This window comes from Symphalangus syndactylus, chromosome 19 (assembly GCF_028878055.3).
Source record: "Symphalangus syndactylus isolate Jambi chromosome 19, NHGRI_mSymSyn1-v2.1_pri, whole genome shotgun sequence".
In the NCBI taxonomy this organism is placed as follows: domain Eukaryota; kingdom Metazoa; phylum Chordata; class Mammalia; order Primates; family Hylobatidae; genus Symphalangus; species Symphalangus syndactylus.
The window spans coordinates 34,414,917-34,487,005 of record NC_072434.2 but is presented as its reverse complement, the minus strand read 5'-3'; positions in this window follow the sequence as shown (position 1 = coordinate 34,487,005).

The window sequence follows — 72,089 nt, the reverse complement described above, 5'->3', positions numbered from 1 at the left end:
GCTAATTTCTGGCTATTTGCTTACTCTAACAAAACAACTCAACAGAAAACCCTCAAATAATCCCATTAAAATGTAGATAAAGGACATGAACATTTTTGTATGTCTATTTTTGAAAAGAAGTTAAACAAATGTCCAATAAGCATATGAATAAATAACATCACTAATCATCAGAGAAATGCAAATTAAAAGCATAATGATATGCCATCTTACACTAGTCAGAATGACTTATTAAAAAGTCAAAAATAACAAATGTTGGCAAGGAGAAGGAGAAAAGGGGCCATTTACACACTGTTGGTGGGAATTTAAATTAGTACAACCTCTATGGTAAACAGTATGGTGATTCTTCAGAAAACCAAAAATGGAGCTACCCTTTGATTCAGCAATCTCACAATGAGTTTATACCCAAAGAAAAAGAAAGCATTATATCAAAAAGATACCTGCACTTTTATATTTATCACAGCAATATTTACAATAGCAAAGATATGGAATCCACCTATGTCCATCAATGGATGATTGGATAAATAAAATGTGGGGTAGCCAGGTATGGTGGCACATACCTGTAATCTCAGCACTTTGGGAGTACAAGGTACAGGGTCACTTGAGCCCAGAAGTTCGAGACCAGCCAGGTAACATACAGAGACCCTGTCTCTACAAAAAATTAAATATATATATATATATATACACACACACACATACACGTATATATGGTCCCAGCTACTTGGGAGGCTGAGGTAGGAGGATCACTTGGGCCTTGGAGGTTGAGGCTACAGTGAGCCATGGTCATGCCACTGCACTCCAGCCTGGGCAACAAAGTGAGACCCTGTGTCAAAAAAAAAAAAAAAAGGAAGAAAGAAAGAAAATATGATATATAATACTATTCAGCCATAAGTAGAATTAAATCATATCTTTTGCAGAAGCATGGATGGAGCTAAAGACCATTATCTTAAGTGAAACAACTCAGAAACAAAAGTCCAATGCCACATGTTCCCATTTATAAGTGTGAGCTAAGTAATGTGTATAAATCGACATAGAGTGTGGAATAACAGTGATTGGAGAATCAGAAGGGTGAGGGGTAGAGACAGGTGAGGGTTGAGAAAATGCTTGGGGGGTACAATGTGCACTATTCTGCTGATGGTTATGCTAAACCCCCAGACTTCACCATTATGCAATATATTCATGTAGCAAAACTGCATTTGTACCCATTAAATGTACACAAATTTAAAAAATTCTATTATAGTTTCAATTTCCTAATCTTTACAAGTATTTTTTTTTTCAGAGGGATCTTAGCTTTTTCCATTTTTTTCTAGGTCTTTGCTCAGAAATTACCATCTGAATGTTGTCAGTGTTTTCATCCCATGTGAAATTGTGTCCACTCACTCCTTTTTGTTGTTTCTTTTTTTAACACTTACCATAATGTGATGTAGTTATACTTTACTTATTTAACTATTGTCATTCCCTTGCTATTAGAAAGTAAATTCCAAGGGGCAGGTATTTTTCGTTTTCAGCTCACTCACTGCAGGTTAAAGAGTATGTAATACACAGTGTACACATTGCAATATTTCTTGAATAAATTAATGAATTACTCCACTGAAAATTGTCCTGTTAAGGTCACCAGTGACCTCTAGTATGCCAAACTGAAGGACAATGATTTAGCCTTTTAGCAACTCTCAGTGTATTTGGATACTCTCTTATTGTGAAACATTCATTTTTATTAGTTTTCAACATACCACATTTTTATATCTTTTCCCAATCATTTTGAAAACTTCCTCTCATTTGTAGGCTCTATGGCTTTATTCAATTACAATATTTCAGAGTTCTTCTCTTCTTTTTTCACTGTACACATCTTCCTTGGTTGATCATTTTAGATAAATTGACTTCAAATATATTTAAATACAGATCATGTCAACTTTTTGAGATGATGAAATAATATTTCTTCTGTATTATGTTAGCATGATGAACTACATTTTTGTACTGATGCACGATAGATGTACATAGTTTTGGAGCACATGTGATAATTTAATACATTCTAATAATTTGTAAAGATCAAACTAAAATACTTGGGATACCCATTACCTTCAATGTTTGTCATTTCTTTATGCTAGAACCACTCAAATACTTCTCTTCTAGCTACATTCTAGTATATTCTACTTCTAATATATTCTAAATATATAATAATGAATTATATATTTTGGAATATACAATATACAATATATAATTGATCATAAGATAGAAATATGCATAAAGATATACAATTGATTATTTGAAATATATAGTAGTTTATTATAAATTATAATCATCCTACTAATCTATCTAACAGTAGGTCTTATTTCTTCTTTTTTTTTTTTTTTCATAGTTATCTTCTTTTTTTTTTTTTTTTCTAATACTCTTTTTTTTTTTTTATTATACTTTAGGGTTTTAGGGTACATGTGCACAATGTGCAGGTTTGTTACATATGTATCCATGTGCCATGTTGATTTCCTGTACCCATTAACTCGTCATTTAGCATTAGGTGTATCTCCTAATGCTGTCCCTCCCCCCTCCCCCCACCCCACAACAGTCCCCGGAGTGTGATGTTCCCCTTCCTGTGTCCATGAGTTCTCATTGTTCAATTCCCACCTATGAGTGAGAACATGTGGTGTTTGGTTTTTTGTCCTTGCGATAGTTTACTGAGAATGATGTTTTCCAGTTTCATCCATGTCCCTACAAAGGACACGAACTCATCATTTTTTATGGCTGCCTAGTATTCCATGGTGTATATGTGCCACATTTTCTTAATCCAGTCTATCGTTGTTGGACATTTGGGTTGGTTCCAACTCTTTACTATTGTGAATAGTGCCGCAATAAACATACGTGTGCATGTGTCTTTATAGCAGCATGATTTATAGTCCTTTGGGTATATACCCAGTAATGGGATGGCTGGGTCAAATGGTATTTCTAGTTCGAGATCCCTGAGGAATCGCCACACTGACTTCCACAATGGTTGAACTAGTTTAAAGTCCCACCAACAGTGTAAAAGTGTTCCTATTTCTCCACATCCTCTCCAGCACCTGTTGTTTCCTGATTTTTTAATGATGGCCATTCTAACTGGTGTGAGATGGTATCTCACTGTGGTTTTGATTTGCATTTCTCTGATGGCCAGTGATGATGAGCATTTCTTCATGTGTTTTTTGGCTGCATAAATGTCTTCTTTTGAGAAGTGTCTGTTCATGTCCTCTGCCCACTTGTACAAGGGTGTACAAGGGTTCGCATCTGGTATTGCTTGTCTTTTTGATAAATGCCATTTTAACTGGAGTGAAATCATATTGCGTTGTAGATTTTATTTGCGTTGTCAAGATAATTTGTGATGTTGAGCATTTTTTTCATATAACTGTTGGCCATTTGTATGTCTTCTTTTGAGAAATATCTATTTAGATCATTTCCCCATTTTAATCAGAATATATATATATGTATTCAACCTAAAATTTGTAAAATGTAATAAAAATATGATCAAAATATGTAATTAATATAATTGCCCATCAATAGTAAAACATGTATGTGTATATACATATAATTATATGTATATGTTTATGTTTTAAACATATATGTATATATTTTGCTATTGAGTTGTTTGAGCTCCGTATATATTCTGGTTTTCAATCCTTTGTCAGGTAGATAGCTTGCAAATATTTTCTCCATTTTTGTGGGTTGTCTCTTTACTTTGTTCATTGTTTGCTTTGCTGTGCAAATTTTTTTAGCTTGATGTAATCCCATTTGTCTATTTTTCCTTAGGTTATCTGTTCTTTTGAAGTCTTACACAAAAACCTTGGCCCAGATCAATGTCCCAGAGCATTTCCTCAATGTTTTCTTCTAGCACTGTCATAGTTTTAAATCTTAGATTTAAGTCTTTACCCATTTTGATTTTTTTAATGTATAGTGAGAGATAAGGGTCTATTTTATTCTTCTGCATGTAGTTATCTAGTTTTCCCACCACCATCTATTGAAGAGATTTACCTTTCCCCATTGTATGTTCTTGGCATTTTTGTTGCAGAAGAGTTTGCTGTAAATGCATCTATTTGTATGTGCATGCTCTATTATGTTCTATTGGTCTATATATCTGTTTTTATGCCATTACTGTGCTAATTTGGTTAATATAACTTTGTAATAAAATTTGAAGTCAGGTAGTATGATACCTCCAGGTTTGTCCTATTTACCCAGGATTACTTTGGCTATTCGGAATTTCTTTTCGTTTCCATGTATATGTTAGGATTATTTTTCCTATTTCTGTGAAGAGTGCCATTGGTATTTTGATAGGAGTTGAACGGAATCTGCAAATAGCTTTGGGTATTATTGTCATTTTAATAATATTAATTCTTCTAATCTATGAACATTGAATATTGGTTCATTTTTGTGTACTCTTGAATTTCTTTCATCAGTGCTTTATAGTTTGTCTTGTACAGGTATTTCACTTCTTTGGTTAAATTGATTTCTATGTTTTTAAACTTTTTTGTAGCTATAATAAATGAAGTTGCTTTCTTGATTTCTTTTTCTAATTGTTTGCTGTTGGTGTATGTAAATGCTACTGGATTGTTATGTGTTGATTTTGTATCTGGCAAAATTACTGAATTCATTTATCAGTTCTCACAGTTTTTTGGTGGAGTCTTTAGGTTTTTCTAAGTATAAGGCAATGTCAACTGCAAACAAGCCTAATTTCTTTATTTCTTCTTCCAACTTCTTTATTTCCAATTTGGAGGCTCTTTATTTCTTTCTCTTGCCTAATTGCCCTAGTTAGGACTTCCAATACCATGTTGAATAAAAGTGGTTAAAGTGGACACCCTAGTCTTGTTCCATATCTTAGGGAAGAGGCATTCAATTTTTTCTTGTTCAATGTGATATTAGCTTGGTATTGTCATATATGGCCTTTATTATATTGAGGTATGCTCTTTATATACACAGTTTTATGATTTTTTTTAAACTGGTGTTGAATTATATCTAATTCTTTTTCAGTGTCTATTGAAATAATCACATGGCTTTTGTTCTTGGTTTAGTTAATGTGATGTATTGTGTTTACCTGTTTGCATATGTTCAACCATCTTTGCATCCCTGGGATAAATCCCAGTTGATAATTGTGAGTAATCTTTTTAATGTGTAGTTGAATTGAGTTTACTAGTATTTCGCTGAGAATTTTTGCATCTATGCTCATCAGTGATATTGACCTACAGCTTTCTTCTTTAATTGTGTCCTTGTCTGGTTTGGGTTTCAGGGTAATGCTGGCCTCACAGAGTGAGTTTGCAAGTGTTCCTTCCTCCTCAATATTTTGGAAGAGTTTGAGTAGAATTGGTACTACTTCTTATTTAAATACTTGGTGGAATGTTGCATTTGAGGCCATCAGAACCTAGGCTTTTCTTTGATGAGAGATGTTATTATGGGTTTTATCTCATTACCCATTACTGGTTTACTGAGATTTTCTATTTCCTAATGGTTCAATTGTATAAGATTGTAAGAGTTTAGAAATATATTGATTTCTTCGAGGTTTTCCAGTTTGTTTGTGTATAATAGTTTCTAATGATTCTTTGTATTTCTGAGGTGTCAGTTGTTATGTCTTTTTAATTTAAGATGTTCTTTATTTGGGTCATTTGGGTCTTTCTTTCTCTCTCTCTGTCTCTCTCTCTTTCTCTCTCCCTTAGTTAACCTAGCCAAAGTTTTATCATTTTCATTTATCTTTTCAAAAGACTGAGTTCGTGTTTTGTTGGTCTTCTGTATTTTTTTAGTCTCAATTTCATTTATTTCTGCTCTGATCTTTATGATTTTTTCCTTTTACTAACTTTAGGTTTGGTTTGTTCTTGTTTTTCAAGTTATTTTAGGTGCATTGTTAGGTTGTTTATTTGAAGTCTTTCTACTTATATAAGTATTTATTGCTATTAACTTCCCTCATAATGCTGCTTTTGCTCTATCCCATAGATTTTGGTACGTTGTATTTACATTTTTCCATTTTTATTTGCTTGAGGAAATTTTAAAAATTTGTTTCCTACTTTTTTATTGACCCATTGATTATTCATGAGCATATTGTTTAATTTTCCTGTGTTTTTTAATTTTCAAAGGTTATTCTTGCTATTGATTTCTTGATTTATTCTACTGTGGTCTGAAAAGACACATGATATGATTTCTAACTTAAACAATTTGTTCAGATTAGCTTTGTGGCTTAAGATATGTTCTACTCTGAAGAATGTTCCACGTGCCGATGAAAAGAATGTTTATTCTGTAGAAGATGGGCAAAACATTCTATAAAATATCCGTTGGACCTATTAGATCTAGTGTGTAGTTTAACTGTTACATATTCCTGTTGACTTTCTGGATGATCTGACCATTACTGAGAGGAGGTGTTAAAGTCGCCACTATTATTGTATTGCAGTCTATCTCTCTCTTTAGATTGATTAATGTTTGCTTTATATACTTGGGAGCTCCACTGTTGGTCTTCCAGCTGCAAAACCGTTTTGTAGGAGCAAGCTGACTTCACTCTCCTTTAACAGAAAATCAGAAACAAGCCTACAGTACCAACAATATCAACAGAAATATCCTCGATCTCAAATATGAAGATGAAATAGTTTCTGGGGCTACAGAGAAGTGAAAAAAAAATTGAGCAGACAGTAAAATATTCAGACTTCTACATCTGCAACCCTCCTCCCCCCATCCTACCAGGCACCAGGTGGACAACAATTTTCCACCAACTTATTGTTTCTACATTGGAAAAAGTGAGGTAAAAGTGACAGCCAGTTCTCCCACCATCTTGGCTTCCCTGGCAGGAGACCTAATCACTGCATTAACCCACAAGATTAGAGTTATTGTAACTCTATCCCATATCATAAAAATAAAGACTGAACATGTTACATAGAGACATGAAAAATTCAAAAAGAAAAACCAAATATAACTTCTAGAGATTAAAACTGCACTGAGATGAAAAATACAATGCATGGAATCAACAGCAGATTAGTCATTCTAGAAAAAAATATATTAATGAACTTGAACCCAAAGCAATAGAAAATATCTAAAATTAAACACACAAAAATAAAAAAAATCTTTGAACATAATAACCCTGAGCTATGAGGCAGTTTTAAATACCTAATATATGTGTGACAGGCATCCATGGAGAAGAGAATAAGACATTCAGAAATAATATTTGAATAAAATAATTGCCATTTTTTCCAAATTTGATAAAAACTATAAACCTAAATATCCAAGTACTCAATGCACTTCAAGTGCAAGGAAAACAAAGAAAATTACATCATAATCACAGTGGTCAAAAGCAGTAATAAAGATAAAAATTTAAAAACTGGGAAAAATGCATGCTACATACAGAGGAAAAAGGATAAAGATGATATCAATTTTCTCATTGGAAACAATGCAAACAAAAGAGAGTGAAGCAACAGTATCTATAAAGCACCAATAGAAGAAAAAATAACTAGTAAGCTAGAATTCCAAAAGTTTTTAACTGGGATTGGAGACACCTAACTGGAGTGGATCTAAAAATATTAGGTGATTTGTACCATCTACACCCAGGTAAGTTAAACATTTTTTTAAAAAAATATAAAGTTTATCTCCTGAGTTGATGGATGATTTTAATTTAGTGTTTTACAAGTCACACTATTGTTTGGCTCAAGTCGATACTCCTGTTTTCAAATAAGTCACATATATTCTGGTTCCTGGTATCAGCAGTATTTAATCATTAAAACAGGAATTTATAATATCAACTAGAAAATTTCTATTTAGCAGACTATCAAATTCCCTACTTCTTAGTATGAATGTTCTCTTTCTTGGCATAGATAATGCAGAATCTTTCAGACAGTCTTTCAAACATTTACTAAGTATCTACTATGTTACTGGCATAGTTCTAGGTACTAGAAATATAAAGTTAAGCAAGCAAATCTGTCCATTTGGTCTTGGAGTTTATACTGTAATAAGGAAGAAACATTATAGGAGTCAATGAATAAATGAAGTAATGAATAAGTAAAAATAAATCGTATAATGCAAACTCTTGAAAGCTAGCTTAATGATAAGAAATGTTTAAGAGGTTAAATGACCTGCTGAGGATCATGAAGTTAGAATGCAGAAAAATCAGAATGAAACAAAGATGTGATTTACATCAAGCAATGATAAAGGCAAAAAGAACATTGCACTTGGAATTGCAGAGGATTCTCACAAAAATAGTGACTGTCCTGTATCTCTGAGGGATAATGCTTAATATATCACTGTCTGTTTCTTCCCTCTCTACACTTCAAAACTAACTGGTTCCTATATATGTTCCATGAACATCAGAATAAAGAGTAAACTTAATCCAAACAATACATAGTGAAAAAAAATAGATGCTGTGTTGACAAGAAATAGAATTAATAAGAATAGAATATGAAAAGAGTAACAAAAGTACATTTCTTTTTCTAATCAAGCAATTCTAACCTACCCTCCCCTTATTGAAACCTGAATGCAGTGCACTAAATTTAATTTGAGCAAAAACTTCTTAATTGGGACCAAGCAATCAGAGAAGTAGATGGCAGATGCTCACGTACTGGTCAACACAGGCAATGCTCACACTGATTTAGGTGACAAAGCTGCTATCGCAAGTGTCACCTTGTGAATAGAGTGACATTGGTGGCAATTAGAGAAGAAACACCTATCTGACAGTGAAGGCAGTGAAAATGAACACGAGCAGGAAGACATAACATGAAGTGAATTAACAGGACAAGGCAGCTTGTAAATTGTAGTTTCGGAATAGTTTTTAGAAATAAACAAACTATTTTATCTAAAATGACCATTGATCTTTGTTGATTGGCTAAATGGATTCCACTAGCAATGATAGTTTAAAGGATGATAAAGCATCATATTGCTTCAATTAAATATATAATTAACATGGTAATTCTTAGAATGTGATTTTTGATAGTTTTATCTTTCAAATATATCAGTAGCATATTCACATGCCTTGTGAGTCTTTGAAGCTGTTTGGAAGGCTGTACAGGTTATAACACATAGGCATCATTTTGCTCTAGTTTTTTTCGACCACAGAACATTGAAGCCTACACTGAATCTTCACTTGTGCCATTTTTTTTCATTTGTGTGAGTTTAAAAATGCATTTCACATCTTCTGTGATTGGTAATCCCATTTTATATCTCTTTCATTTATTTTCTTTGCTTCAATTTATTATTACATACAATCTCATGCAGCCCTAACAGATTTTCGTGAAAAATACAGTCAGGTACAAACATAGAAGGAATTCCCACCTTTATATTTGTAGAAGTATTTTCAATTACCGTCACTCTTGAAACAAAATCACAAAGAACATAAGGGAGAAATTGTTATTCTCATTTTATAAAGACACAAATGCCCAAAGAAGTGATATATCCTATGTAAGGACATACATTGCCACCTTTTAAACACAAAAAGTGAATAGAATCCATAAAAAGTCTAAGCCTAAATTTTGTCAGATCATACTCATGAAACTTCACTTGTCATCACTGAGATCCTGATCTGCTTTCATTTCTCAGGGGTACACATAGTAAGTCTCAGATTTTCTTCACACTGCCTATTCATAAACGTATAGGTTTAACATGGGCAACCAGATCAAGTGAATGCTCAATCATGGGCATAACTCTTTTCTTGTTGAAAAACGAAATTGCTGATGCCTGAATAAATGGTATGTGTTAGTGTAGACACACATACTCATGTTAGAAATATGTACACATGTTTTTAATTCACATACACATATTTTAAATACCCACTGTTGGATTTTTTTTCAAAATGCACTTGAAAAGATTGTTGGCTTTAGTTAATCAGTGCAGGAGTTTTATACTTCAGAAACTCTCTCTCTCTCTGGTATCTAGGCATAATTAAAGTTTAATTGTGAGAAATTTCCCTGATAATTCCTGATTTATCAAAGTTCATCCAAAATATAATTCCTACACATTAATGGTGTCAGTACTCTCAGATTTGGGCTTAATTGAATAAGTCACTTCTAAGGTACCAAAGGAAATATGCTTCCTTGGAGAGTTTGAAAAGAGCAGAATAAAATTTGAAAAGAAATATAATAAATGAAGTTTTCATACTATTTATATCTCCTTTTCTGTAAAATGTCCTTTTTAGAAGTAGTAGATCTAGTCTAGGTACATCATAAAATTCCTAACACCTATGGCTGAATTAAATCAAAGCCAAATGACCATATGGTAAAATTAGTCACCATGGAATACTGCTTTTTAAAATTCTTTTTACTTAGGCTACAGTAGTCCCCAGTCAATCCTGATGCATTCAGAATGTCTGACACATTAGCATATTTTATAATTGAGCTGAGAAATGATGTTACTATTAATTTATTTTTGAAATATTAACTTGCTTTTAAAGGAAGTACAGTGAATAAATGTCAGAAATATTTATGCCAACACATTGTTATGTCAGGTATGCCCTTGAAATTCCAAGCTACATTAACAAGAAGAGTGCTGGGCCTTTGAGGAAAGTTTGCTTTATATCCAGGCAAATTGTAGTTTGAATTGTGCTGTGGGGAAGGCCAATATGAATAAAGAATGGCACAGACATCAAAAAATAAACTACTATTAATATGACATAATTAATGTAATATAGTTATTAACAATAATTCAAAGGAATTATCAAGTTTATGCTTATATTGTTTGTTATGAAATTACATTTTTATTTTAGAGATTGACGTTTGGCATTTAATTATGTGTGGCAACATTTTTACTCTAAGAATTCTACTTAAATCTTGCTTTGTTCTAAAATTTCAAATTATTTATGGTAAGAAAATAAGCTACCTTCTACACATCTTTCTCTTACAGCATCTGTTTTATTAAGTAAACTTGTCTTTTACGTTGCGTCATATAAATAAGTTTTTGAGGTGGCTGAGATAATACCTGTTGATTGATTATTCAATGTATTCAAAATGTATTAGTTATATTTTTGTATTTAATATCTTAATAAATATCTTAAATGTATTAGACACTAATAAATAATCAATATAGGGTCTTATGTTTATTATAGGCAAGTGTGTGGACTTACTATATAATTTATCATCCTTGATAAATTAGGTAAATAAATAAAATATACAGAAGAATGGCATTTGAGGTAAGACATCTCATTAATAAGATTTTCTTGAATCCTAATGTTTGAGTACCAAGAACAATGCTTTCCACAGTTTATGTCTTATGTGTTTTTACACATAACATATATACTCATTTACAAATCATTTATAAAGCAAGTCAGAAGAATACTAAACAAAACAACATTTAAGAAAAAATAAGCTTATTAAAATAGAATTGTTACATTTGCATTGTGAATACACAAAGGAAGGGGAGGGGTAAATAAGGTGGAGGTAAAAGACAGCATTTCTTGTGATCTCTAAACACACTATTTAAATTTACTATTTTTAAAGAGCTATAGAAAGACGAGTGTTTCCATGGAACACCTTTTAGGAAATAACAATCTAGAGAATTTTTTATGCTTCTCTGCCATTTGGAAAAATTTATCCTCCTATTCCCTCTGTTACTTTAGTTATATATTTCGTACTTACAACAAAATAGTTAGGAAAAAGCTTATTTATTACTTTACAGCTCAGAATGGTAGATAGATATAGATAGATGTATTAACCAGAGGATTTCACCCAGTTTTAGCTGGAGTGCTTTTCATTTTCTTCTATTCACCAGAGATTTCTCTAATGCTCTGTCAAATAATTAAATAAAAAAATTATAGCAATTCATAATATATCATTTAAAAGAAAATGTATTCACTTCATTTCACTTTGCTTTTTAAATCAGAGAAACACCAGTGAAGGACCAGAACATTTTTTCCCCCTCTATGGTTTACAGCACTTTAAAAAATACCGATGATCTCATTAGTACTTGGGAGAGTTTCTGAGTTGCTAAAAGCTGTTTCAGTTTAGGTTACTGGGAAAAGAGATTCTGAGAATAGAGGTAGGTGCAAGAAACAATGCCCAGGGACTGGGGATTTAAAACAACGAAAGGAAGCAGTCATTGAAGGATGTCTTATTTAGTCAACATCCACTGTGGGAAACTGGAGCTTAAACCCAGAGGGAAATTCTAGAAAATGCTGTAAATTACATGTCTTAGAATTGTCTCACTGGATGGATGGGGGTGCTGAGCTTTTATATATTAACTCCTTTCAGTCATTGGTTGTGGAATGATGCTAGGAGTATTCATTTCCAGAAATGTAAGACCTGTCACATGCTGATTCTCAATGGTGGACAAACATTCTTAGGCACAAAGAGGATACTGACAATTGGAAATCCGCTGAAGTACATTGCAATTTATGAAGGGTTTGAGTGTGGCACTATCAGCCTGTGGTATAGTCTACACATTTCATCAGTCAAATCCCTTTGTGCTCTATCTTAAATTCCTTCCGTCCTGTTACTGCTTCAAGGTCATGATCAGTCACAATTTCTAAGAAGGATACTTGTAACAGGAGGGTTAATGACCAAGCTATAAGTCCCCAGTAAGGCAATAAGTCCTGAGATCACACATGATATTCATTATATCCACTTCTACCACATATTTTAGAGTCCCTTTGCCTTCTAACAGCATATTTCTTGGTCTAAACTGCTTGCCAGAGGGGTACCGCTAGTGATGTGCTGATAACTTGTTGACTGCTGGATCCCCAATTATATTTTCAACCTGAATGTTAGTTGTTATGTTTCTTTATGGCATGTTAACAAATAAGACAAAAGTGAAAATGCAAAACAGCCATTTGCCTGTGACATGAACAACTATTTTGCTAAACCAGATAATAGTTTTTGAATATTGGAAATACATTTCCTCCCTTCTTTGTACTAATTATCATGTAAGAGTTATAGACTGATACATGTTGACATCTAAGCTGCACTCTTAATATTTGTCCATCACTTTTGATCATCTAGACCCGGGATCAGCAAACATTTTCTGTAAAGAAACAGGGAGTTTCCATTTACACTTTTCACTTTGTGAGTCACCGATGGTTCTGTTGCTTATTCTTCCTTTTATTTTTTTTTTGTTTGTTTGTGTTAAATAGCCCTGCAAAATGTAAATGTCATTTTTAGCTTGTAGTCTTTAGAAGAAAAGGGCCACGAGCCAAATTTGGCCTGTAGGCTATAGATTGCCGACCTCTGCTCTAGACAATCCACACAACAATAATTCAAGCTCTGATTTGTATTTTTTATTAAAAAAAAATGTTCCCAGCACATTACTGGGAACCCAGACCGTCATTTGAGTCCCTGGTTACTTGGCTGAAATTTTCTATTTATGATTATCTGCTGAAAAAAAAAAAAAAAAACACTACTCACTTCCCTTGTGAATATCTTCATTTCCAAATCTTTCCTTCCCTACTTCCCTATGTGATAACAACCTTATGTCATCATAATGATCTATATCATTTATCTAGCCAGTAGAGTAACTCCTTCCCCTTGCCTATTTTTTTTATTATTTATGTTTTGCGAGAATATAGTAGGTGTATATATTTATGGGTACATTATATATTTTGATACAGACATACAATATGTAATAAACACATCAGGGTATGTACTTTTCAAAAAACCAACTTTTTATTTCATTGAACTTTTTGTATTTTTATTTCATTGAACTTTTGTATTTTTTGCATTTCAATTTCATTTATTTCTGTTCTGATCTTTATTATTTCTTTCCTTCTACTGGTTTTGAGTTTGGTTTGCTCTTCCTTTTCTAGCTCTTTCAGCTGCATCATTAGATTGTTTATTTGAAGTTTTTCCTCTTATTTGATGTAGACACTTACAACTGTAAATTTCCCTTTTACTACTGATTTGGCTGTATCTCATAGGTTTGGGTATGTTGTGTTTCCATTATAATTTGTTTCAAGAAATGTTTCAATTTCCTTCTTAATTTTTTTCATTGATGCTCTGGTCATTCATGAGCATACAGTTTAATTTCCACGTATTTGTATAGTTTCCAAAATTCCTCTTGTAATTCATTTCTAGTTTTATTCCACTGTATTCAGAGAAGATGCTTGATATTATTTCAATTTTTTGGAATGTTTTAAAACTTGTTTTGTGACCTAATGTATGGTCTATCTTTGAGAATGATCTGTGTGCTGGGGAATGTGTAAATTCTGCAACCTTTTGTGAAAATTTTCTGTAAATATTTATTAGGCTCATATGGCCCAAAGTGCAGATTAACTCTGATGTTTATTGATTTTTTTTGTCTGAAGTATCTGTTCAGTGCTGAAAGTGGAGTATTGAAGTTTCCAGCTATTATTTTATTGGATTATTTCTCTCTGTGTAGCTCTAATAATATTTACTTTATATATCTGGGTGTTCCTGTGTTTAATGTACATTTACTTGCAAGTGTTATATCCTCTTGTTGAGTTGAACTCTTTATCATTTTACAAGGACTGTTTTGTCTCTTCTTGTAGTTTTTGTCTTGAAATCTATGTTGTATAGCTACTCCTCCCATTTTTAATTTCCATTGGCATGGAATATCTTTTCTTATCCTTTTACTTTTCATCTATGTGTGTCTTTAGAGGTGAAGTGTATTTCTTGCTGGCAGCAGATAATTGAATCTTGCTTTTTTTAAGTCTATTCAGCCACTCTGTATCTTTTGATTAGAGAGCTTACATTCAGTGTTATTATTGATAAGTAAGGTGTTCCTCCTGCCATTTTGCTATTCGTTTTCTATTTTATTTGTTTTTCTTTTTTGGTCTCCTTCTCCTCCTTTTCTTGCTTCCTGTCTTCTTTTTAATAAAGATTGTTTTCTCTGGAGGTATGATTTCATTTCTTGCTTTTGATTTTTTTTATACTTATTGTATGTTTTAAAATTTGAGGTTACCAAGAGGCTTGCAAATACTATCTTTTAACCCCATTATTTTACACTGATAGCATCTTATCACTGTTTGCATAAACAAACACATAAACAAGCAGAAAGAAAATTAGTAAAAATTCTACACCTTAACTTAATTCCCCTGCGTTATAAGTTTTTGTTTTCTCTATTTATATATTAGTGTATTGTCTATATTTTGAAAAGTTTTTGTTGTTATTACATTTGGCTGATTCATTGTTTAGTTTTTCTACATTAGATAAGAGTAGTTTACACACAACAGTTACAGTGTTATAATATTGTCTGTTTTTCTGTGTGCTTACTATTATCAGTGAGTTTTATGCCTTCAGATGATTTCTTACTGCTCATTAACATTGTTTTCTTTCTGCTAGAAGTACTCCCTTTAGCATTTCTTGTAGGAGTGGTCTAGTTTTGATGAAATCCCCCAGCTTTAGTGTGCCTGGGAAAGTAATTCTCCTTCATGTTTGAAGAATATTTTTGCCAGATATACTATCCCAGGGTACAAGGTATTTTCCTTCAGCATTTTAAATATAGCATGCCCCTCTCTCCTGGCTTATAAGGCTTCTATTTAAAAGTTTGTCGCCGGATGTATTGGAGCTCCATTTTATGTTATTTGTTTCTTTTGTCTTACTGCTTTTAGGATCCTTTGTTTATCCTTGATCTTTGGGAGTTTGATTATTAGATACTTTGAGGTAGTCTTCTCTGGGTGAAATCTGATTGGTGTTCTATAACTTCCTTGCACTTCGATATTGATGTCTTCCTCAGGTTTTGGAAGTTTCTTTTATCATCCATTTGGATAAACTTTCTACCTGTATCTATTTCTATACCTCCCTTTGAAGCCCAATAATTTTTAGATTTGCCCTTTTGAGGCTATTTTCTAAATCCTGTAAACATGCCTCTTCTTTTTGTTATTCTTCCTTTTGTCTCCTCCTACTGTGTATTTTCAAATCACCTATCTTCAAGTTCACTAATTCATTCTTTTGCTTGTTCAGTTCTACTATTAAAAGACTACGATGCATTCTTAAGATGTAATTGCATTTTTCACCTCCAGAATTTCTGCCTGATTCTTCTTAATTATTTTATTCTTTTTAAAAATTATTTTTCAAAATTTGAAAAGCCTTTTTCAAATTTGTCTGATGGAATTCTGAATTCCTTCTCTGTGTTATCTTGGATTTCTTTGAGTTTCCTTAGAACAGCTATTTTGAATTCTCTGTCTGAAAGTTCACATATCTCTGTTTTTCTAGAATTGGTCCTTGTGCCTTATTTTGTTCATTTGATGAGGTCTTGTTTTCCTGGATAGTCTTGATACTTGTTGGTGTTCATCAGTGTCTGGGCATTGAAGAGTTAGGTATTGATTGTAGTCTTCACAAACTGGGCTTCTTTGTACCTGTCCTTCTTGGGAAGGTGTTTCCAGGTATTCAAAAGGAATGTGATGTGATATAAGCAGTGTGTGCATTAAGGGGCACCTGAAGCCCAGTAACACTGTGTTTCTTGCAGACTTGATAGTCTTGGATAACATCTGAAGGAATTCTCTGGATTACTAGACATAGACACTTGTTTTCTTCCTTTACTTTCTCCCAAATAGAGTCTTTCACTCTCTTGTGAGCTGCCTGGAGTTGTGAGTGGAGTGACACAAGCACCCCTATGGCCACCACTACTGGGACTTTGCTGGGTCAGACCTTAAGCCAGCACAGCAATGGGTCTCGCCCAAGGCCTACTGTAACCAATCTCTGGCTACCACCCATGTTCACTCGAGGCCCTGAGGTGCTACAATCAACACGCGGTGAAGCCAGCCATTCCTGGGTCCTTCCTTTCAGGGCAGCAAGCTCTCACTGACCCCAGGCAGCTCCATAGGTGCCATCAAAAAGCCAGGAGCTAGAATCAAACACCCTAGAAGTTTATCTGGTTTTCTATTGTGCTCCAGCTGAGATGGCCCTCAAACCATAAGATGCAGTCCTTTTCACTCTTTCTTCTTCTTTCTAAATGCAAAGAAACCTCACTGTAGGGACCACTTCAGAACCATGGACAATACTCCCAGTGTAAGCAATTTATTTTGTAGGTGAAAGAAACATAAATTGTGGAGTGGGGAATTGACAAAAAAAAAATAGCCAATTAAGGCAATAAAGTGTTCATTATTAAGCCAGCTATGACTATAAGTAATAAGTTTATTTTTGTAGGGAGATTCTGGGAAGAAGTTTAAAACACATGGCTCAGAATTCTTATACTAGAGGATAAATGGAGGTGGGATATTTACATACTAATTCTTATCAGTCATGGTTGGGGGTTGCTCCCCAAGGGTTGTTAATTCCTAGCATTTTAGCCTTGCTACACTCACAAAAACAGAGCATCATTCCTTTGAGCTGGAAAAATACTCAGGCACAGAGATGCAGATACTATATTGACATTTAGACTTTGTTACATATAATTCTAAATAACTTCCTGTTAATAAGCCTCACTGCAACTTATAAATTGACTTACACGGGAAAAAAGTCTTTTTTTTTAAAGTTTCATATAAAGTATATTTTCTCTTTAAAATATCAGTCTATAAAAATTATTACTTGTTGAATATAAGTGGTAGGTAAATATGTGTATATAATTGTTTTCATAAAGGGATATTATATATATATTTGTAGACAACTATATATATGCTATCTCAGAAATAACACTATTTTCATTGTATTTATAAAGGAATATAGATATTTACCTATATGATTATATAACCATGGCACGCATATTTAACTTCCAAGTTGATGATTATTTAATATAATGGTATGGTTTGTGAGATTCCTTTTATAAAGCCTTAGAACACATAAATACACACAAACATGTATTTATGAATATTTTGTTCTAATCTTTGTTTACTTTGTGGTGAAGTAAAATTTGAATAGTCATTCTTATCATTTTAATCAGATTCTTTAAGGAAAAACATTTGCAATATCTAAACTTACAATTTATTTTCTCAAGATTGTTCAAACTAACGGAAAATGAGGAACTAAATTTTCCTAAATCTTGCTGTGTGCCTGTAGTCTTTCAATATATTATGATATTTAAAAACACATTTTCTAGTTCCTAGGTACTTTTATTTTTAAGAAAACAATATCTGGAGGCATTTTAAAGATAAACATGAAGGGAATATAATAATTGTGACTCCTTTTCACACAGTGGAACCATCTTCAGGGATTTTATCCTAAAACACCATCTTTGTTGATATCCTTAAGCATTTCTGTTCTTGTGAGCTTTGGATTCTTATTAAAAAATGAATAAATGCTGTTCTTTGACCTTGAGCTTATTCTACTATTGTAAGAGAAAAGTATCATTTTAAAAATCTTTAATACTTTTTAAGGCAAAAATGACTTTAGGACAAATTTTATGAACGTTCACATCTCTACCATTCATGTTCACATATGAAGCAATGTTGAATTTCAAGGAACTCATAAAAACAGAAATAAATTTGACATTTTACTCTGATATCTTCTACCATGTAGTATTTTTATTGTAATTCAATTAAAAAATCTTAATTTTTTGACATATGTTTTTTGCTCATCGTTACGTACTTCAGGGAACCACACAGAAGTGTTTCCTGAAAACACAGTTATTAAATTTCTATTTAAAATTTCTAGAGAAGAGGGAAAACAAATTTTAAATAAATTTTTAAAAAATACACAAGTTGTCTTAGTGTTTGTTTTCTACTCTTTTTTTTTTTTTTTTTTTTTTTTGACAGAGTCTCAGTATGTCACCAGGCTGGAGTGCAGTGGCACCATCTCAGCTCACTGCAACCTCTTTCTCCCAGGTTTAAGTGATTCTTCTCCCTCAGCCTCCCGAGTAGCTGGGACTACAGGTGCCCACCACCACACCCAGCTAATTTTTGTATTTTTAGTAGAGACAGGTTTCGCCATGTTGGCCAGGATGGTCTCAGTCTCCTGACCTCATGACCCCCCCACCTCAGTGTCCCAAAGTGCAGTTTGTTTTCAACTTCTATAACATACCTGAGACTGGGTAACTTACAATGAAGAGAAATTTATTGGCTTATGGTTCTGGAAGCTGGGAAGTCCAAGATCAAGGGACCAGCATCTACTGAAGGCCTTTTACTGCAATCTCTCATGGTGGAAAGGCAAGGAGAAAGTGTGAGAAAGAAAGAAGTGGGTTAAACTCGTGTTTTTATTAATATAAGAATAAGAAGTTATTTTAATATAATATAAAAACCCCTTATCCATGATAACAATTCCCCTTCCACAATAACAGCATTAATCAACTCATGAGGGCAGAGTCTTCATGGCCTAATAACCTCTCAAATGTCCCACTTAATACTGTTACATTGGGACTTAATGTAACAATATTCATATGCATATTTATATGCAATAAATCACTATTTCATCTCGTGAAACTGTCAATTTACTAACTAAATATACATGCACAAAGCCACATCCTTCATGACATCTCATATTCAGTGATATCTTTATTCTGACTAGGATATGAACAAGCATCTCTGTGTAAGATTTGAAAGCAGAAGATGAAAAAAAGCACTTCTGGCTGTGGATAACAGTAGTGGTCCCAGTATCATTTTTGTTAAGACCCAAGCAATGGTACTAACAATAGCAGTCCCTCAAGCAGCAGTAATTATAATTTCATGTGTTCAGCCTGGAGGAGTAGTAGCTTCATGTATTCTGAATAACACCATGTTTCCACTTTTGTCCTTTGGAGCCATTTTTAAATGATTTTTTTTTCCTTACACTGACTTACAGGGAGGTTGAGCAAAATTTCAATGTTCTTTTTTCATTTAAAACTTTATTTAAAATTTATTAAAAGTTATTTATATACCATTATTTAAACTTTATTTACAGTTCTTCAAATAAAGTTAATTAAATTTTATTTAAAGCTCCCTTTGTTTTTTCCTTCTCCCCTGCCTTCCTTCCTTTTGTCTTCCTTCCTTCTTTCCTTTAGTCTTCCTTCCTTTCTTCCTTCCAGCATCTGCAGATAACATGTATATATATACGTGTGTGTGTGTGTGTGTGTGTGTGTATACACACACTAGAAACTATGCTAGTTTTCAGGGAAACGAAAAGGAGCAAGATGTAGTCCATTTTTCTAAAGAGTTTAAGTCTATGGTGAGAAAGTCACTTATCCAAATAATTTCATAGAGTTGTATAACAAATATCATAGTAGAAATACATTTAAAGTGTCAAGTGAAGAAACAATTAATTATAGGTCGGTGCTTGGAAATAAATAAAATAAACAAATTAAAGTAATAGTTAATTGAAATAGCACATTATATCTTCATTGTTTTTAAGATTTCAGTTCTAACTGGCAACACTGAGAGTGGGCTAGGAACAAAGCGCATTTAAAGAAATATTCTGTGGAAGTTCAGGCTTATGAACTTGACACCAGAACCATACATCTTTATTTTTATAACACATAATTCTTGATTTTTGCAAATCTCTACTTGTTCTTGTTGCCTATCCCCTTCAGTTTGATATAAGTCATCCATATATAATCTTTGTATGGATACATTTCTTACTATAGCATTATAAGCCCTTTACACACATCAGTTTTTCTCTTTTAGATGTTATTTTCTGCATGCATTATTCTGATAAAATTTAAAAAATATTTTAACATAGATCCTTTAGAATTACTTTATTCATAAAACAAAATAATTGTTTTCTAATGTAATATTAGTTTCAGATAAAAATTTGTTTTTAGATATTCGTCTTTCTTTCTTTTTTTTTTTTTTCTTTTTTGAGGTGGAGTCTCACCCTGTCTCCCAGGCTGGAGTGCAGTGGCGTGATCTCGGCTCACTGCAACCTCCGCCTCTCAGGTTCAAGTGACTCTCGCACCTAAGTCTCCCAAGTAGCTGGGACTACAGGTGCATGCCACCATACCCAGCTAATTTTTGTATTTTTACTAGAAACGGAATTTCTCCATGTTAGCCAGGCTGGTCTCGAACTCCTGACCTCTCAGGTGATCCATCCAACTCGTCCTCCCAAAGTGCTGGGGTGGCAGGCATTAGCCACTGTGTCCAGCCCATCTTAGCTTTTAAAATAAAATTAATTTACTTTACTTTTTAGACTAATTTCATGTTAACAGGAAAATTTAGCAGAAAGTACAGTATTAAAACCAGGGATAATGTCATATTCAGTTTTTGCCACTTATCAAACTGAAGTTGTTTTCAAGTATTTTATACAATTTACAGTAGAGCCCCTTAAGCTTCTAACAATTGACATAGTGAACCAAATAATTTTTTAGTCGTAGGAAACCATCCAGTACATTGTAGAACGTTTAACAGCATTTCTGAATTGTATCAGCTAAACATTAGCAGTATGTCATGCTCCTTTGAGTTTTGACAACAAAATATGTCTTCAGATTATGCCAAATATTCCTTTGGAGGCAAAATTGCCCCTGGTTGACAAACACTAACTTAGAGAATTGCTGCAACTTTCAACTATTTTTAATAAATTCTAAAACTATAGATTATATATCAGAACCTTTTGATTTAAATAAATATAGCTTCAAATGTTATTTATAAAATCCATTATCCTCAAATAAAGTATTAGTAAGTACAAATTAAAGTATAAACAAAATACTTTTGTCCTTAGTAATAAATACACCATTGCTTTTGGAAAAATGTTCATTCTATTGTAAGCCTGTCAGTTTATTTCAAATTCATTTACATATTTTTTCAGGGAAAAAGTGAAGTGCACAGGATCCTCAATTCGATATCCAAGATGATTTTTAAGTATTTGTCTATAATTGTACCCCCTAAATTTCAAGCGACTGTTTTAATGATTGAGAAACTCACAGGGTTTATAGTTAAAATACACATTAAACTCTAATGATTCGTTGGCTTTACCTAATTTGGCAAACCAAAATGAGACCACAGGCAATTTAACTAGGCTTACAATAAGACAATCTACTTGCTCTGCTTTCTTAAGTCTACTATATCTAACATTTTTGCAGTAATAAAACCTACTCTTCCTACAGGCATGCAAATGTCAATAAATTAAAAAAGGAATGAATGGACAAAAAGTTGTTCAAAATTGTCAGTCATTAGATAATAGGTTAAGGGATTAAGATAAATGTATACAGACTAAGAAATGGCATAGTTCTATATCTTAAAACCTAAATAGCCACTCTGACACTCCTACCATTGCTACCCAGAAAGAATCCTAGGAGAACTGTATGTAGAGAAGAAAGTTAGGAAAGAAAATAAACCTCAAAAGTCTTCTGAAACTTGAGCATTGAATGTTAATAAGCAGGACTGAATTTATAAAAAGCCACACTGCCTATGGTAGAGTTTAGCCTTCTGCCTGAAGCAAAAGAAAACTCCACCAGTGCCTGTCCTTGCTTCTTGGACGTCTTTATTCTCCTACTCCTTTAGCCTGAAAAACAGTAAAACTGAAGCTTGGTTATAAAATGCCTTCTCAACACAATAAAGACTGGCTCCTTAAGACATGTGTCATTATCAGTATAACTTGTCCTTGTTTATGTCTGGAAACAGATTTTTTTTTTTTAACTTTAATTCTATGTAGTCTTATGTTAGTTTGGCCATTCCAGGATAATGACATGTGTCATTATCATTATAACATGTTCTTGTTTATGTCTAGAAACAGTTTTTTTTAACTTAAATTCTATGTAGTCTTACGTTAGTTTAGCCATTCCAGGATAACGACATGTGTCATTATCATTATAACATGGCCTTGTTTATGTCTAGAAACAGATTTTCTTTTTAACTTAAATTCTATGTAGTCTTACTTATGTTAGTTTAGCCATTCCAAGTTTCTTATTATGCTTATTAGCATGATATATATTTTTTCATTTTACTTTCCACATATTCATGTTTTTTAATCTAAAGTGCATCTACTTTAGATAGTATAGAGTAAATGTGTTTCTAAATCTAGTCTTGCAACCTTTGTCTTTTGAATGCATTGTTTTAATCTACTCCTTTAATGCTCTTATTGATATAATTACGTTTGCATCTGCAATTTCACTTTTTGTTTTTTGCATGATCATACTTTTTTTGCTCCTCTATTCCTCATTTAATACTTTCTTTTCATAAAACGAATACGTATTTAATGTGACCTTTTAATTACTTTAATGATTTTTCTTATATTTTGTTGTTTTTTTTAGTGGTTGCTCTACAGCTTAGTATACATCTTAATATATGAGATTCTATTTCAGATTAAAACTATCTTAACTCTGCAAGGTTGTAGAAATGTTTCCCTTATGAAGCACTATTTCCATTACCACTTTATTTTGCTATTATTGGCATACATATTACACCAACAAATGTTGTAAATTTACCCATACATTTCTAGAATTATTATTTCATGACATCTTATGTCTTTGAATATAGCTAAAAAAATAGAACAGGTATATATTTATAGATCTTGTCATATTAAAGTTTTAAATGGCCATTTCTGGTTTACTTTATTTGTATCTATGAATTGAACTTACTATCTAATGTTATTTTCTTAGTCTAATACAGCTTTGTTCCCACATATCTTCTTTGTGCAGTTATTGGCAGTATACAAATATTGCATTTCTATATGTTAAATGGCAACAATATAGTCATACATGTACAGTTTTATACAATTGCTTTTTTAAATCAGTTAAGCAGATAAATATGCATTTATACTGTATTTTATAGTTACATATTTACCTTTATTCGTTCTTTTTCTATTTTCATCTGCATTGAATAACTGACTACGGATATGTGCTTTCAGTCTGAAGAACTTTCTTTTATATGTCTTTTGAGAAAGATTTGATAGCTACTTCTGTTTTATTTTGTTTCGTTTTTCGATTGTGCTTTTTTGTAACTGCCTTTTTTTGTCGTTATTTTTTTAAAAAGTTTTGCCAGATATAATATCCTTGGTTTACAGATTTTTCTTTCTTTTTTTACTTTGAAGACATTATACTACTGCCTTCTCATCTCCACTGTCTATTATGAGAATAGAGGTGCCAAAAAGTAATATGTCAACTACATTAAAGTAAAAAAAAAATATGTTGTTGAGTCCTTGTAATTAAAAACTAGGAAATGATGGTATATTTTGTAGAAACATGTAAGAAGATATGGATGTCAGACAATATATGGGTCATTACTAGACACAGAGGGTAAAAGCCTGGAAATAGTTAATAGCAGCAAACTCAGCTTATATATTTAAAGATTTTCTCTGTGAAGAAGTGTCTGCAAACTACAGTGGGAAGACATATATTGGGTATAACTATCCCTGATTGTCAGTACTTATCAACCTAACAAATTAAATAGCAAGAATTAATAATCATTGCTGATATAGTTTCAGTGGCAGCACAGAGCTAAGGAGGAGATTAGATTTGTTGGTGATATAAAAATTATATAGGTCAGGAACAGTGACTCACTCCTGTTATCCCAGCACTTTGGGAGGCCGAGTCAGGAGGACTGCTTGAGCCCAGGAGCTTGAGACCAGCCTGGGCAACATAGTGAGACCCGGTCCCTACAAAATAATAATAATAATATAATAATAAAGTAAAAGAATAAATAAAAATTGTAGAGAGGAGATGTAAATTTGATTTGTGGACATTTTTACACCAAAAGGTTTGCATAGAAAGTCATAATTAAAACTTAGTATATGCTGCTCCCTCAAACTAGTGATATTTTGCTCTAGATACTTAGTTGATTAAGCATGTTCCAGAAACTGAACCACAAAAGAATAAAAAGAAAACTATTTTATTTCAGATTGAAATATGTTATGGAATCTGAGAGGAAAAGGGTACTCTAAGAAAGACCCAGGAATTTGGTGGTGGAAAGTTGTGATATCTTTACTCATTTCCAAACATTTCCGGAAAATATAAGTATTTTAAATACCATCTTGAAGAAGTTTGTATAGGGTAATATTTTTCAGCTTCTCAATAGAAAATGTTTACCAATTTAAGTTGAAGATTACAGGAATGTAAACTTCTAGAGAAAAATTAGTCATTTTAGTAAAACTAAAAATGATAAGCTTCTCTCTTGTTCTAGTATTTATTTTCTCTCTTTATATCACTGCTGCGGTTAATGTTATAGTCTCTGGCTAGGAACACTAATGGTTTTCTAGAGTATCCATTATATCTGATTTTGATGAGACCACATTGCATGCATTGGTCAAGGAATTGGTGCACATATTCTAAGTTATTTTAGTATTCACTTTTAATTCTAAAATTTGCATCCAAATATTGTGGATACAGTGATCTTCCTAGTTTATTGTTATTTAAAATCAATTAAATCATTTAATTTCCGTAACACTTATTCTCATTAAATTCACTTTGAATATGTCTATTTTACAGAGAAGAAATTGGTGTGTAGGAAAGGTTAACAGCTAATATGAACAGAATCTGAAATTGAACCCTTCATAGTCTTCCCCAAGAGTTTCTTATTTAAATATTAAGACTCACAAAATATAAAAAAGAAAGGAGAATGAGAATAGAAAAAAGAAGAAATGAGAGAAAGAAGGAAAGAAGAAAGGAAGAAAGAAATATAAAGAAAAAAGGGAAGTGGAAAAGGCATGAAGGGGTAAAGGAAAGGAAGAAAGCATGAATAAAAGAAGAAAGGAAGAGAAAGAGGAATTTTAAAATGGAAAAAAAAATATTAAAAACAGCACATAGAAAATGTCTTTTAATAATTTCAAATTACTGAAGAACTAGACATTCAATTAATATGAATACTATCGAAGGACAAATGAACTTCTAAATACATGAGTAACTTTTATTAGTAACATCAGGTTTTCTTTTAAATGGTTTAAATTTTTTGGTACAGAATTAGAGAAAAAAAAATTAAAAGAAAGAGACATGAATTTGAGAAAAGAACAATGCCCTTAGAGACCTAGAACTGGTTGAGTTGCAAAAGATGCTAGAGGTAAGAGATAAGAAGGTAAACTTTTTAGAGCAAAGAGGTGAAAAGAAAAATGAAACTTTTCATTCAGCAGAGTAAGAGATGCTCCCTCAGGCAGGAATAAGCATTTTCCTAGTTTATTTGCAGATGCAGAATATGTACATGGTGACATGATCAAAGAAGGAAAAATCCTGACACATTGACTCTTCAATGAAGGCACATTTAATGTTGGGAAGGAAATGAGAATAATACATCTTTCATGCACTTTCAGGAACATAAGTCATCACTTTGTACTGTAATAACTCACTCATTTATCTGGCAGCTTCAATGTGTCATGCTAAATGACAACAGAGAAATATTTCTCCAAACATATTTTTATTTGTGAGTGAGGAAAAAGGATTATATAGTCTGGGATGCACAGCAATGACAAGCTACAGGTGTATGAGGAAAGAAAAGCACAGTAGGAAGCTTTTCTTGGCCAAAGAGAGAAGTCCAGGTAAACTGCATGGAAACAAAGTTGATTGGTTCTGGAGGCTCAAAACAAGAATCAGTTTATTGGCAGAGACACTGTTGCTGGGCAGATTTGTTTCCGAGAGCCTCTCTTCTGCGGTGGTGCAAGCTTAAAGAATGCCTAGCAATACATCTTGTCATAAAAATATGTGTATTCATGCAAAATCAGCAACTTGTACAAAGGATGGGATGTATGAAAGAATTTCTTGTGGATTTTGTTTAGAAAGTTTTTGAGACAGTTCTTATCTCAGACATATAATTGTGAGCTCTCCTTCTTTATGATCTCCCAGATCCAATTTGTCTGTTTCTGACAAGAGTGACTGCATCTTGGTATCTGTAACTTTCATAAAATGGCATAAAATATACTCATCAGGCTGAGCATGTTGGCTTATGCCTGTAATACCAGCACTTTGGGAGGCCGAGGCAGGCAAATCACCTGAGGTCAGGAGTTTGAGACCAGCCTGACCAACATGGTGAAACCCCATCTCTACTAAAAATTAAAAAATTAGCCAAGCATGGTGGCACGTGCCTGTAGTTCCAGCTACTTGGGAGGCTGAGGCAGGAGAATCGCTTGAACCCTGGAGGTGGAGGTTGCAGTGAGCCAAGATCATGCCACTGCACTCCAGCCTGGGCGACAGAGTGAGACTTACTCTCGGGAAAAAAAAAAAAAAAAAAAAAAAAAAATATATATATATATATATATATATAATTGAATATATATATTTGAATTCAAAAATATATATATATATACTCATCAAGGGCAGGGATTTTGTCTCATTCTCAACTGATTTTCAAGAGCTAGTATGGTCAGCGCTTACTACATTTCTATTTTTAAAAAGTTGGTGAAAGAGCTTATAGTGTGAATGGAGTTTATAATAGAAGAAATGAAAGAAAGAGGAAAAAAGAATAAGGGAGAAGACATTCTTATTAAATATAAAATTATATACATGTAGCAATATTTCAGGAAAAAAGTACAAGCATTTTAAACATTTTGTATAGATGGTCCAGAGATATGACCCATTCTATGACAAGGTTAAAGGTTAAAAATTATTAACTTTTCTGGGCCTACTTCCTTCTCAGTAAAATGAAGAGGCTGGACTGGATAAACTTAAAATTTCTTCAGCTGTAAGTCCCTCTGATTTCATAATTCATTTTCAAAATGTCACTTTGACGAGTCTGAAATATATTGAATTTTAATGAACTCCACCTTCCAAACACAAATTCCTGTGTATTCATGGCTAATCTTTGAAAGTCATGTGGACAAATGAGCAATTCAAAAAAGGAAATTAAGAAGACAATTTCATTTGCAATAGCATCAAAATTAATAAAGTACTTCGAAATAGTCTTACCCAAAGAGGTGAAAGAGTTGTAAAGTGAAAACTGCAAAACATTGTTAAAAGAAATTAAAGAAGACACAAATAAATGGAAAGATATCCACGGTCACGGATTGGAAGATCGACTATTGTTAAGATGTCAATATTACCTGAAACAATCTAATGTTTAATGCAATCTCTATCAAAATCCCAATGGGATTTTTTTTTGGAAATAGAAAAAATCCATCTTAAATTGTACATAAAATATCTTCTTTTTTTCTTTCTTTCTTTTTTGTTAGAGACAGGATCTCCCTAAGTTGCCCAGAATGGTCTGGAACCCCTGGACCCACTGGATCGTCCTGCTTTGGCCTCCCAAAGTGCTAGCATTACAAGCGTGAGCCACCATGCCCAGCCCCTAAATTGTATATAAAATCTCCAGGCATTCTGAGAAGCCAAAATAATCTTAAAAAGAAATAACATTGAGTCCTCACAATTCCTGTTTTCAAAACTTATTACAAAGCTTTAGTAATTAAATTGTGTGTTATGGACATAAACACATACATATAGAACAAATGAAAAAAGTAAAAAGCCCAGAAATAAACCATTGCATATAGGGTCAAATGATTTCTGACAAGAGTGCCAAGAATATTCAATAGAGAACGGACAGTCTTTTAACATACGATTTTGGAAAAACTGGATACCCACAATGCAAAAGAATGAAATTAGATCCTGACCTTATACCACATACAAAATGTAACTCAGAATGAATCAAATACCTAAACGTAAAAGCTACAACTATTATATTATTGCAAAAATCACAGGGAAACAAACTTTGACACTCGATGCAATAATGTATTGAATATCACCCTCAAATTACAGACAACATAAGAAATAAGAGCTAAGTCAAACTACGCCAAAATGAAAAAAAGCTTTCATGAGTCAAATGACACACTCAACAGGTGAAAAGGCAACCTATGAAATGGTAAAACATATTTTCAAATTATATATCATTTAAGGGTTTAATATCCAAAATGTGTAACTAACTTATATGACTCATCAATAACAACAACAAAACCTAGTTCAAATACGAAAATGGACAAAGGTTAAGAGAGATTTCTTGAAAGCAAATATACAAATGGCCAATAAGCACATGAAAAATGCTTAACATCACTGGCCATTAAGGAAATTAGATACAAAACCACAATGAGATAACACTTCACACCTATATGGTGGCTACTATCAAAAAAACTCAGAAAATATCAATTGTTGATAAAGATATGAAGAAATTTGAACTCTTGTGCACTATTGGTGAGAATGTGAAATTGTGCAGCTGCTATGAAAAATAGTTACTGTGGTTCCTCAAAAAGTTAAATATAGAATTACCATATGATCTAGCAGTTTCTCTTCTGGGTATATACCCGAAGAAATTAAATGCAGAGTCTTGAAGAGATACTTGTACACCCATGTTGATGGCTGAATTATTCACAATAGCTAAAATGCTAAAGCAATTCAAGTACTATGGTTTGGATATAGTTTGTTTGGCCTCACCAAGTCTTCTGTTGAAATTTGATCCCCAGTGTTGGAGACAGGGCCTCGTGGAAGGAGTTTGAGTTGTGGGGCCGATCCCTTATTAATAGCTTAGAGCTGTTCTCCTAGTAATGAGTAAATTCTCACACTGTGAGCTCCCTAAAGAACTGCTTGTTAAGAAAAGCCCAGCACCCCAGCCCCTCTCTTCTTTCCTCTCTTGATGTGTGATGCTCACTCCTCCTCACCTTCTGCCATGAGTGGAAGCTTCCTGAGACCCTCACCAGAAGTAGATGCTGATACTATGTCTCTTGTGCAGCCTGCTGAACCATGAGCCAAATAAACTTCTTTTCTTTATAAATTTCCCAACCTCAGACATTTCTTAATAGCAACACAAATGAATGAAGACACCAAGTGTTCATTAATGGAAAAATGAATAAACAAAATGGATGTAGTATATATGTGGTACATACATACATACAATGGAATATCATTCAGCCTTCTTAAGGAAGAAAATTTTGACACGTGCTACAATAGGAATAAACTTTGTGGACATTATGCTAAGTGAAATTAACCAGTACCAAAAAATAATACTATAAACTAATTATTCTACAGCCATAAGTACCTAAGAGTAGTCAAATTCATGGAGAAAGAAAGTAGAACTTTGGTTGCCAGGGACTAGGAGAAGAGGAGAATGGGGAGTTATGTAACGTAATTCCACATTTCAGTTTTGTGAGAAGAAGAGGGTTCTTGAGATTGGTTGCACAACAACGTGAATATATTTACCCAATTGAACTGTACACTTTAAAATATTTGAGATGATATACTTCAGTTCTGTGTGACAATTAAAAATCCTAATTAAAAAAGTAAGAGCTGTGTGAGCCATTTTTTTCTACCTTCCCCTATTAGTTCCATACCTTTTTGTCAAATCCAAAGATAATTTTATATTAGATAAGTAGTTTCTCTCTGCTTGTAACTTGGTACCAATGACAATCTTCTCATATTCTTGCTTCGCATAGCATATGCTAGCTTAAGTTCAGGGTAATATTTTATGATCTGCTCAATCACTTTTTCTGTTTAAAGGGTGAGCTCATACACTGGGAAGAGATGCAAACACCTGGAGCGTATAATTGCTGGTTTCTCTTCTCCGAGCATGACCAAGACAAAGGCAGCTCTTTCATGAACACAAGATAGAGGCTGGGGAATCAGGTTCTGTGTGGGTTCAGAGACCATCAAAGGTGATGCATTGTCGTGTCTTGAACTGACAGATGAAGAACATGAGTTTGATTCCCTGAAAACGTTAGGGTTTCATTCAGTCAAAGCTCTCCAAAAGACATCAGAGAGTAAAGAATTTAGAACCCTCTCAGGAATCCCATTTGGTTTATATTACTGATAAGGTTACTTCAGAATGAGCTTCTTTGGTAAAAACTGGGCAACACTAGTCTCTTTCTGTTTATCTGTCCTTTTTCATTAGTATCGGTCTTAACAATAGCACCCTTGACATCTAGCTTGATTTTCTCTTCCTTAAGATGCAAGTTGCTCGCCTACTCAGAGCTTCTTCCTGCTCTTTCCCTGCTGGTGCTCACAATTAGATGGTCTTGGCCCAAATTGTGGAGTTGCAAGAAAGACCTTTCCCTGGGTGAATTTGCTAGCCGGTGCGGTGAGACAAACAAATTTTGGGGGTTAATGCCTAGTCCTAATGAAGTAAGTTTTAAAATTAGAATTCTAATAATGCTTATTTTTCCACTTAAAGATAATAGACTTCTTCTTGACTGACTGTAAAAATCTTTCTGAGGTTTTCAAAGGGAAGAGCTGCTAACAAGTAAGTCTGGTAGAAGATATGTTTTCTAGTTGGGGTCTTATGTCTTTTTATAGACCTCCCAGGGCCACCTTAGCATCTCTAAATGAGTAATTAGCACTTTCTCTGCTGATTTAAAAATAATGGAAACCCTAACTATACCAGGCCAAAATTTGGGAACAGTTCATATTAGATGCTAACCTTTCTTTTGAAAAGCTTCATTCTTTAATTTGCATTGGTCTATAAAGAAATTAATTGCTCTCATATCCAGAATGCACACATCAGTGGAAAAACAAGACCAAAAGAAAATTAAGTTCAGGTATTTTTCTTCAGATAGGTGGCATATGTTGTAAAATTAAGTATACTCTTGAACATTTATGATTATAACTTAATACTTTTGTAACTGATAAATAAAATATATGCCATACTTGATTCTCTTATTAAGCAAAATCTTTACAGATTTCCATCTAAAATATTTTCTATACACTTAGCAGACATTATATTTATTTTATATATTGCATATAAATTCAGAAAAAAGTAATTATATTATGAAACCAAAGATGACACATGACTTTTAAAAACAACTTATTTACTTGAAAGTTATTAGTGTGTTACATACTTTGATTAACTAGGTAGGACTGTCCAGACAAACTCATTTACTCATTCATTTAAAAACAAAATTTGGGCAGGGTAATGTGGGTCATGCCAGTAATCCCAGCATTCTGGGAGGCTGAGGTAAGTGGATCCCTTGAGCCCAGGAGTTTGCAACCAGCATGGGCAACATAGTAAGATCCCATCTCTACAAAAATATATATTTTTAAACTTAGCTGAGCATGGTGGCATGTGTTTGTAGTCCCAGGTTCTGAGGGAGGATAAGGTGGGAGAATCACTTGAGCCTGGGTGGTTGAGGCTGAATGAACTGTCATTGTGCCACTGCATTCCAGCCTGGGTGACAGAGTGATACCATGTCTTAAAAAAATTAAAAATTAAAAATTGAAAAAAAGAAAAATAGAAATAAAAACAAAATTTACCAAGCACAGATCAGGTACAGAAATTACGCTAGGAGAAAAGTAAAATTGTGTATTTGATTGTCAGCCAGAATTCTGTCCATCATATTTCACTGAAATAGCATTGAATAAATTTATCTTCCAGTTCATTTTTTAATATTAAATTCATCATTATGGATTATCAACATCTTATTGCAATGTAGTATACATTTAATGTCCTTATTAAATGTTTACCAAAATATATGTTAGGATTTTAGATTGCAGAGACATGTAATGATATAGTCTTTCTTATTTAGAATATATTCTTGAAACAATATAAATGCTAATTTTATTTCAGTAAAAGCCTTATAGTATTTAGTCCTCATTAAGAACCAGTGAGACACAGAATGTTATCATCCTCATCTTACAGATGTGGAAACTGCTGCAACACAGAGTGGTTGAGTAACATTCCCAAGATTAGAAAATGGTAGAACCCTGTTATTTCAGCTGTAGAAGCTGTGCCCTTCATCATTATGTTGTGCTCCCTGTACAAGGAGCTAGAAAAGAAAGCATGTAGGCAGCAGTTCTCCAGATAAAATAAAAAGAAAACTTGAAGTCCTGAAATGGGAAAAATCACTACTTTTTTTTTTGGGACGGAGTCTCGCTCTGTTGCCCAGGCTGAAGTGCAGTGGCGCGATCTGAGCTCACTGCAAGCTCCGCCTCTCGGGTTCACGCCATTCTCCTGCCTCAGCCTCCCTCACTACTCTTTAAATACAGTTAATTAGTAATGTGAAAAAGGACTTTAGATATAAGCCAGCACAGCTCTATAGAATCTTGTAAACTGCATTAAGACGATTCAATTTTAGCTTCACAGCCATGGAGCTTACAGAGGAAACATTTTTCTGCACCCTGGGGGTAAAAAAGAAAATGTGACAAAATTATACTCCATTAAAAAGCAATATTTCTCTGCTACTCTTTGAAAAGACTTAGGGGAAGCGTAAGACTATGAGCACTGAGTATGTTTGGTAAAACAGATCTCAGTTAACCAGCAGTGAGGGTATGGTAGAGTCAACCACAGAAATAAGTGAAAAAAGGAGGAAGCAAATAGATGCAATAATTTCAATAAGTGATGTTTAAGTACTTGACAATAAATTAGTAGGGGATGAGGGAGGGAATGAGCGGAAAAGGATGACTCTCCTTTTCTACTTTGGGAAACTTAGTAATGAAGAGATGCAGGAGGAGCAATATGTTGGGATAGTCAGAAAAATAGTATATTAAATAGTTTGCCTTTAAGTTAAATTTGAAGGAGCTAGGATACACTTTATTGAAGAGATTTACTATGTCGTTGATGTACAAGTGTCTAAGACATCACACACACACACACACACACACAAAGTTAAAGTATTGCTGTTTTATGGGGGTTATGCTATGAAGAAACAGTTTAAAGTAGACATTATGAGCTTATACTATGGTTCATTCAGAACTGAGTTCTAATTATGGGTAAGTTACTTTGGCAAGATATTCAAATTATTATCTGTATAATATTATGTTACCACATACTTTATGGTGTTCAAGTAAGAATAGGAATAGATGCTTCATATAAAGTGTTTTATACAGAATCTGCCATGAATTATAGAGTGAATATTTGTATTATTAATATTATCATCAGCATTATTATTATTTTATAAAAGAAACAAAATTAAGGTTTAGCAAGATACCAAAGTCACTCAGAAAGTAAGTCAAAAGGAAAATACTTGAATTCATATTTGTCTGAAGTCAGTGCATATATTATAACATCGTTCTGTTCTGGATTAACACTCTTTAGAGATCAAATAAAATACCAGCCCTTGGAGCTAATGTGTTTGTCAAGGAATGTACTGTAGAAATAAAAAAAAAGTAATCCTAGTACAGAAATCTAAGGAAAAAACAAAATTTAGGAGATGATAAGAGGAAAAGAAATACAAAGCAAATTTATAAGTATTAATGAAAAATATATATATATATATGAGTATCAGCAACTATATATAAGGAAATTCAACATCTCCAAAGATAAGACAGTGTTTTGTCTGGAAGGGAAGTGTCATCAGTGTCAAAAGTGACTGAGGGGACAAGTGAAATAAAGTTTAAGTAATGTCCTTTGGGTTTAAGCAAGGTTATTGCTAATTTTGGAGAAATACTAAAGGATATCAAAAATTGGGAGCAAAATGCTTTCCAAATAATAATACAGTACTTGAAAGCAATACTGTCTATTATTTGATAACAGAATTTTTGTCAAGTAGCCAATCTTTAATTACAATAGGGAGAAAGCACTTGAAATATGATTATTCACATGTCCAAGAGTAAGTTCAACAATTTTATTAACAAAAGCATGAAAATGCTAATGTTTCATTCTTATAAAGCTTCTAATGAAAAACTAAAAATAAAATAACAAGACTTCATTCCAGTGATAATGACTGAACCTAGAATGAGACATAGTGATATCACATTTCCAATTCACGTTTCTACAAATGAATATTACATATTTGCAGCCCCTTCAGGAATTGAGTGGCTTAACTTAATTGACTTTATTGTAATGTATTGTATGTATTCAGAACTTCAGATAACCATTTCACTACATTTAAACACTATTGTTAAAATACAGAACACTTTAAAAATACCCATTTATGAAATTAATTTTCTAGGTTATAGATTGGCACTCTTGGATAGTAAGACTATAATTTATATACTGGATTTTCACAGCTTTGTTAATCTGGCTTTGTTTTGCTTTATTGCCTCATCAAAGTTTATTTGCTCTTTACCAGAGGCTATCATCTTCAGTAGAATATATTGGTTCTTCATCTCAAGAAATTTAAATTCTAAATGAAATAGTGTCCCTGTTTTACAGTCCTCTGGATGACTGTGTTACAGATATTTCTGTGGACCAGAGCCTGGGACTGCTGTTATGAACATCATTCAGTGTAAAGTTTTTCAAAAGCTGCATGTCTGACTTACTTCTGAAGAACTGTGATTAGATCAATGAAGACTAGCATGATACAGGTGTTAAAAAGTAAATCAAATTGGTGTTTTTTAAAAAGCTTTATTTTCAGGACACTCTTAGATTTGTGGAAAAATTGAGATGATGATACAGAGTTTCCTTATGCCCTATGCCCAGTTACCCCTATTAAAATTGTACATTAGTATGGTACATTTCTTACATATAATTATCTAAAATTGACACGTGTTATGAATAAAAGTGTATATTCTATTAAGATTTATTTAGGTTTTACCCAATGTCCTTTTTCTGTTTCAGGATGCCTTCCAGTTTACCATATTCCATGGAGTCATAATGTCTCTTTAAGCTCTTTTTGACTGTGACATTTTCTCTGACTTTCCTTGTTTTTAATAACCATGGCATTTTTGAGAATTAGAAGATAAAATTTTGAGGTATTCTTTAGAATGTACTCAGTGGTATTCGCCTGATGTTTTTCTCATGATTATGCTGAGGTTATGTGGTTTTGAAAACAAGACCACAGAAATAAAGGGCCATTTCATGACATTATATGAAGGGTGCATGCTAACAACATGACCTTCCTGTTGACTTTGACCTCAAGGTAGTGTTATCAGATATATCCACTGTAAATTTACTCTTTTCCTCTGCTCTTTTTTATTGCTGTACAGTTGGCCCTTTGTACCATTAGTTCTGCATCCATGAATTCAACCAAAAGTATCCCCCCAAACCCCAAAATATAGAATTGTTGCCTCTGTACTGAGCATGTACAGACTGTTTTTCTTTGCCATTTTTCCCTAAACAATACAGTATAACAACTATTTACCTAGTGTATTAAGTACTGTAGGTAATCTAGAGAGGATTTAAACTATTCCAGTGAATGTGTTTATGTTATATACAAATAGTATACCATATTATATACAGTTTGTTTATTCACTCTACTATTTTATTTCATATTTATTTTTATTTATTTTTGAATGAAAATATATTTGGTATTTTAATTAGACAACATTCTGGTAGTTTTCTAGAATTTCTATGACAAATTATCATAAATAAACTATAGAAATGTATTGTTTAAAACAATAAAAATGTACAACAATAGGAATATATTCTCACAATCCTGGAAGCTAGAAGTCTGTAATCAAGGTGTCACCAGGGCCATGCTTACCCCAAAAGCTCTAGGGTACAAGCTGTTCCATGCTTTTCTCTTAGCTTCTATGTCATAAATGCAAGAAGAACAGAAAAGCTTAGAATCTTGAATGGTGATTTTTTTTGTGTGTCCAGCTACAATTTTAGAACTACTCTCTAAAATAGTATGTGACCTTATTGGAAAGCAAGTTGATATATAGGAAAATAATATTTTACAATGAGTAAAATATACTAAAGTATACCACTTCCAGAGAAAATCTATCTTTTCTTGAATTTTTTTTTTTCTTAGCAACATTTCGATTTGCTGAGTAAAGCTTTCAGAAATGCTTGCTTCAAAGCGTGCCCACCAACCTATGATTCAAGTGAGGTGCCTAATGGGGAAAGAGAACTACACAAAGACGAAGAAAGTAAACCACAGCTGCTACAATTTAAAAAAATATATTTTTCACATATAAATATACATTAGTTGTATTTATGGGAAGAAAAGAGATTTTAAATGTCTAATTTGATTTCTAAGTAGTTTCAAGAACATACTGTATTTAGGAAATAATAACATGCATCTATCAAAAGTAGTCAGAAAACCATCAATAAATTTAAGTATGCATACTACAAAATAACATTTCAATGGATATATTAAATAATGAAATGTATGGTTAAATGCAAACTTTATTATTTGGATAATGCAATCATACTTATCTGCCTCCAAATGAAATAAAAACATAAGTGAACCATATGAAACAAAAAAGTAAAGATATGCAGAAATCCTTATTTCATGATCTAGAAATCTCTGAGAGAGAAAGAAAAAGTGAAAAAAAATTATCAAAAAATGGAGGATATATTCACTAATATAAAGGATTTATAGAAGTGAAGTTTTGGACTTAAAAGAGCCTATGGGTGCCAAGAAAGATTATTTGTTTAAAATTTTCCATTTTTAATAGACAGAATAATGATATGTGAGTTGCTTCTAGAAGTTGGAAAACAAGAAAAGAAATTCCTCCCTGGAGCCTCCAAAAAAACAAGTGCAGTCCTTATTTAACCCCAGTGGGACTTGTGTCCAACTTCTAAATCTATAAAACATTTAGGTAATTATTGTTTTCGTTTTTAGGCCAAAAAGTTTGTGATAATGTCTTACAGAAACTAACACACCATGTCTAGAATATATATATATATATATTCTATATATATATATATTCTATAGATATCTATGTATCTATACATAGGTATCTTGAATATATATTATCTCTATCTATCTATCTATCTATCTATCTATCTATCTATCTATCTATCTATCATCTATCTATCTATCTCTTGATGAAACCCAGAAGGTCATTGTTAAAGAGAACATTTTTAAAGATTCCAGACTTGAGAAAAGAAAGTCAAAGGCTAAATTTCAGAATTCTCATTGTCAACACAAAATGGTTGCTGAAAGAAAACGTTCTTTGTTCTTTATACAAAATTCTTTATATATAAATTCCTCTTTGTATATAAAATGCCAAGTAAAAGAATTTTACATACAAATTGATTTTTAATTAAGTGAAATAGAAAGAGTAACAAGAGAAAATTTGGATGTGGAAGATTTGCAAATTCTAAGCACCAATAATAATCATTATATTTATATCCAGTTGCATGAAAAAAAAGTTTTACCAAAGTAAGAATAAAAATTTCTAAAATTGACAAAGTTTATCTGCCTAAGCTCAATAATAAATACACATTTAGTGGCTCCCCATTTAACATCCTATTGAAACACACACACACAAATCCAGAAGGTTCATTTGTTTCTCCTTTTAGGTTGCTTATTAAAAAGTAGACTCACCATGTCTGATTTAGCTCAACTAAATAGCAGGCTAATGCCAGTGTCAGATCTGTGAAGGGTTTCCCCTTTTTGGAAGCAATTTCCTGGATGAGGAAGTTCCCACCTTTTTTTTTTTTTTTTTCCTCCATACATAACTAGCTGTTTCTCTGCTTCCTGTCTCTATAAATATGTGTAACATCATGGGAACAGAATCCCTCTCTGGGAGCCCAGTGCACGGCAAGTCCAGTACAACTACACCCATCTCAAGCACATTGCTTTACCAGTCCTTGAGTTGTAGGCTCAGGGCACCAGTTTCACTTGTTGTCTTTTATTGTATGCTTTTAAAGACTACAGACTTCTTTCATGTACTGTTTCACTTGCATTTCACACAGTTAACATGCAACAGACTAGCCTAAAATTTACTTATTGGGTATTAGTGGAACAATTACATGAAAATTACAACATATTGAAAATATAAAAATGATAACAATTGGTTATTATGAATATTACAACATAATATTTAATTCTCAATTTTTTGACCAATGAGAAGGCCTTATTTATGTTACGTTTGTGGAGTATTTATAGAAATTGATATTCTGAGCTCTATAGTAAGTGTCAATATATTTCATGAGATAAAAACCATATATTGTATGTTCTCTGATAATAATTAATAAAACCAAAACTAGAAAGAATGTATTTTTGGAAGTTTCAAAATACACTTGTAATTAACCCTGTGTCAAACAGTAAATCAAATCATAGCACAAACTATTGAACATTTAACTGAGTAATATTAAAAAATAAAGTTGAAGAGTGCTGATTGTTTTTAAATGTTCTTTATTATACATAGTTCAAATATATTAATAGCAACTAGAAAATAGCAACAAAAAAAAGACACAAAAACTCTGAATTGTCATAAGCATCAAAGTTCAAAAGGCTTGCATTATCCACATCATGCATAGGTATGGTAGCATATGAAAACAATAATGAAAAGAAACAAATCAGGATTCTTATTCTATTATACAATTTCCAGTTAAGTAAACTGCAAAACTAGAATTGCAATTCAGAGAGTACTTGCCGTTTTGCTCATGCAGCACACCTTGTAGTCAGCAAGTTGTTTATCTTCCATGTAAATTGCTTTCCTGAGTGCTTTAACAGCATATATTAAAAATAAACAAAAACATATACAGAAACCTCAATAAGCATAACTTAAAACAGTAGAAACTCAGATTGAAATATTTTCTGCAATTGCTTTCAGTCTAGCTCACAAAAAATGCTCTTTAACTCTATTTTATTGCACTTTGAAATGTGCTGCAGTGTAACTATTAAAGGAACTTCATAATAGATATTGAACTGAATAATGTTAGAAATGCTGATTCAACAGTCCTTGTCATTTGTGACATTTTATTAGGTTCTAGAAGATTTTTAAAATTGGGCATTAGTCAACAGACCTCTAGTTTTAAAATACTCATTGACTTAAATGTTCATTATGTACAAAATACGTTTAAACTGCTTGGTAAGTGAAGGTTCACTAAGATTATTGAATCAGTCCTATTTAAAATAACCCCCATTAAAAGATTAACCTAGTGTAAGAATACATTTTTGGTTTTAAAAAAAAGTGCTTTGAGAGAATGAAATGTTTCAACATGAGTATAATAACTGTTGAATGTCTAAAAGCTAAAAGGTCAAGGAAGTTCATGTTTAAAATTGAAGTATGAGCATATTGCCAGAGATGTTATTTGAAGATTTCATTTAAAATACATACTTCATTTTTGAAGTTTCAGATTTATGAGAAAATTGTAAGACATCCCATATATCCCACATACAGGTTCCCCTACTATTAACATATATTTCTCCAGTACATTTTGTACAGTTTAAGAATAAATGCCACAGATTTTTAACTGAAGTTCATACTTTACCCAGATTTCCGTCTTTTTTTTTTTTTTTTTTTTTTTTTTTTTTGAGATGGAGTCTTGCTCTGTCACCCAGGGTGAAGTGCAGTGGTGCGATCTTAGCTCACTGCAAGCTCTGCCTCCAGGGTTCAAGCGATTCTCTTGCCTCAGCCTCCCGAGTAACTGGGATTACAGGTGTGCACCACTACACCTGGCTAATTTTTGGATTGTTCTAGTAGAGACGGGGTTTCACCATGTTGGCTAGGCTGGTTTTGAACCACTGACCTCAGGTGATCCACCCGCCTTGGCCTCCCAAAGTACTGGAATTACAGGCGTGAGCCACCGTGCCTGGCCGATTTCCTTCATTTCTTACCAATATAGTTATTCTACTATAGAATCCCATTCAGGATATCACATTACACTTAATAATCACATCTCTTTAGGCTTCTTTTGACTGACAGATTATTAGATTTTCCTTTTTATGAGAGATTTTAGGATAATTGGTTTGACAAATCAAGTCAATTTGGATTTACATTAATATTTTCTTCTCTTTAGATTGGGTTCTGCATTTTGGGGAGGGAGACCTAGGAGGCAAGGTGCCATCGTATCACATCATAGTCATAGTTCATAATGCCAACATGACTTATTATTGCTGAAGTTAACCTTGATCACTTGGCTGAAGTAGTGTTTGTAAAGCTTCTTAACTGTAAAACTACTCTTTTCTCCCTGCTAATGTATGAAATTTATTTTTAAAAATTCACTATGTGAAATTTGCACTTAAGGAGTGAGAGGGGTGCTCCTAATCCTTGAGAGAGGAATATCAACATAAATTTCTTGGAATTTTTCTGCATAAGAAATTTGTTTTATCTCTCTTATCTATATCTACCTATCTGTTTATTTAATCATTTATTTCTGTCAGCATGGATTCAGAGATATTTATTTCATACTTTGGGTTATAATTAACAGCATTTTATTTGGTTCAAATTATTTCAGCTTTGGCCATTGGGAGCTTTTATAGTTGGCCCTTCTGTCCTTTTTACATACTCAAATCTTTGTGTGCATTTGTGGGTGTGCAGGTGTGTCAGCACTTTTTAAATTTGTGGCACTACAAGGTGTTCTAGGCTCATTTTGCAGTATTCTTGCCTCAGGCCTAGAATCAGATATTTATCCAAAGAACCTGGGCTTTTTTTCTTACTAGAGAATAATATTAGAAACCAAAAAAGGATTGCCAGGTGTAAACATTGCTATTGGGTTTTCATTGGTTCTAGATCCACTCAGTTAAATATAAATAAGTGTGTGTATACTCACCAATGTATATACACATAACTACATATTTCTATAGACTCTATCTGTGTATATGACGAGGCAAACGGGTTCATACTAATATGCCAAACTCTAATTTACTACCACGTGGATCATTCTAGCCACCTACTCTCGCTTGTCTGTAGACATTTACTCCACCAATGAGAAACCTGGTTTCAATTTTTTGCCATTAATTTACTCAATTGTTAATTTTCAGTATACACGTAAAGCAGTATACAAATTGTTAATATGTACCTCATGGAAATATCTTTATTAACTAGAGTATAATACTCATGTACATTTAAAAATATTTTTAGTCTTTACTTCACTCATTTCCAAGTTTACTTAGGTCAGTAACTTTTTCTTCATCCCCTTCAATAAAATTGTTTCCTATATTTGTAATACAGTCAAGTTCTTTTGTCACATTCTGCCTTTCAACCTGGGACCACCTGAACTCTTATTTAATATTTATACATTGTGTCACTCTTTTGCTCCATGAAGTTCTGTGTTTTGACCCACGCACAGTGTCACATATCCACCACTACAGTATCATTAGCATAGTTTCATGGTCCTAAACTACTCCCTGGGTGTCACATATTTAACTCGTTCTCCCCATCACTGTACTGCTTGTAAGTACTGATCTTTGTAATGTATCTATAGTTTCATTTTTTCAAGAATTCCATTTAAGTGTAATCTTACGGCATGTAGCCTTTTCATACTGACTTCTTTAACAAGCAATATATATTCAAGATTCATTCGAGTCTTTTTGTAACTTTATAGCTCATTTATTTTACGACTGAATAATATCTGATTGTATGATGTACTGTGGTTTATCTATTTGCCTATTGAAGGACATCTTGGTTCCTTTAAGTTTTTGGAGATTATGAAGTATCTATTAACATTCACATGCAGAAATCTATGTGGACATAACTTGAAATTTATCTGGGTAAACATCTAGGAGCACTATTATATATATATTATATATAATATATAATTATATGGCAAGATTACATTTAGCTTTGTAAGAAAATGTCAAAATCTCTTCCAACATGATTGTATCATTTTACATTTCCACTCGTAAATAGGGGAGTTTTTCTTGCATTGCAGTGTAGTCAGCAATTGGTCTTCATTGTTTCTGAATTTCAGCCATTCTAATAGGTGGGTAGTGGTATCACATTATTGTTTTGATCTGTAATTTCCTAATGTCAAATGATGCTTAATATCTTTTTATATGAATATTTATTATGAGTATATCTTCTTTGATAAGGTGTCTGTTCAGACCTTTTGCCCACTTTTAAAATTAGGTTGTTTCCTTCCTATTGTTGAGTTTTAATAGTTATTTGTACATTTTGTAAGCAAGCCCTGTAGAGGGACATATTTTGCAAATAGGTTCTCCTTGTCTGTGGCTTGTACATTAATTTTTCAACATTTCTTTCATACAATAGAAGATTTTAATTGTATTAAAATCCATTTTGTCATGTTTTTTGTTCATAGGTCATTTTTGTTTTGTGCTTTGTATGTAAAATTTCACTACCAAATCCAAGTAAATGTATATTTAACCCTGTGATTTTTTTCCAGAAGTTTTATTATTATGCATTTTACTTTTAGGTGTTTGGTCAATTGTGAGTTAATATTTGTGAAATGAATGTGGACTGTCTAGGTTCATTTTTTGCTTATGGATGCCCACATATTCCAGCACTGTTTGCTGCCTATCCGTTCTCCTTGAATTGTCTTCGCTAGTTGGCAAAATTCTGTTGACTCTGTAGTTGTGAGACGACTTTTGGGATTTCTTTGCAATAACATTTATCTATGTAACTATTCTTTCGTCTATACCACACTACCTTCGTCTTAATTATTATAGCTTGTAATCATGTACTGTAAGTCCTCCAATCATGTTCTTCTCTTCAGTAATGTGTTGGCTATGCTAGGTGTTTTTCCTTTCCATATATATTTTGAATGAGTTTCCTGATATCTACAAATTATTCTGGTATAATTTGTATTCTGATTGTATTGTACCTGTAAATCATGTTGGAAGAGTTGATATCTCAATAATATTGAATTTTCTGGTCCCTGAGTATGGAATATGTCTCCATTCATTATTATGTTCTTGGAATTTTTTATTACTATTTTGTAGGGGTTTTTTTTAGATGTACACTTAAGTATTTCATTTGGTTTGTGCAAATCTTTTTTATTTCAAATTCCAATTTTTCATGCTGGTATATGTGAATGAAATTGACTTTTATATATTAGTATTTTTTATCCAACGTTCTTGCTTACGCTCACTTATTTTTCTATAGTGTTTGTGGCTTGAATCTTTGGGATTTCCTGCATAGTTAATTATGCCATCTGTGGATAAAGACAGTTGTACTTCTTCCTTTTCAATCTATATGTTACTTAATTCCTTTTCTTATTTTATTGTACTACTTTTCAAACAACTAGTTTTCTCCCAGTACAAGGTTGGAAAGGTTGGTGAGAGAGGACTTCCTTCATTTTTCCAATTTTAGGTGGAAAGTGTCTTGTTTCTCATTAGTAAATATTTGGTTAATTGTGGATATGTTTTTGTTTTTTGTAATGTCCTTCATCAAGTTGAGAAAGTTCCTCACTATTCTTAGATTTCTGAGAATTTTTATTATGAATTGGTGTTAGATTTTGGCAGATGCTATTCTCAATGATTTGATATAATCATATGATTTTTTTTCTTTATCTTGTTGATGTAGATGAATATATTGTTATTCATTGTCAACCATCTTTGCACAACTAGAATGCATCTTGTTCATGGTGCATACTTACTTTTACACATTGTTGTATTCAGTTAACTCATATTTGTTGAGGATTTTTGTACTTCTATTTGTGAGAAATATTGGTCTTTGGTTTTCCTTTTTTGTAATGTCTCATCTTTTTTTGGCATTAGGGAAATACTGGCCTCATAACATGAGCTGAGAAGACTTAACTTTGCTTCTATTTTCTGAAAGTAGTTGTGTAGAATTGATATCACTTTTTCCTTAAATGTTTGATAGAATTCACCAGTAAAACCATCTTGGCCTGGTGCTTTCTTTGATAAAGAGTACTTAATTTTTGTTCCAATAACTTTAATATATGTAGGAATATTCAGGTCATCTATATCCTCTGTGTAGGTTTTGGTAGTTTGCGTCTTTCAAAAGTTTGGAACATTTCATCTATATTATCAAATTTTAGGGCATAGATTTTTCTTAGTACTCCTTTATTATCCTTTTAATGCTCATGGGATGTGTAGGGATTATGCCTTTTTTCAGATAGTGTTTGTGTCTCTCCTTCTCATTTGTTGATTTTTAAGTTATTATTTTTAGTTTTATTTATTTTTGCTTTAATTTAGTTTGCTTATTTTAAGATTAAATTACTCTTTCGTCTCCAGATCCTCCGGAAGAAACATAGGTTATTGATTTTATCTTTTTTTAACCATATTTACTTAATGCAATCAATTCTCCTTTAAGTACTGCATTCATTGAATCCCACAGTTTTTGACAAGTTTTAGATTTATGTTTTTGTTATTTAAAATATTACTGATTTCCTGAAATTTATTTTACTTATGCTATTATAAAATATGTTAATTTCTAAATATCTGGAAGAATTTTCCTTCTATATTTATGTTATTGAGCTTTAGTTTAATTAAATTGTTTTCTGATGAAATGATTTTATTCTTTAAATTCCTTAGTGTACTTAATAAGCCTAATGCTGTTTATATTGGTGAATGATCTATGTGAGCATGAGTGGAGTGCATAATTTGCTGGTGTCAAAAATAATATTCTGTAAGTATCAATTCTGTCTCCTTGATTGGTAGTGTGTTCAGGTCAACCATATATTTACTAATTTTCTATCTGCATGGTTTATTAATTAATGAAAGAGCTGTTAAAGTCTTCTACTCTAATAATACAGTTGTCTCTTTTCTTTTTCAGTTCTATCAGTTTTTGCTACAACTATTTGGACTCTATACTTTTGTATACATATAACTTCAGGATGGTTATATCTTCTTAGATTATTCATTTATCATTATGTAATGCCTTTCTTTTTGCTTGAAAATTTTTTCTCTTTCTGAAGTATACTTTGACATTATTTTAAGTACTGTCTTAAAATATAAATTATGTGTTTCAGAAAGGGTATCAACATAAACTAATTTTTCTCCTTTATTTAAAGGAAATCCTATAAGCGTCTAATTTTCTCTCTGACAAATGCAAAAGAAAATATAAAGCTAAAAATCTATGATAGAACCACTCTTTTCAACATATTAGACCAAGTTCTAATAAACGTCAATAATTTTTCTTTTCCCTTTCAGAACTTTAAATTTCTTCTATGAATGAATATTCTGGACTCTGGTAGATCTAATCTATGAAAATATACAATTGTGCAATGTAAAATACATCCAGTTATATAGAAATAAAAATAGTTATGTGACATTAGACACAAAGGTCCTTCATAGATATTCAACATGCTTAATTGTTTTTATTACTACAACACATTTTCCAAAGCAAATACAAAAAAAGTTTCTTTGTATTCTTTACTTCAAAAATAAGGACTCACTTAATGCATATAATTATTCTACAATTTTATCTTTAAATCCGGAGTTTAAAATATGAGTCTTATTACTTGACTATATTTTTTCAAAAGATAGAGCAATAAAAATGGTGAGTTATAAAGGCATGCATTTGTTATGTATATTACCTTCTTTGAGAAAAATTAAAAATAATTTCTATATTACTGATAGGTTATAAATGTATAAAATAGCCAACACAGCGTATTCAAGAGCCTAGCATGTACTATGATGTTTAATAAATATCAACCTTATTATTCATTTTACATTTCTATCTAAATGTTTAACTTGTGGACTACATTTTTGTACACTTAAAAGGTATAGTGTTTTTTTTTTTACTCTTCCATTGTATAAATTTGGAGACATATCATTACTTAATTTTTGCAGTCTCCATTTTGCTTCAGCTGAAAGTGTTTATATAGGTACATAGCCACTTTCAAGCAAACTCTGCTCAGTAAGCACTAAAACAATATTTTCCAAGATTATATAGCCAAATTTTTTAAAGTGTAGTAGCAAACATGATTTCTAAAACCTAATTTTTATTTATTTATTTATTTATTTATTTATTTATTTATTTTGAGACAGTGTCTCGCTCTGTCACCAGGCTGGGGTACAGTGGCACAATCTTGGCTCAGTGCAACCTCTGCCTCTCAGGTTCAAGTGATTCTCCTGCCTCAGCCTCCCAAGTAGCTGGCACTACAGGTGCACACCACCATGTCTAGCTAATTTTTTGTAGTTTTAGTAGAGATGGGGTTTCACCATGTTGGCCAGGATAGTCTTGATCTCCTGACCTCATGATCCACCAACCTAAATAACTACTACGTATCCCAAAATCACAGCCAGATGATTTAGCTTATATTTACATGAAAATTTTGTTCCTTTAATAAAAAGAGAGTAATTAGAAGTTTTCTTGATAAGAAATTCAAAAAGAGTGTTAATGTGGGAAAAGATACTATATTATGTTTGTTTTTAAGTTTATCTTTTCGTATGCATCTGCAAAGAATATTTTCCAAATAATAAATTCATTTTTTAATAAATATTTTGGATATATCAGCACTAAGCAGTGCCACTTTAAAAGCAATTATAAAGAGAGAAACAAAATTTGGTAAGATTCAGAATATCACAAAAGTAAGTACTATCATTCCCATTTTACAATTCAAATTATCCATTTAATAAAGGGTTATTTCTCCAAGAACTGACAATTACCTAGTGAGGTAATGTAATTCATATTATAATTCATAGAAGGTGTGATGTGGAACATTACATAATACCATTCACTTCAAACTTATTTTCTCACAGAAAAACAAAATATATCTATATATATATATTCACAGTATTACTGTTCTATTCCTTAGAGGCATAAACTCTCTGCTGTTGCTGGTATAACAGACTTTTAGGTAACAAACTTTGAAAGCAGGAGGGTGTGCTTCAGTGCTTCACATGCTGGAGAAAATGGTATTTCCCACATTCACAGCACTTTTAATTTATTACAGGAGAAGTGGAGGGCATGAGCCTGCAGAAGATATGGGGAAATACTGGCACCATTCCTTATGACTGGAAATGAACACAAACTAAAGTGCATTTATTGAAGGGGTTAAGCAAACATTATAAATTCCAAATTCCAAGCATACAAAATTCCAAAGATTTACAGCATTAGAGGATTATAGTTGTGATAATACCTACCTTATTCATTTCTTTGTCATATGCACATATAAGTAGATCCTGTGACTTGTTTCCCAATTCTATTTCCTCATAATTTTCTTTCAGCTACAGATAGTTAAAATATGATTATTTTGACTTTTTAAAATAAATTTGTTCTATTATTATGCAATTTTGTTTATTTGTGATAAGATTTGTATAGTACTTAATATGTATCAGAAGGTATGTCCATCTCTCTTTCTCTTCGTTAGCCCAGTCTGTCTACTTTTTCAGCTTCTATTATGTGCCTATTTGTATCTGGCCTACTGCCATCTCAGGCTCAAGTCAGTTACAGGTTTTCATATGTCCAGGTTTCTCTCTGCTGAGGGAGGGGAGGGCTGTTTAGTAGGGAAGGCAATGGTCTTCCTGTCAAAGAGGGCTAACCATCATTTCTCCTAGAATATGCAAGGGCAAAAACATTTTATCACCTTGGGTTTAAATTTCTTTTCTGAGGATCTCATACTGTATCTTGATTGAGAGATATATTATTACTATTAATCTGACTTTGATCCTATCAGAGAGAGGAATAACTATGGTCATATTTTGTTAAATGTTCACTCACTGTATGTGTAAGAAGAAGGAGTACCCTCACTGGTTTAGGAGGAGCCAGTATGCAGAGAATCATTCCCAAATACTTGCAGGATAGTTTGTGAATCCAAATTCATTTATTACAGCCATGTTCTATACCCATCCTTTTACATTATGTCTGAAGGGAAAAGCAAACAATTGTTGCTTATTCAGTGCAATGTAGCCAACACACCTCATGAATTTGAGCCAGACTGCCTTGTTTTTAATTTCCCTGTCCCTTAAGGGATTCAATTTTAGCCAAATTCTTTAACTTACCTGTTGCTTACTTACCTCATTTGTATAAATAAGATATTAATAATTTTACCTCTTGAGAAGATTGTTAGGATTAAGATATGTATATGTATGGGTGTAATTTCATATATATTTATATACATAAGGTTGGTGGAAATGTTTGCACCAACTTAATAAATGTCTACATATTGTATACACACACACATATATTGTTTTGTGTATATGTGTTCATGTATATATTTACTCATGCATGTATGTGTGTATGAACGTTAAATCCTTGTTTTTAATGTCTGCCATATAAATACCAGATGAATCTTACTACAAAAAATTGCATAGTAATATTTAACATTTTTTAAAAAGTCAAATAATTATGTTTTAACTATTTAATCATGCTCGAAACACAAAATGTAGTTACCCATTCCCACAAAAGGTTTTTAAATAAAAAGACAATAACCATAGTCAAAGGCTATGTAGAATAAAACCATGCAGGATATTAGAGAAGACCCTATGCAGAAGAAGTAAAACGACATTGTAAATACGCAGTTCAGGACAGTAAATGACAAAAGAAAACAAAACATATGTTAAATCCATTGTGGTCCATTTGGAACTTCTCTAACTCAGAGGTTCTCAAACATTATTTCCCATCAATCATCTGGAAAGCTTATTATTATGCAGAGTGAAGGATAACATTCTCTGGTTTCTAATTTAGTAGATGGGGACTGGAGCCATATAATCTGAATTTCTTTTTTATTTTTGTTTTATTTTTTTCCATAGGTTATTGGGATAGAGGGGTGTTTGGGTACATGAGTAAGTTATTTAGTGGTGATTTGTGAGATATTGGTGCACCAATCACCCAGGCAGTATGCACTGCAACCGATTTGCAATCTTTTATCCTTTGCCCACCTCCCACCCTTCCCTGCAAGTCCCCAAAGTCCATTGTATCATTCTTATGCATTTGCATCCTTATAGCTTAGCTCCCACATATCAGTGCGAACATACGATGTTTAGTTTTCTATTCCTGAGTTACTTCACTTAGAATAATAGTCTCCAATTTCATCCAGGTGACTGCAAATGCCATTACTTCATTCATTTTTATGTCTGAGTAGGTTTCCATCTATCTATCTATCTATCATCTATCTATCTATCTATCTATCTATCTATCTATCTATCTATCATCTATCTATCTATCTATCTGTCTATCTATCATCTATCTATATCTCACAGTTTCTTTATCCACTCATTGATGAGCATTGGGGTTGGTTCCACGATTTTGCAATTATGAATTGTGCTGCTATAAACATGCATGTGCAAGTTTCTTTTTCAAATAATGACTTATTTTCCTCTGGGTAGATACCCAGTAGTGGGATTGCTGGATCAAATGATAGTTCTACTTTTAGTTATTTGAGGAGTCATCACACTGTTTTCCATAGTGGTTGTACTAGTTTACATTCCCACCAGAAATATAGTAGTGTTCCCTATTCACTGCATTCCTACCGACATCTACTATTTTTTTTTTATTTTTTGATTATGGGCATTCTTGTGAAGTAAAGTGGTATTGCATTATAGTTTTGATTTGCATTTCCCTGGTCATTAGTGATGCTGAGCATTTTTCTATATGTCTGTTGGCCATTTGTATATCTTCCTTTTGAGAATTGTCTATTCATGTTCTTAGCCCAGTTTTTGATGGGATTGTTTGTTTTTTTCTTATGGATTTGTTCGAGTTCATCGTAGATTCTGGATATTAGCCCTTCGTCAGATGTATAGATTGTGAAAATCTTCTCCCACTCTGTGGGTTGTCTGTTTACTCTGCTGAGTGTTCCTTTTGCTATGTAAAAGCTCTTTAGTTTAATTAAGTCTCAACTATTTATTTTTGTTTATATTCCATTTGCTTTTGGTTTCTTGGTCATGAAATCCTTGCCTAAGCCATTGTCTAGAAGGGTTTTGCCAATGTTATCTTCTAGAATTTTTACAGTTTCAGTTCTTAGATTTAAGTCCTTAATTCATCTTCAGTTGATCTTTGTATAGGGTGAAAGATGAGGATCCAGTTTTATTCTCATACATGTGAATAGCCAATTATCCCAGGAACATTTGTTGAAAAGAGTGTCCTTTCCCCCACTTTATGTTTTTGTTTGCTTTGTCGAAGATCAGTTGGCTGTAAGTATTTGGGTTCATTTCCAGGTTCTCTATTCTGTTCCATTGGTCTGTGTGCCTATTTTTATACCAGTACCATGTTGTTTTGGTGACTATGGCCTTATAGTATAGTTTGAAATTAGGAAGTGTGATGCCTACAGATTTACTCTTTTTGCATAGTCTTGCTATGGTTATGTGGCATCTTCTTTGGTTCCATACGAATGTTAGAATTGTTTTTTTCTCATTTTGTGAAGAATGATGATGGCATTTTGATGGGGATTGTGTTGAATGTAGAGTGCTTTTGGCAGTGTGGCCATGTTCACAATATTGATTCTACCTATCAAGAGCATGGAATGTGTTTTCATTTATTCAGGTCACCTATTATTTCTTTCAGCAGTGTTTTGTAATTTTCCTTGTAGAGGGCTCTCACCTACTTGGTTAGGTATATTTCTAGGTATTTTATTATTTTGCAGCTATTGTAAAAGGGCTTGAGTTCTTGATTTGATTCTCTGTTGGTCGCTGTTGGTGTATAGAAAAGCTACTGATTTGTGTACATTAATCTTGTGTCTGGAAAATTTGCTGAGTTTTTTTTTTTATCATTTCTAGGAGCTCTCTGGAGGAGTCTAGGATTTTCAAGGTAAATGATCATATTGTCAGCAAATGGTGATGGTTTGACTTGCTCTTTACCAATTTGGATGCCCTTTATTTCTTTCTCTTGTCTGATTGCTCTGGCTAGGACTTCTAGTACTGTGTTGAAGAGGAGTGGTGAGAGTGAGCATCCTTATCTTGTTCCATTTCTCAGAGGGAATGCTTTCAACTTTTCCCCATTCAATATTATATTGGCTGTGGGTTTGTCATAGATGCCTTTTATTACACTGGGGTATGTCCCTTGTATGCCCATTTTGCTGAGAGTTTTAATCATAAAGCAATGCTGGATGTTGTCAAATGCTTTTTCTGCATCTGTTGAGATGATCATGTGATTTTTGTTTTTAATTTTGTTTATGTGGTTTATCAATTTTATAGACTTGCATATGTTAAACCATCCCTGCATCCCTGGCATAAAACCCACGTGATCATGGTGGATTATCTTTCTGATATGTTGTTGAATTTGGTTAGCTAATATGTAGTTAAGGATTTTAGCATCTATATTCATCAGGAATATTGGTCCATAGTTTTCTTTTCTGGTTATGTCCTTTCCTGGTTTTGGTGTCAGGGTGATACTGGCTTCATAGAATGAATTAGAGAGGGTTGTCTATTTCTCTATCTTGTAGAATAGTGTCAAAAAATTGCTACCAATTCTTTGTTGAATGTCCTGCAGAATTCTGCTGTGAATCCATCTGGTCCTGGACATTTTTTTGTTGGTAATTTTAAAATTATCATTTCAATCTCACTGCTTGTTATTGATCTGTTCAGAGTATCTAGGAGGATTGTATTTTTTTCAGGAATTTATCCATTTCTTCTAGGCTTTCTAGTTTATATACATAAAGGTTTTCATAGTAACCTTGAATTATCTTTTATATTTCAATGGTGCATCAGTTGTAATATTGTGTTTGGAATTGGTTCCTTCTGGTGGGTTCTTGGTCTCACTGACTTCAAGGATGAAGCCATGGACTCTCATGGTGAGTGTTACAGTTCTTAAAGATGGTGAGTTTATTCCTTCAGATGTTCAGATGTGTCTGAAGTTTCTTCCTTCCAGTGGGTTTGTGGTCTCACTGACTTTAGGAGTGAAGCCGCAGACCTTTGTGGTGAGTGTTACAGCTCTTAAAAGTGGCACATCCAGAGTTGTTTGTTCCTCCCAGTGGGTTCGTGGTCTTGCTGACTTCAGAAATGAAGCCACAGACCCTCGCAGTGAGTGTTACAGCTTATACAGGTAGTGCCGACCCAAAGAGTGAGCAGTAGCAAGATTTATTATGAACAGCAAAAGAACAAAGTTTCCACAGCATGGAAGGGGACCCGAGTGGGTTGCTGCTGCTGGCTCAGGTGGCCAGCTTTTATTCCCTTATTTGGCCTTGCCCTCATCCTGCTGATTGGTTCGTTTTACAGAGCACTGATTGGTCCATTTTACAGAGTGCTGATTGGTCCATTTTTACAGAGTGCTGATTGGTGCGTTTACAAAACTTTGGCTAGACACAGAGCGCTGATTGGTCCATTTTACAGAGTGCTGATTGGTCCATTTTTACAGAGTGCTGATTGGTGCATTTACAAAACTTTGGCTAGACGCAGAGAGCTGATTTTTCCATTTTACAGAGTGCTGATTGGTGTGTTTACAATCCTTTAGTTAGACGCAGAGCACCGAATGGTGCGTTTTTACAGAGTGCTGATTGGTGCATTTACAAACCTTTAGCTAGACACAGAGCGCTGATTGTTGTGTTTTTACAGAGTGCTGATTGGTGCATTTACAATCCTTTAGCTAGACACAGAGCGCTGATTGGTGCATTTACAATCCTCTACCTAGACAGAAAAGTTCTTCAAGTCCCCACTCGACCCAGAAGCCCAGCTGGCTTCACCTCTTAATGCCCCCTCTAAACAGGATACCTCAACTGCTGTTGGGGATTGGGTGATGACCACTCTACCTACTTCCTGTTGGATGGGGCAAAGAAAAGGCCCTGCAGTTGTAGTGTCCTCCAGAGGGGAACTTTTTGGGCCATGAAAGGGCCAGTGGGTCAGTCCAGGGGTCCTCAGTAGAAGTTGTTAGTTGAGCTCATTTGGGGTTCCATTTGTAAGACCATCTGTAGCTTGATGGCCTCAATCCTAGAGGAAACAAATTTGACAAGGAGGTTAAAAATACAGGGCCCAAAGGTGAGTAATAGCAAGAGGGCTGCCATGGGACCTAGAAATGGGAGAAGCCATGTTGCCCAACTCCAGAAGTTGGTATAAGAGTTTGAAAGGCATTGTCTGATTTCAGAAGGCTTTACCTGTAAATGCCAGGCGGCATCTCATACTACCCCTGATTGGTTAGTGTAAAAATAACACTCTTCTGCTAAGAAGGTACAGAATCCTCCTTTCTCAGCAGTGAGGAGGTCTATGCCTCAATAAGTACAAAATGGCCATGCTTTCTTTCAGCATAGGAAAAAATAGTTATTTTTTAGGTTGCACAATAGAGACTATAGTTGGCTGCATTAGTGCCATATGTGTTATAAAAACTATGTGTCTTAAATTAACTACATATCAGAGACAGGCACCAAAATTAGAAGAGATAAAGGAGAAAAATAAAATCATATTTGACATTCCAGTCTAAAGCATAAACTTCTTAGGAGGTATGAAAATAGAACTATTATAATTGTTTTCATAAAGATTAAATAAATTATTATATATAAGATTCTGAGCATTAAGGCATTGGCCTGAGTCATTGTATGAATTTCATAACATCGTTATAAATTATGAAATTATTATTTATAAAAATTAATAAAATTAATAAAAAATTAATAAAAGGACAGTTTAACAGTTCCACCTGCATATTGCAAGTGGAAAAGCAAAATAATAGCAATACTTTCTTGTTTATACTGAAATAATAGATACAATATAATTTATGTATATTGATAATAATTAGTGTGATGGAGGCTTAAATAAAAATCTTTTATCTTTCACCTACGATAATACATTTCTAGCCAGTTTTCCTATTTCACTTTGATCTCAGAGTCATTATTTATAGCTTCCAGCCAGAAGCAATAAGAAAGCAAAACCTAACCAAACATAATCTTTGTGTGTGATTTTGCTTTTTTTCCTGGATCCTATATCACTTATCATACACATAAAGATTTTGTTTTCTCTTTATGTGGAACATTCTCCTCTGCCTCCTGATTAAAAACCCTAATGTTCCATTTTCTCAGTAACATATTTTCTTTATCATATATAAACCAGGTTCATATGGTATTTTCCTCCCAATGTTTATTGTGTTCTGCAGTATGGTATCATTTTTTCTGTTTTAGAATTATTATCCAGTAATTTTTAAATGTGAAACTCATCTTACCAACTAGCTTTTGGTAACTAAATTTAAAATTTTCTCACCAAAATTAGTTATCAGATGCTGTCCCAAATACTACAAATAGGTGAAATAGTATTGAGCTCCATTACTATACGAAAAAATTTAAAATTGGTGGTTAAGTGACAAAGTCAGTGTTAGAAACCATATATCTTTACGCCAATTCTGTACTTTCTTACACAGTAATACATGGTTAATGTATGGATTCCTTGAAGTGCTACCTTTTTGGGTGTCATTTGAAAGCATTTTTCTATCTAAACAAACATTTTCCATTAACATCAGAAAAAATAACACACTTATTTTTAGTAAATACTTTAAAAGTATATATATATACATATATATATGTGTATATACACATATGTATATATACATATGGCACTTTTTTTTTTTTTGAGACGGAGTCTTGCTCTGTCACCCAGACTGGAGTGCAGTGGCGCAATCTTGGCTCACTGCAAGCTCCGCCTCCCAGGTTCACGCCATTCTCCTGCCTCAGCCTCTCCGAGTAGCTGGGACTACAGGCGCCCGCCACCACGCCCGGCTATTTTTTTGTATTTTTAGTAGAGACGGGGTTTCACCGTGGTCTCGATCTCCTGACCTCGTGATCCACCCGCCTCGGCCTCCCAAAGTGCTGGGGTTACAAGCGTGAGCCACCGCGCCCGGCCTATATAGCACTTCTATAGTACTATAGTTAAATCTTTTGACTTACAAATGCAAAATAAAATCTTTATAACATATATAATATACATAGCACTTCTATAGTACTATAGTTAAATCTTTTGACTTACAAATGCAAAATAAAATCTTTATAACAACCAATCAGAAAAGAGCACTAGTTCCATGACTATGAAGTTTCCATACAGCCCAATTATAAGGAATGGTGAAAAACAATAGTAACAAAATTGATCTTAAATGGGTGCTATTGAGTAGCAAAAATGTACATTTCGTAAGTAGAAGATGGTCGTTAACCAAAAATAATTTTGTCAGATTCTTTCAGTTCAGTGTTCTCTCTCCTTGAGACTTCATGCTCACTTATGATACTTTCCCATTACTAATACCTATCTGAAAGTAAAGTGTATGTGTGAAAAAGTCCTAGTGGAAACTTTTTACACTCTCAAAGAACTGTTAAAAAAAAAACCAAACAGAATTTATGCCTCCTAGATTTATGTCTCTATGAACTAGTCCTTTCAGACTTTCAGTCTACTCCTCCATTATAATAAATACTGTGTCTTTATTATATTTGTCTTTTGCTCTACATTCAAATGGAAAAACATAGACCAAGCTTAAACAAGTCTTAAACTCTGAGCTCAAGTATCCAAGGAGCCAATCTAAAGCATCAGGTCTTTGGACTATAATTATCGAAAGTTAATGCAGTGGCAATTATCAATGGTTTCTTAACCTCTAGGACAATATGATAGATTAGAATTTTCCATAAGTAAAATCTTTACACTAACTGTCCATAATGGAGGGCATGAGTTACAAAAAGAAAGAAAGAAATTCATTAACTAAACTTTCTAAAAGTAGATCTTGAAAATGTATAATCTTAGGCGATCAGGCATTTCGTGAACATCTACTCAAATATGCTACAATAATTTAAGTTGTTCGTTTTTCTCCAAAAGTCAGAGTTGTTGGTCTTGTCAAGGATTAATCAACACTATGTCTGCTTTGTGAACAAGGAGCACTAATCTTTGATCCAGACATTTAGGCAACCGTTCACATGGTCCCAAGAAGAAATAAGAGTGTTATTTTGGTTTCTGTTATGTAACAATTTTAAGAGAGGAAAGCCACAAAATTCAACTGATTATATACAGATTATTTGCAGATAACATGTCAGCACCACGGAATAAAAATGCAAAATTTTTCCTGACAAATTGATCACCACGGACTGACTTATTCTCACTGCTAGATCGTGGTCTTGCTTTTTCCTTTTTGATGTATCTTCCATTATCTCTTCCCTGTCATTTCTTCAAGCCCGAGTTCTTGTTTGTGCAAGTAATTGAGTAACTAAAGCCTTTATCTTTTATTGTAAAGCACACAGCATTTTCAGCATGTATCATTAACTACACAATTGTCATGCTACCTTATTTATTTTATCAAGATCCATAGTGATTTTTATCTTTAATTACTGTATATATATATTATTCAGAAAAACTTTTTATCATATAATTTAAGCCATTCTTCAGAAATATTTTTTATACTTTACTCCAAGAGAAACAGAAGACGTGATTCTAATACTAACTGGCTCAGTTTTCTGAGTTGTTGTGCAGAACATTAAACAGTATTAGAAAATGTATGAGACTCTGGACATTAGTAAAGTAAAAACCACATGTGATATTTATGATTTATATATCATTTAAAGGATGTTTCACCTGAATTGTTGGTTTTGAAGCATTTTCTGGAAAAAAAAATGCAAACATATTTTATCTTCTACACTTATATACATATTTAGTTGTTTATTAGGCCACCAATTCATTGATAAAGTTTTATTTTTTATTTATTTTTCTTATTTTCTTTTTTATTGTTTTTTATTTTACTCTAAGCTCCGGGACACATGTGCAGAATGTGCAGGTTTGTTACACAGGTATACATGTGTCATGGTGGTTTGCTGACCTATCAACATCATCTAGGTTTTAAGCCCCACATGCCTTAGGTATTTGTCCTAGTGCTTTCCTTCCCCTTGCCCCCCAACCCCTGACAGGCCACGGTATGTGATATTCCCCTCCCTGTTTCCATGTATTCTCATTGTTCACCTTCCGCTTATGGGTGAGAACATGCTGTTTTCGGTTTTCTGTTTCCTTGTTAGTTTGCTGAGGATGATGGCTTCCATCTTCATCCATATCCCTGCAAAGGATGTGAACTCATTTGTTTGTGTATGGCTGCATAGTATTCCATGGTGTATATGTGCCACATTTCCTTTATCCAGTCTATCATTGATGGGAATTTGGATTGGTTCCAAGTCCGCTATTGTCAATAATACTGAAATAAACATACATTTGCATGTGTCTTTATAGCAGAATGATTTATAATCCTTTGGGTATATACCCGGTAATGGGATTTCTGGGCCAAATGGTTTTTCTGGTTCTAGATCCTTGAGGAATCGCCACACTATCTTCCACAATGGTTGAACTAATTTACAGTCCCACCAACAGTGTAAAAGTGTTCCTATTTCTCCACAGCCTCGCAGGCATGCATCTGTTTTTTCTTGACTTTTAATAATAGCCTTTCTGATTGGTGTGAGATGGTATCTTATTGTGGTTTTGATTTGCATTTCTTTAATGACCAGTGATAATGAGCTTTTTTTCATACTTTTCTTGGCTGCATAAATGTCTTCTTTTGAGAAGTGTCTGTTCATATCCTTTGTGTCTTTGATAAAGATAGACTGTATTGCTCCTAAAAGCACCTGCTTGTGCTTAATATATAAAGAGTAACATCTGTTGTGCTCATACTTGTTTATCAGAATGTTAAAGGCAGTAGTAAGAGTGATGTAACCCTAGATTAATAAAAGGTAGGTCATGTCTAAAACACCCAGTTAGCATAAAAGTACAGCCTGCCTCACCATCATTAAGAACCACGATGTCAGTCTCTCTGTACTTCCCTGGAGTGCACCAAGCTGACTGTGGACCATGTCACCTATGTCGTAAGTCACCCTGTATTAGTCTGTTTTCACTCTGCTAATAAAGACATACCCGAAACTGGGTCATTTATAAAGGAGAGAGGTATAATTGACTCACAGTTCCACATGGCTGGGGAGGCCTCACAATTATGGCAGAAGATGAAGGAAGAGCAAAGGGAAGTCTTATATGGCAGCAGGAAAAAGAGCTTGTGTAGGGGAACTCTCCCTTGTAAAACCATCAGATCTCATGAGACTTATTCACTATCACAAGAACAGCACAGGAAAGACCCACGCACATGATTCAAATACCTCTCACTAGGTCCCTCCCACAATATGTGAGAATGATGGGAGCTACAGTTAAAGATGAGATTGGGTTAGGACACAGTCAAACCATATCACACCTTAACCTCATTAGCCTCTTTGGGATGAAGCATTTTCATGAGCAAAATATCATTTTTATGCACAGGCCGGGAGTAAAGAGCAATCAAAGACATTGCATAGACTATCAAAATGCGAAAAAAAGCAGCGCCTGCCTTCCCTATATTGGCTGGTAAAGTCACTTATTGGCTCTCAAGTTACTTAAGGAGCTATGTTAATTAAGTGCATGGCCCCTTAACTATTCAATTAATGAAATTATTTGAATAGCAACATGAATAAAAATGTATGTTTCATAAGCGATAAATGATTTGTAGTTATCCTGGTTGCTTTTTTATTTGGCATTCTTGAATAAGGTCTTTGTTCCCTCTGAAACAAAGCTTAAATTCAAAGAGTTAATACAAATATAACTGAGAGTTGTTTAAAACATAATTCTGAGTCTGACCTGGTAGCAGTGATCAAGGAACTGAACTATTCCTGCTACTGCTCCCTACTTCTGCCTTTTTTGATCTTAATGGTCTATTTGCATTGGATTCAGATTTCTGGGGCAGGACTCTGACTAAAATGTTCTGCCCTCCAGTTTGAAATAACAAATTCTAGGTTTTCTTTTTATCATCTACTATGGGCAGAAATGGTCCTTAATGGGTTTCTCTGAAAAGAAAAAACCAAACTACTTTTCTCTCCTCTTCCATTCACAACACAGAATGCTTCTGTGATCCAAGATATATGGGGCTGTTTCCGCCGCACTAAGCAGTCAATCAATTCTGCAGTGGACACCAGCTGAGTGACCTCTAATTCAATTCAGTTTTGATGCTATCTACCTGTAAACAGCATCAGATCCTCTAGGTTGAGGGCTTAGTCCCACAAGACTTCTCTTACTTCAGACAACAATCCTAAGGCTGTCACCTATACTTCTGACTGATCAACTATTAATTGGGATTCCCACTACCCCCTCCTTGGATTTGATGAATTTGCAAGAGTGGCTCACAGAAATCAGCGAAACACTTAGCTTACATTTACTGGTTAACTATTTGGAAATAATTACAAAGAATATAGGTAAAGAGATGCATAGTATGAGGTTATGTGGGAAGGAGCATGAAGCTTTCATGCCCTCTCCATGGAGACACACTCTAGGAATCTCTATATGTTTATCTTTCCCTCTAAACTCAGTCCTTTTGGATTTTTATGGAAGCTTCATTCTACAGGCATGATTGACTAAATCATTGGCCTTTGCTGTCAACTTAACCTTCAGCACTAATCCCCTTCCTGGCAGTTGGGAGAATGGACTGAAATTTCCCAACTTCTAATTATGTCTTGGATAAACCTGGAAGACATTATGCTAAGTGAAATAATCCCGGCATAGCAAGACAAATACCAAGTGACCTCACTCATATGTGGAATCTAAAAATGTTGTTTTCATAGAGTAAAGCAGTTTTTACCAGAGGCTTGGAAGGGTAGTGGAGTGGAGTGAATGAGGATAGATTGGCCAATGGGTAAAAAGTTACAATTAGACAAAGACCTTAAGTTCTAGTGTTCCATTGCACAGTAGGGTGATTATAATTAACAATAATACATTGTACACTTCAAAATCGATAGAGGAGAGAATATTGACTTTTCTCACCAAAAGAAATGATAAATGTTTGAGGTTATAGATACACTAATAACCTTAATTTGATTCTTATACATTGTATACATGCACTGAGACATCACGCTGTACTCCCCAAAATATGTACAATTATTATGTGTCAAATATGAAATAAAAGAACAAAATTTGAGGCATCACACGTCCTGATTTTAAAATATAAAAATAATAAAAATGTATGATAGTGGCCTAAAATAGACATATAGACCAGTGGATAGAATACAGATTCCAGAGATAATCGCATGCATATGTATTAAACTGAGAAGAAAAGAGTCTCTTCAATAAATAATGCTGGGAAAACTGGATATCTGCATGCAAAATCATGAAATTGGACTCTTATGTTACCTCATATACAAAAATTAACTCAAAATAGATTATAGACTTAAACATAAGACATAAAACTCCTGTGACCAGTCTCCATCCTGAAGCTACCTTGGGGCTGCCAGCCATTAGTCAAATCATTAAATACAAAAAGACATCACTTTGGATATTCCAAGGATTGTAGGAGTTGTATGTCAGGAAATAGGGAAAACCAAATACATATTTCACAATATTGTAGGTTCAAGGACAAAAGGGGAATATGTTTTCTTATGTATCTTGGAAGAATTAACTCTGGGAGGAGGGAAGGGTACATCCAACGGGAAAGAGAGATGTAAAGGACAAACTTCAGGACTTTAAATTGCATAAGGCCAGTATTGCATATTACAGCATGTAAGTCAATAACATCAACAAGAAATTATAAGAATAGCTTGTACTTGAAAAAGTTGCATGATCCATATTAAGTAATTTGGACTCACTGAGGGAATAAGAATTATGATGAATGTTATTTGTGGTTTTCAGTATTTTGATGATTTTTATAACTACTTCACTTTATTTTTATTTCTATATTCTCAGAATTTTATTAACTTTTCATATATACAATAACATTGTAAAGATGGATTATTATCCTGTATTTTCCATATATTCAGATTTTCACACATTTTAGATTGAGCCACGGGAAACTACCATTTTTTGAGGGTAAAAATGGTTGACTATTGATAATTCTATTGTTCAACTTATACATGTACACATTTGAATTTTGAAGTCATCGTCATATGCTCAAAAAGTGGTTATCTTTTTATTCCAACTTTGCCAAGACTACATATGATTCTATAAAGAAACTAACACCATTTCTTTCCTGTTTTCTATAAGCTATGAATACTGTGGCACTGAAATGTATGTAGTCGCAGAGTTTGGCTGACACTGTGGAAAAGTAGAACTTATATGCTGCCTACTTATGTTGTTTTCAAGACATTTAACACCACTGATTTATTAAAACAGCCAGGATAATTTCTAAATAAACACGTTTTATCTCAAAGTGCTACAGAGCCAGCAGCCAAAATCTATCTTTGAATATAAAATTTGAGTGCTAAAAATTTGCTATGATATTTAACCCAAATTGAAATAATGAACTTATGTCCCAGTTTGTTAGGTTAGACTTAATTTAAACAGACACACACAGGCACACACACACACACGCACACACACACACACCCCCAAACACACAGAGAGAAAGAGAGAGAGAATGAAAGAGAGAGATAGAGATTGTATAAGAAGATCTCTGCTGGAATATTATTAAAACAAACAAAAGTAAATTATCAGTTTTATCTATGCCTACAGTAAAGGTGACATAACATTGTGCATCATGAAGAAATATATATATATTACTGTATTTCACAAATACAAATTTTATGAATAAAATTATGTCTCATAGAAAATTAGCTTCTTTGAAAGGTCATTTAAACCTCTAATAATGTGACCATATTATCAGGAATTATCTTACTGAGGACAAAAATATCCCATATTATAGTGAAAGTTATAGTAAAACCAAATATTGCTATATCCTAAAACTAAACCCATAGATATGAAAGTACATTTATATCAGAGTTTTCCCATATTTTATACTAATAATGCAGAGGTAGAAATTGTAAGGAATGATTTTTGTGACACAGTAAGTATAACTGCAAAAATGTATTTAAAAAGACAAATAATAATATTTAACATTTCAGATAACAAATGGTTTTATTAAAATCACATTGTTGTCAGATAAAATAAGTAGCCTTACAGAAAGCTGAGCTTATGAAAGGCAGCAAAATGTACTGATAAAGATAATGCTAGTGTCTGCTTGCTAGGAAGCATATGGGCCAGGAAAAGTGTCATGGGAACTAGTCTGCTGAATTTGAGATTACACTACAGTATTTCCAGGTATTTTATTTGGAGCCCTTGGGAAAAGTTACAATTCATCCAAAATGGCAAGACCTGATGAAGAAGGGAGCATTATCTCTATAGGTAACCAGTTAACATTAACAGTAATAAAGAACAATAAAAACAGTGTGACCTAGAATCAAATACTTCTATCTCATTACACTTTATTTGCCTTCCTGTTTTCTGCTCATACCTTCCTGACCTTTAAACTCAGTTTTAAACTTTATTTCCCAAGGTTCACTCAAATCCATCCCTACCTCCTAATTTAGAAGTTTCATGGTATGTGAAATACCTATTAGCTAAAAATTCAATGTACTAGCACAATGAACTATAATCTTTAGGGTAAGATGAAAGGCTGGATATAATAAATTATTGAATATAATATTATATAAAATATATCATATAGTCTTTACAACAACACTGTGAAATATGTGTTCTTTTATAAATAAGGAATATACAACTCAGAGTTTACTTTTATAATGTACATCAAATTCATCATCGAATTATCTCTGTTCTATGATTAACATATATCAAGAACCATAGCACCTCTCTGTCATAACTAGCTTGGCCAAAGATACGACTGTTGCTCACTTAGAGTCTTGCAATGTTCTGCTCTTTCAAATCCTGCCCCTGCCCCATATAGCCTATTATCCACATAACAGAGTATTCGAAAATATATCCAGATATGTTACAATTTAATTCAAAATCCTCAAATGCCTTTCTCTTTCAATTGGAGGAACAGATGAAAACCTTATTGTAGTGTACGAGGATCTATGTGATTTTATCTCCATTAACTTTTTGTTTTTTACCCGTCTAACCCTAGATTATTCTATCCAAGATCATTGGCCTTTTTTTATTTTCCTCAAATAAGCCTCCTTCAGGTTCAGTCTTTGCAAGTGGTTTTCCCTCTGCATGGGTAGTTATTTCCCTCAGACAACCATATGGCATAGTACCTCATTTTTTACAAGTCTCTGATCAAAGGACCTGGCCAATAAGACATCACTAAACACTCTTATAAAAAAATAAAACCCCAATCCATTCTCTGGCTTTCCATATTCATTTTACCCTTTTTTTTCCTTCCTTAGTGGCTTTTATTATCAGTAGTACATTATATGTGTTTTTATTTGTTTATTATATGTCCATCTGACTAGACTGTAAACTCCACGAGAAATGAGACTATTAAATTCGTTGTTATATCCCAGGTGCTTAGTATAGTACACTTGCATAGTAGGTATGCAATTAATCATTGTTGAATCAATCCATCCCTTGCTACCTGTTCAGTATAAGATAGTCATGATGATTTCATCTCCTACGAAAGGATTGTTTCAGGAACAGTTTTGTAACACCAGTATAGCCAATGTTAAACAAAAAGAGATCCCTGGGGGATTCTGGGAAAGTTTTCCCATTCATCAGAAATTATTTCCCATTCCCATTTCCTGATGCCTTTATTCTTTGTGAAAGGAGACATCTGGACCTGCTCTGGTCATTATTTTACACGTCTTTAAATGCCATGAGCATTTCTTCAAGTTAGAAAAGACCTGAAAGAATGTTTATGTCATTTTTGAGCTCCTAAATCAATAATTTTCAAGGATACTCTATCTCTGGGCTTCTAGTTACATGAGATAACAAATTTGCCTACTTGTTAATCTTGAGTTAGAGCTCTCCTGTTTGTGGCCAAATTATTGCTCCTCTGTTATCAGAGGCAGAGTCTATTTTCTTTCGTCTTTATTTTATTTTGTTTTATTTATATTTTTAATTTTAAGTTTAGAGGTAGTGTGCAGGTGTGTTATATAGGTAAGCTTGTGTCATCAGGGTTTGTTGTACAGGTTATTTCATCACCCAGGTATTAAGCCTAGTACCCATTAGTTATTTTTCCCTGATCCTCTCCCTCCTTCCACCCTCCACCCTCTGATAGGCCCCATTGTGTTGTTGTTCCCCTCTACATGTTCATGTGTTGTCATCATTGAGTTTCCACTTATAAGTGAGAACATGTGGTATTTCGTTTTCGTGCCTGAGTTAGTTTGCTAAGAATAATGGCCACCAGCTCCATCCATGGCCCTGCAAAAGACATGATCTTTTTTTTTTTTTTTTTTTTTTTTTATGGCTGCACAGCTCTCCATGGTGTATATGTACCACATTTTTAAAATCCAATCTATCTATCATTGATGGGCATTTAGGTTGATTCCATGTCTTTGCTATTGTGACTAGTACTCCAGTGAATATATGTGTGCATGTGTCTTTATAATAGAATGGTTTATATTCCCTTAGGTACATACCCAGTAATGGATTTCTGGGTCAAATGGTATTTTTTGTCTTAGCCCATGAATCAGAATTTGTTGAATAGCTTGCTTCCTCCAGTGAGACATTACAACTGTGACAAAAGCAGGAGCTTACAAACCATTGGGGAGTTGAGGTTTTCATGCTTGCTACTTTTGGAACTCTATAACCGGTAGGTGAACCAATCCAAGCTAACCTATTTGATGATGAGACCCCCCAGGATGAAGAGAGACACAATTGTTATCATTGAATTAGCTGACAACCAATTGCCAAATATGAGAATGTGAGTAAAGACATCAACGGCTAGCTGACTGCTGATGCATGAATGAGTCAAGTCAATCCCAGCAGAAGCACTGCTTAGCTGAACTAAACCCAAATCACAGGTCTACAGAATTGTGACCTAAAGAAGTGGGTGTTATTTATACCACTAAATTTTGGGGTAGAAATTAAATGCTACAGTATCATAAGCAACACGTACAGTGGCAAAGTAGAATTTATTTGTTTGCTTGAACAATTATCCTTTCTACCCTAACATTTCTGATAGTATTCATGGTATCAATAGTTTTGTATTCCAAACTTCCATATCTAGATAACAATAAAGTTTAAAAAGGGGTGGATGGAGGTAATGAAAGAGACTGAAACATGTATGTTCCAGTTGGTTTTGTAGAGACAGAAAGACTAGGTTCAGATCAGTAATACCACACTTAGAGTTCTCTTTCATAAATGCTACAAATTATAATAGTTCTAGTCTTCATTCTGTATTTACAAGGCACTTTTTTGTTAGATATCTTTCATATGACACATTAATACCAGTGGGGGTTCTGGACTGCTGCTTTTTAGGTTTGCTGTGCATAAAAACTTATAGATTAGGTGGCATCTGAAAAGAAAGCTGCCTATATGCTTAACCAGTTTTTCATTTGGTAAGTTTGTTGTCCTGTAACAAAATTACAAAACTCAGTCTCGAATACATGGAATAATGCATGAGTGTCTCAGCAAACTGATCTTGTTTCTTCAGGCTGGGCTGATGTGCTGACTGATGCAAGTAAACCACAGACTTGCCTCTGCTACACCCAGTATAGCCCTGACTCTCTTCTCTGGCTTGCTTTAGACTCGCTGGTTTTCTAACTTGACTGTACATTTTTGACTCTGTTTTATAATTAGTTTGCTCAGCTTAATTCTTAGTTCTTAGAGTTTTGTCTTAGATGTAGAGTAATATTTGTGTCGAACTTCAGAATATGTCAGAGAGAATATCTGGCTTGAGTCAGAGCATATCACTGGTCAGGCTCTGTAGATATTTATTCTGAGGATATCTGGGCATTTAAACATTTCATTGAATACTGTACATTCTGTAGTTTCCAATAATGAATGTGTCATAGCAATAGTTCTCTAAACTTAATGAAAAATATTTAAGTAAAAGAACAAAGTAATATACAAGTTTGGAGTGAATCAAAATGCCAACAATATAACAAAAATGGGATCATTGTCTTCAGTTTTAATTCTTGCTAGTTTTTTTCATAGAAAAAATTCCTCTAATTGAGTATTGTCTCACCTTTACAGTAAGAATAATAGTGGTATCTAAAGTGTATGTTGTTCTTTGGCACAAGTAAAACACATAGGCTTACATTGGAAATTGATTGAAATATCAAGGCATTCCTTAACTTAAAAAACAAAAAAAATTGTTGAATATGTGTTTAGAATAATTTTAAAAAGTCTTACTTAACCTGTATGTAAAAAATAACATTTGCTATGATAAACATAAAGTCATATAAAACAATTTGTGTTTAAAAGTGTCATTAAATTTTTCTTAACATGTTTGTCTTAGTAAGTCCATACCTTTATATATTTATTATCCATAAAATGTTGAATTTAGAGGTTCTTAAGAGAGATGTTGTGCGATAATGTTGGCTTTGGTGGAATAAAAATGTAATCCAAATAATTTCTTTTAATAAGGTTCATTGCTTTTTTCAAATAAAACTTTGAAACTGTATCATTGGTTCCAGCATGGTTCCATTCTCATGCTGCTATAAGGACATGCCCAAGACTGAGTAATTTATAAAGGAAAGAGCTTTAATGCGCTTTCAGTTCCACATGGATGGGGAGGCCTCGGGAAACTTAAAATCATGGTGGAAGGGAAAGCAAACATGTCCTTCTTCACATTGCAGCAGGAGAGAGAAGTGAAGAGCAAAGGGGGAAAGGCCCCTTATAAAACCATCAGATTTTGTAAGAACTCACTCACTATCACAAGAACAGCATGGGAGTAACCACCCCCATGATTCAATTACCTCCCACTGAGTTCCTTCCATGACACATGGGGATTATGGTAACTGCAATTCAAGATGAGATTTGGGTGGGGACACAGCCAACCATATAACTCTGCCCCGGTCCCTCTCAAATCTCATGTCCTTGCATTTCGAAACACAAACATGCCTCTCCAACAGTCCCCTAAAGTCTTAGCTCATTCCAGCATTAACCCAAAAGTCCAACTCCAAAGTCTCATCTGAGGTAAGGCAAGTCCCTTCAGCCTATGAGCCTGTAAAATCAAAAGCAAGTTACATACTTCCCAGTACAATGAGGTTACAGGCAATGGGTAAATACACCTGTTCTAAATGGAAGAAATTGGCCAAAACAAAGGGCTTACAGGCCCCACTGAAGTCTGAAATCTAATAGGGCAGTCATTAAACCTTAGGGTTGCAAAATTATCTCCTTTGACTCCATGTCTCACACCCAGGTCATGCTGATACAAGAGGTGGGCTCCCATGGCTTTGGGCAGCTCTGCCTCTGTGGCTTTGCAGGATACAACCCTCCTCCCAGCTGCTTTCACAGGCTGGCATTGAGTGCCTGTGGCTTTTCCAGGCACATGATGCAAGCTGCTGGTGGATCTACCCTTCTAGGGTCTGGAGGATGGTGACCCTACTCTCACAGCTCTACTAGGCAGTGCCCCAGTAGGGACTCTGTGTGGCATCTCCAACCCCACATTCCCCTTCTGTACTGCCCTAGCAAAGATTCTCCATGAGGGCTCTGTCCCTGCAGCAAACTTTCGCCTGGACATCCAGGCATTTTCATACATCCTCTGAAATCTAAGCAGAGGTCCCCAAACTTCAATCTTGATTCTTGTGCACTTGCAGGCCCAACACCTCATGTAAGCCACCAAGGCTTGGGGCTTTCACCCCCTGAAACAATGGCACCAGCTGTACCTTGGCCCCTTTTAGCCCTCAGCTAGAGTGACTGGGACACAGGACACCGTGACCCAAGGCTGCACAGAGCAGAGGGACCGTGATCCTGGCCCATGAAACCATTTTTCCCTCCTAGGCCTCCAAGCCTGTGATAGGAGGGGCTGTTGTCAAGGTGTCTGACATGCTCTGGAGATATTTTTCCCATTGTCTTGGTGATTAATATTCAGTTCCTTGTTACCTATACAAATTTCTGCAGCAGGCTTGAATTTATCCCCAGTAAATGATTTTTTTTCTATTGCATCATCAGGCTACAAATTATCCAAACTTTTATGCTCTGCTTCCTCTTGAATGCTTTGCCATTTAGAAATTTCTTCCACCAGATATCCTAAATCATCTCTCTCAAGTTCAAAGTTTCAACTCTCTAAAACAGGGGCAAAATACTGACAGCCTCTTTGCTGAAGTACAACAAGAGTCACCTTTCCTTCAGTTTCCAACAAGTTCTTCATCTTCATCTGAGACCACCTCAGCCTGGTGTTCATTGTCCATATCACTATCAACATTTTGGTCAAACCCATTCAAAGAGTCTCTAGGAAGCTCCAAACTTTCCCACATTTTTCTGTCTTCTTCTGAGCCCACCAATCTGTTCCAACCTCTTCCAGTTACCCAGTTCCAAAGTTGCTTCACATTTTTGGGTATCCTTATAGCAGCACCCCACTCCTTTGGTGCCAATTTACTGTATTAGTCCATTCTCACATGGCTATAAGGATATACCCAAGACTGAGTAATTTATGAAGAAAAGAGGTTTAATTGACTCACAGTTCCACATGATTGGGAGGCCACAGGAAACCTAATCATGGTGGAAGGGGAAGCAAATGTATCCTTCTTCACAACGCAGCAGAAGAGAGAAGTGCCGAGCAAAGGGGGAAATGCCCCTTATAAAACTATCAGATTGTGTGAGAACTCACTCCTTAACATAAGAACAGCATAGGAGTAACCATCTCCATGATTCAATTACCTCCTGCCCACTGTGTTCCTACCAGAACATGTGGGGATTATGGGAACTACAATTCAAGATTTGGTTGGGGAGGGACACAGCCAAACCACATCACAACATTTTCATGCTTTACTATTAGCAGACACAAGGAAGCATGGATTTTATCTTTTAGAAATATTTTTCTATTTTTTGAGGTAATACATTTTTTAAATGGTAGAATAACAGAAAAATAAGCATATATAATGACTTGTTCACATTATTTTATGGTTTCAATAAATAATAGATTTATCATAAAGAAAAATCTATTGATAAAATTTTCTTTAATTACTTATTCTTTATAAACTTGTATTTTATTTCAGCCTTTTTTCCAACATTTAATATACATTTTAAAACCAGTAATTGGTACTCTGAGATTCATAATAATTCTTCCATGTGATCTTTATCACTTAGAAGTACCTTAAAGAAAAAAAATATCTAATTTATGAAAAAAATCATCATTATAATATTTAAGAGATATTTTCTCTATTTGGTTTCAAAAAATGCAACAGTCTGTCTATTGTATGTATCAACTACCACTACTGTGTACAAATTAATAATGTGCAAGCATTGTTATTAGGTGATCTATATACCTATTCTCTACGTTCAGGCTGGGTCTGTTAATGTCAGTCAATAAGTTATAGGCTATATACTTATACAGTAAGACTGAGTTTTATTCATAAATATTTTTTAGGAAAATAAGGATTCATATTTTATTATATGCCACTCATATTAATTAATAAACTACTAAGTATTAAGCAAAATACATAGCCATAATTTGAGCCTAATTGCTGAATTTATTTCTATGAGGTTATTGCTATAATTTCTAAAGGTTAAAGCAATATGACCAAATCAGTGTACTTACAATGTTTAACTTGACACAGTGATTATGCTATAAATTTTACAATAAAGTATAGCTAAGATGTTCCAAGGAAAATGGAAATTAGAGATAATAAAATATAATGTGAGAATAAAATTGACGTGAATATTTTGAAAGATCATTACAGTATGATTTTGTTTCTTTACTGTCTCTACCTGTCATGAGATAAGGTCCTGCATATTTAAAGCTATTGAGGCAATTTAAATAATAAAATACAATCTTTTGACTATGTTATCAAAATATGCATAAAACAAAAGGATGTGGCAACCTGTTGAGAAGGCAATTTTGAAGAAAATTTGCTTAAAATTATTGAAATTAGAAAGTAGAGCAGAGGAGAGGGACAAGATGGCTAAGCAGAAGGCTTCACTGAACGTGGCCCCACTGAAAGGACACCAATTTAACAATTATCTAGACAGAACAAGCACCTTAATAAGAACCAAAAATTACATAAGCACTGATGGTATCTGGTTTTAACTTCATATCATGAAAAGAGGAACTAAAGATGGTAGGAAAGAGCCCTGAATCAGGGATGCCACTCCTCTCCCATCTCCAACAGCAGCTGTGTGGCATTGAGAGAGAAAAACTGTGCACTTGGGAGAAGGAGAGCACAACAATTGTGAGACATTAGATTGAATTCAAGGATGTTCTGTCACAAATAAATCAAAACCAGCCTGAATTCAGCTGATGCCTGCCCACAGAGGGGAGCCCACTTCCCTGAAGGGTAAGTTGCAGGCAAGGTAGCATTTATCACAAGCTGACTGACAAGCCCTTGGACCTAAAGGGAACATCAGCAGTAGCCTGACAATGCTCCCTGTGGGGCAGTGGTGATGGCCACTGGGTGAGGCTCCTCTGACTGCAGAAAAGGGAGGGAATAGTGGGAAAGATATGTCGCATAGTTTGAGTGCCAGCATAGTTTGAGTGCCAGCTCAGACACAGTAAAATAGAATACCAGGTAGACTACTAAGGTTTCCTATTCCAGTCCCTGGCTCAGAGTTGGCACCCTTGGACCCACTCGAGGTCTGGGGAAACTTGACACCCTGAAAGGAAGAATACAAGTCTGGCTGGTTTCACCAACTGTTGATTATAGAGCCCCAGGCCCTTGAGCCAACATCAGCAGATGTCAGGGAGTGGTTACAGTGGGCCTTGGGCAAGACCCAGTGATATGCTAACTTCAGATCTGAATCAATACTGTCCTAGTGGTGGCCACAGGGATGCTGGTGTCATCCCACCCCTAGCCCCAGGTACTTTACAACAGAGAGAGAGAGACTCCGTTTGTTCAGGAGAAAGTAAGGGAAGAGAACAAGAATCTCTGCCTGATAATCCGCATAATTCGTCTGGATCTTATCCAAGGCCATAAAGGCAGTACCTCTATTAGTCTGCAAGTATCACAGTGTTACTGAGCTTCAGGTGGCCCATAATGCAGACACAGCTTAGATCACAACACTCAAGTTCTTTTGAAAACCTGGGAAGCCTTCCCAAGAAAGACAGGTACAAGCAATTCCAGAATGTGATGACTATAATAAATACCTAACTCTTCAATGCCAAGACACAGATGAACATCCACCAGTATCAAGACCATCTAGGAAAACATGAGGCCACCAAGTGAACTAAATAAGGCACCAAAGACCAATCCTGGAGAAACAGAGATATGTGACTTTTCAGGCAGAGAAATCAAAATACCTGTTTTTGGGAAACCTAAAGAAATTTAAGGTAACACAGAGAAGGAATTCAGAATCCTATCCGATAAGTTTAAGAAAGAGAATGAAATCATTCAAAAGAATCAAGCAGAAATTCTCGAATTGAAAAATGCAAATGACACATTGAAGAATGCAGCAGAGTCTTTTAATAGTAGAAATGATCGAGCTGAAGGAAAATTAATGAGCTTGAAGACAGGTTATTTTAAAACATACAGTCAGAGAAGAAAAAAGAATACAAAGCTTTGACACACAACTGGAGGATCTAGAAAATAGCCACAGAAGGGCAAATCTAAGAGTTTTCGACTTAAAGAAGAGGTAGAGAAAGAGATAGGGGCAAAAGTTTATTCAAAGGCACGATAACAGAGAACTTCCCAAACCTAAAGAAAGATACCAACATTCAACTGTGAGAAGATTATAAAACAGCAAGCAGATTTAACTCAAATAAGATATTGAATAATCAAACTCCCAAAGGTCAAGGACAAAGAACAGATTATAAAAGCAGCAGGAGCAAAGAAACAAATTAACATACAAGGGAGCTCCTTCGTGTCTAGGAGCAGACTTTTCAGTGGAAAACTTTCAGGCCAGCAGAGAGTGGCATGGCACATGCAATGTGCTGAAGAAAAATAAGTAAAACCTTTTACCCTAGAATAGTATATCTAGCAAAAATATCCCTCAAACATAAAGAAGAAATAAAAACTTTCACAGACACACTAAAGCTGAGAGATTTAATTGACACCAGGCCTGTTCTACAAGAAATGCTAAAGGAAGTACTTCAATCAAAAAGAAAATGATGTTAATAAACAATAAGAAATCATATGAAGTTATAAAACTCACTGGTAATAGGAATTGCACAGAAAAACACAGTATTGTAACTGAGTAACTTTGGTGTGTGAACTACTGTTATCTTAAGTAGAAAGACTAAACAATGAACCAATCAAAAATAATAACTACGACAAATTTTCAAGACATGGACAGTACTATAAGATATAAATAGAAATGACCAAAAGTTAAAAAAGCAGGGAAAATTTTAAGATGTATATTTTTATTAGTTCTCTTTTT